The sequence below is a fragment of the Hippoglossus stenolepis genome, chromosome 20 (assembly GCF_022539355.2).
Source record: "Hippoglossus stenolepis isolate QCI-W04-F060 chromosome 20, HSTE1.2, whole genome shotgun sequence".
Classification (NCBI taxonomy): domain Eukaryota; kingdom Metazoa; phylum Chordata; class Actinopteri; order Pleuronectiformes; family Pleuronectidae; genus Hippoglossus; species Hippoglossus stenolepis.
The window spans coordinates 6844049-6916137 of record NC_061502.1 but is presented as its reverse complement, the minus strand read 5'-3'; the positions used below and the strand labels follow the sequence as shown (position 1 = coordinate 6916137).

Genomic DNA, 72089 nt, shown 5'->3' with positions numbered 1-72089 from the left:
GTTTTAAGGGGGCCTTATAAATGAATCTGTGTAAAGAGCTGTTTGTCTTTTCATTGGATCCACAATCGTCTAATCCTGGAGCACTTCAAAGTATTTACAGAAACAAGCCATAACAGGATCAGCCTCTGAACAAGGCTGGAGATCAAAGTGAGGGGCTGCTGCCGACATAAATATGGAAATAATATGACTCAGTGGGAACGTTGGGGTGTAACAGAGACAAGATCGGCAGACGAGAGAGAAAAAGATTGGTCGATACATCAGAGAGGAAGAGACTTGTTTTGAAGGCAAAACCGATCATTGTCCTTTGGTGTCACTCATTTTTATATTCACTGGGTTGCTTCATCGTTTACCAGGAGAGATTTATCTCACAGTTTCAAACCTGAAGTCCCCTCAGGCTCTGGCCATTCATTGAGCTATTCCCTTTTATACAAAAACACAATAACACACAACAAACTCACATGTAAGGAACGTTTGTTTATTAATTGTTGATTATTTGATTCTTAGTCAGATAGTCAGAAACTTGTTAACAAACCATGACGCATTGGTAAACATCACTCTATCGCTTCATCTCAGGAAAAACAGGAGCGAGCTCACAGCCTGAGTGTTCAGTTTCTTAATCTTTAAAATTCACAAAAGAAATGTTGACTTTTAAAAAATCCACCTAACTTAGGTAGTCAACATACATACAGACTACACACAGTTTACATTAGGATACTTTTAACATGCACTTTTACACAAGATTGTTTCACACTGTTATTTGATCTCTCAAAAGTATCTGTTTGATATCAGACTTCAACTGATCTTAGTAGCCTTCTGATAAAAGTGCAGCACACACAGTGTTCATCAACACCGAGGAGACTCAAGGGCCCAATATAATGTTGCTAATATTATATTCGACTCAATTAAAATGTAACCAGATAATTATTTTATGTTTCCTGATAAAGGCGGTGCTGGAAGCTTGGCGATAGATAGACAATAGATAGGTACAGTAGCTCTCTCTATTTTGGACTTGGATATTTCTGTTACCTCAAAGGTCAGAATGGCGAGATGCACTAGTTTGTGTGTCACAGGCCTTTAAAAGCTTTGTTCTGGATTTGAAGATGTTAAGTGTCGTGTTGCAAGAGACTCAAAAGAAACTTTGAAATCCGATGTGAGAGTCCAGACTGAGACATATTTCTTGAGATCAGATGGGAATCAAATTTCAAAACCACCTCCATATGTGGTTTGGATCTAATTTGCCATAATCCTATTTCATGTGATTTTTTTCTTTTCTTTTGTGGTCCAGATTTGCAATCTGGGTGCAATCAGAATATACCAAAAAAACGGATTATTGGTGGCAGTGTGAACATGGACAAGTGTGAAAAGTGCATGTTTTTCCCAAAGACTGTGCAGCTCATTTTAATTACAAACTTAGATCAAATGGACTGAAACCTGCGAGCTAGTTCAGATTGATAACTCAAGTATGCCCAACTTATACAAGACATACTCTACGTGCATTCTTGCTCTGCTATACTGCTGGTGCAGTCCTCATTTGCAGAATCCCTTGTGTCAATGCTGCCACTGGCTGCATGTTTATGGTGTTTTTCGCTGCAACCGGCGACATTCCTTCCCTGATCTTGTCTATATTTTCCATATTAAGAGCTGTTAAGCAGCATGCATATGGAGAGTAAATGTTTTATCTCATTTCTCTTGGTGTTTGTGAGCTCGGCATTCTCCGTAAACTATGAGGCTGCTTGCTGTTTTATTGCTCTCCTGTAGCCTCGATCTGATTATGGACATCTGCTGCAAATTTCTGCTCTTTATTAATTCTAAAATTAAATTCTTTTACTGTCTCTTTTTTCTTCAAAACCTATTTGTGGACAAACTCACATCTCCAGTGTTTATATTAGGATGCAAACACTATTATTGAATTGCACAAATCCCATTTACTTAATCATTTCCCCCTTGATGCCGACATTGGCCTCATGGGCGATTCAACATGGCCCACATTTTCTCATTGTTTAACGATAAGTTGTTATTTGGAGAATATTCATGCTTTAAGTAATGGACATAAATGAGTAAGTAAAGGAACATACTTCATTTTATTTTTTGGTCTAAACTTTAAAGTCCCTTTTCCACTGGTCAAAAACCCACTAACACCCACTAACATCTGGCTTTTTTTCTGCAGTGGGAATGGATACAATCCACATTCATTCTCTGGTCAATGACTCTGCAGTAGTCACTGCACTTTTATATCCTTCCTGACGCAACATATTGACGTGCCTTGAACTTCCTGGCATTGATGTGTTGAAGTTGTCATGAAGGTTGGGAACATGGTGCAACAGCATTTTTCTTTTTCATATTGTGCAAAATGCAATAATGGCAAGACAGCGAGTCGGGAGAGCTTCTCAGTTTCCGGCATGTTCATGATGATGCACATGACTCACTGAGGAAACACAGACAGACACACTCTCCTGGCAATGGGAAAGGACTCAATGCCTTTTTTATGGGTTTGGCAGTGTTTAAAAAACTAATTTGTATACTTGCTTATTTTTGTGTAAAAGCGGTCTTGGTCAAACGCAAAGTCCTAATAGGAAAATTCTCCACTTTGCATCAATCTTGGCAACGCACCGGGGAGTTATGTCACACTAATAAGATCAGGTGCTGATCTTAATGAATGAGGAGAGCACCACACTGTTTTCACGCATACAGTCCAATATGGGGAAATAAAATAATCAAATTAGCAAAATGATCTGACAGGACAGATATCATTGCTTGCAGGCCACCAGTTGCCAACTATTGCTGTAACTTATCTAAGGACGAAGAAGAAGACATGTTCAACTTCATCTTCTTGTTAATTGCTGTTTGTGTTTGTTTATATATTACAGACAACTGCAACCTATTTATGATGATAATTCCAGTTTCAGACACATACAATTTAATTCTGATCAGTCATAATCCAAATTCAAGATAAAAATTACCTTAATTCAAGATCCTTAAATTAAGTTTGAACTTGTCAGTGTGGTGTTGTAGATATCATGAACTGAATTAATAATATATAATAATTGTGTAATAACTAAATTGTAGATAATAAAAAACCACGCACACATGAATGAAAAAAGTTGCTTGAATCTTACTATGTAAATACCATACAGTCTGGTAAATACAGATGTTTCGAAATAGTAAAATCAAAGATATTGTTTTGAAGTCAAAATGATGTTTTATATATATATATATTTATATATATATCTTTTATAAAAGTTACCACTAGTCACAGCAAAAGTCAAAATGACATTAATATTGTAAAGTTAATCATGGATTGTCAAACTTGGTTGAGAAAAGTAAAAACGTCTTGTTGTGCTGAATGTGTCTGAGACACAGAGGTGTGTCTGTCGCTCACAGCAGACAAGCTGCACTGACCTGAATTCAAGTCTGTATTTACAAATTACTCTTCCAGCAGGTTGTTTTTGTGCCTTAGAACACAACCGCTGTGAAACAATCAGAAATTACAGTTTGAGTTTTTGTTTCATTGCTTTGTGTTCGCCATTGGTGCTCCCTGTCTTCATTCAGCCTGTAGGTCTCTTGACCCCGCTTGCGCTCCCTCTTTCTCTCCTTGTTGAGTCGGGGAAGTGACAGTCGTTAAAAGTGTGGGCTTATTGACATCCTTCGCCTTTTCCTGGTTGTTTGCATCGTATACAAAATACTTCCAAACGCCACATTTGCTTTTTTTCATTTTCAACTAAAACTGGTCGCGAAGGCCCTTCAGCAGCAGAACTTGCCATGTTAAGTTAGTTTTATGCTGGCGACACCAGCCAGCTCAGTGTTGTGAACGTCAACTAGTGTTCATGTGTTCAACTGCTAGTGAGGGGAGGGGCTGTGAGCCTGTCTGTGTGCAGCAGTGCTGTTTGTTATTCCAATACAATTTTTTAGTATCGATTAGTATCGATTAGTATCTGAGTATCGATTTTTTTGACAACCCTATAACAGACCCAATTAATGGAATACTAAATTAGTTGCCAACAATTTTTATAATCGATTATAATTGATTCAATTGATTAGTTGTTCCAGCCCTACACTGCAGTTCTTTGAGCCTTTAAGGATACACTTGCCAAAAGTGAAGCCGGTAAGATAACAGAGGTATGTGTTCCACATAAAGACAATCGTTTCTGGAATAGGAGGCTACTTTCAGATTAAATATTGAGTTATAGATGGTCCTTAGCATTTATTCTAACTTTACTTAATCACAGTTGTATTTGTGGATGTTGCATCCATTTAGTTCTACTGCCAGTCACTTCATGTATTTACATGTGGGCATGTTTGAAATGAGATTGTATTTTCATCTCTAGACCAAAATAGTCACAGCTTATTAAGAACTGTTGGCTTGAAGATCGCTAACTCCCGTTCCTTTTCAATCTTGGCATAATAAATAAACTGTTTTTTTGCACTTCCTTAATCACAGTACATGTTTATATGTGTGGTCAATCCTGAGCGTGCATGTGCACACATCTGTGCATGTACAGTGCATGTAGGTAGGTGTGCGTTTTCTGTTTGTGTGTGTGCTCGAGAGAGCGTGTGTGGGCGCAGGGCAAGAATTAAAGAGGCCCTAGGATGAATATGTAGAGCAGATGTAGCAGCCAAATTCAAAGGCTCACGCCTGGAGCCCATCTGACACTGTAGGAAATGTCGTCTCTGACAGAAGGCAAAGCGTCTGTGAGGTCACCAGGTTGAACTAATAACCGAGATCTTCAAAATGATATAAACATATACAGAAGTATAAATGTTTGACCCTTCCAGAGGAGCGTTTCTGTTCAACAGAATAATGGAGGCTGTTGCCATAAGTCTGGGAGTGCACTTTTACGACTTCCCCATTTAATTTCTGTTCCTAACATAAAGGCATTTGTAATATAATAAATGCCAGCAACTTCTTGAGGGAAAATCTATAATTCACTCCAGTTGGGTAATTTATTCCATTTGTTTAGTCACAAAGGGCTTTGGTCCGGATCAGGAAACTACAGAGACAACGGCCTTTCGAAAAACCAAGCAGACTGGCCGCTGATCAGTCAGTTCCTCCGCAGCAAAAATGAGGAAAGCGTTTTTCTGTAGTCTCAACAACGCCTCCGAACTCACGGGCCGTTTCTGCACCATAAGGAAACTCCATGTCAGCGTTTAATGGTTTCATCTGAGGACTCCCACTCTTTCTCTCTCTCGCTGCCTCCCTCTTGGATTCTTCTCTCTCTCCACTCACAAAAAAATACAGCCATGCCCATAAACAAGCACAAAAAAAACATCCATTAAACGTCCCTGAAATAAAGCCTCAGCGCCACAACGTAATGCTGAGCAGCAAGAAAGAAGAGTTTGATTTAGCGTCTCGTTGGTCATTTAAACTGTGAGCAGAAGAAGTTAAGAGAAGCTGATTTGTGACCAGAGAGTTGCTCAAAGGTTGGGAGAGCTGTTGTTCACGGTTTTCAACCCTCGTCCCCCCATCCGCTCCAGCTGTTGCAAAAATTATTTCAATGAATTAAAACTAGGTGATAATGTAGTTACTTTGACTAATAACTACTTTAGGAATTATTCAATGACCTGCATGTACCTGCTGATTCACTCACTTGATAAAACGACGAAGGGTAACAAAGGGTTACAAAGAAACAAAAGTGCAGAGACCAACTATAACATGCATGCCAGCATGTTGACACAAAAAGGTTAGAAAACTTTAATGTAGAAACATTTCAAACTGGAATTAAGTTTTGTATCTTGTCTAAGTTTTATTCTATCTTGTAAAACATTTACAAACTACATGGGTATTGTACAGAAATATAAATATCAGCAGAGATTTTGTAGCTATAATGCCGTAACTGAAATAAGAACTATAGTTAAAAAAAACTTTTATGTCGCTAATATTGTTGCAAGAACTGTAATGTTAACTTTTCTTTTTGTGTCAATCGGTGGAAATGCATAAAATCTATATCTGTCCTTCATTAGGAGTATGAGGTGATGTCATCTATTTACTGGGTAATGTAAAATGACATGAATGAGTAAACAACAAGAACACATGTAACCATGGTTAATATAATAAAAAAAAGCAGCTGTAGCCTCAAAACATGAAAAATGACAATTTCAACACAACACAAAACACATGGGACCTAACCTATACTGAAAAAACAACACTTGAATACTTAAGACTAAAACTGATTGCGAATGATTAAACCAATTTAGATTTTTGCAACAAAGTCAAATTAACATTGGCCAAAAATGAAAAGTCCGGATCCTATTTGACTCCAGACTCTTCAGGTATCTTTTATAAATCTCTTAATCCCTGATAAATGCACATAATCAGTACAATTCTCAAGAATTCACTCTAAAATGTTTGGATTTGCACTTGAGCATCGCTGCCTGTGCCAGACACCGTTTCAAACTCGTGTCCCCGTCCTGAGTGATAGTGTTTATTTTTTTGGGCAACGCAGGCACCAAGTGTTAGTGCAAGACACATGAACAAAGACTGTGAAAGTAGATTTGGTGTGGGACTCAGTATATTTGGACATCCACGCTTGTGTGCAGTAGAGGCCCTGGAGCGCAGTGAGCTGTGTGTTTGTTTGTACCTGTCTGTCTGTGTAGATATAACTAAGAAAGATGCAAGTGTCTATATGGGAGAACAACTTAAGAAGAGTTTTGCAATGTAGTGAAAAACTCTTTAAATGCAAAACCAATAGAACTATAAAACATCTGAATTGCATCAGATCACCCTGGACTTTACTAAACTAAAATTAAAGTGGATAGTCATTTTAAGTATGAGCTCTTATGGCATCAATCTGTGTCTGTCTTATATCATGTACTTATCACTGACCGATCCCTGTTCAGTCCGTTTTACATCTTTCTGCAATCCGTGGCTTGAAACTGAAGCTATCTATTGAAACCATGTGTCTCGTATTAAACACTTCCCTTCCACTTCAAATAAATCAGACGTAGTTGACGTTCTAACTTTATTGCAGCTGTATTAGGCTGCGTCATTCCCCTCAAACTTACTGCAGATATTCTTTTATTTCTCTATTAGAGCTCCTGTTTGACTATTCAGGCACGCTGAAGGTACAACAGCGAGTTCCTTGTAATGCCGCGTTGCTGCAGAAGAGGTGGAAAGTTCCATGTTTCCACTTTTCGTACATTCACTAAAGTTTAATCTTGCATAAAATTCAAGATTTGCTTTGCTTAAGTTGATTTATAAAGAAAAGCCTTTCATCCTTTCATGACTGGATGCTTAAATAGTGGAAGGATCTATTTTTAGGAGCGATGTTTAGAAAGGAGCCACCGCAACCCCCAAAGACGCCCCACCCTGCCCGATGTCCCATCGCAACCCAGCCCGTCCCCGTAGAACCCTGGTCTACCCTCTGCTCAACCGATGAACTAATCTGCAAGGTGAGGGTCAGGCTGCAGGAGAGGATGACACGCCTCTGACTCTCCTCATCCATCCAGGCCTCTCATTACCAAACCCCCCCGAGCGGCTCTGTCTTCTGTGAAACCCCCAGTCTTAGAGCTTCAGCCTCAGCCTCAACCTAAGCCCCGAGACCGCCAGGCAGCCAGACCCCTCAGAGAGGCACGGTGCCTTTGTGTGGCTGCACTCCCCAACTTGTCTGCCTCCCATTATTTCCCCATCCGAGCTCCAAATCAAAGCCAGCACACATATGAAATGCTTTTGAGGTTTGAAGCTTAACTATACCACTAGTGCAACTACTGCAGCTACTATTACCAACGCTGCATGATGGATCAATATTAAAGCATGATTACAATCGTACAGAATTACCGGCACAGTCGTCCTCTGGCAACTCAGATATCAATGATATGTTTGCGTTTCTGTGCTAATTAGGCTCCAGTGAGATAAAATATAGGCTAATATATTTTATTTTCATTTATAACTGCTCAGTTATGTGGCAAGTCATAATTACAGAGTACCTTTTTTTCATCCTCAGTTTGACAAGTGGTCAGTCAAATGGAGTGCCAGAGGGCTTGGAACTCCGGAGTACAGAGGGACTTTTTTCCAGCTTGCTCTTTATTTAATCTAGCGCGAGTGGAAATGAAATGACAGCCGTACCACGGTCATATACTCACCCTGCGATGATGGATGCTGTTTGATTCTTTTTTTTCCCGATGTTCATTTTTTGCTATGGTGCCCTCTAATAAATATTTTTAAGTCTGTCACTTAATTCTGAAATTCCATCGATGAACTCTGTCCAGAAAAATAAACAGGGCCGCCACAGCAGTTGGCCCAGATTGAGGAGTTGTTATTTTGTTCGCGCTATTGGCAGCGGCTCTCCACAGAAATATTGCTTATTTTGCTTCGTTTCAGATTCGAGCTTCTGACAGTTTATGTGAAAAACTGCAAACTGTATTGCCGTTTTAAACACAACTGCTGTGGGCTGTAATTACAAGCTCCATTCACGCAGATGAATGGGACAGACAGCCACAGAACAAGGATTGTTCTTTAGACGTACACATCCTTAAGATCTACAACAAATTGCGGTGAAATTGCAATCAGAAGGCATTTTCCTCATCATATTAGTCATCAAATTTGCATCAGTATCTACTTGCAAATTTCAGGACTGAACTGGAAACCTTGGAAATCCCAACAGGGCAATTTGTTGGAAAACACTGTGGTAAAATTCAGCGTCTACTCTGTCAGTCATATTTCTTTATAAAGGATGTTGCAGTGTCGAAATGTTGACACAATCGCCTCAAAAATGTCCTGCGTCAAAAAGGCAGCTTCATCGGCCGCTTTGCGCCCAATCACCGGGCTTTGTTGTAAAAGTCACGAGTGGGGCAGTGGCCATAGTGGCCCACAACCCACCGAGTGGGCTCGCGCAAAAATAGAATGGTACATTCCAAACCAATATAACAGCGGCAGTGCACCATCACAAGACCGCAGTAAATGGCAAAATTATTGTGCATACTTTCTGAGGCACGCCTAAAAAACCCCACTGTGTCCACATGTACTCCTGCTAACATCAGGTAGCACTTAAATGTCCTTCGCCCTAATGTATGACTAAACATGCTGCCCCTTCACCAAGCTACCCTGATATGCAGAGAGGGACACTACTTCTGCTGCTGCTGCTGCCTCACCAGGCAATAAAGACACCCGGGCCTTCAATAACAGGATATGGTCTGCATTTCTCATTTTGAAAATGTGCACAAACAGCTCTTAAAAATAAAACACAGCTTCTGTTTGATAAAAAAAGAAAAGACAAAGAGTCACAGAGCAGCCACCCATTTCCTGGGAAACTTTGCTGTGTCGCTGGGATGTTTTCAAATGTTTTCTTCTCTAACCAGCAGCAGTCTGCTGTTTTCCCACTCCCGTGTTGTAAAAGTCAGGAATGTCCCCGCCATAATGAAGCACCAATCTGAAAATACAGGATGGGAGAAAATCAAATTAATGTTAATGTGGCCATTAGGTTACCACCCAGCAGGAAAAACACGGCAAACCTCAGCCATTCATGCCGTACCGCTGTTAATCACTTTGTTACACTCCAAACTTTCATCTGCATAGTTTTGGCCAGGATCAGGGGGAGAAGGCAAAGCCGGAGCTAAACCAGAGATCTGTCTGCAGTGTAGTCTGTCTTCCAACCACGCACTGAACGCACCCGGTGAACACACAAACTCTGCTGCGAGGAATCCTTGAGTAAAATATCCATTTACTTCACTGCAACACACAAAGGTGTGCCTCAAACCGGCTCAAATAGAAAAGCTAACACACGCCGACACACTGGCTGCGGCAAACTTCCCTCCCGTTTCTGGTTCTTATGGGTGAGAGGATCTGCCAGTTCTTGTTGGCGTCTTTGGGGGGCTGTTCGGAGTTGTGACTTGGACCAAAGCTGTAACTTTTGGTTCAATCTTGACGGAAAACTTCACCTCATAAGAAAAAAACAGTCACTCAGTGCTCTGTGTTTGTTGGGGTTTGTTTGATGCTGAATTTATCGTCTAAATATTGACGTGAAATTGGTCCTGTAATTAGCGGTGCCAGTTTGAAATAAACCGTAATGGATGCAATGAAATCGAGCATGTGGATGCAGTTGCTGAATATTGCAGATGCTACCTTACGCTCATTCACATTTCACAGATCTTCCTGTCTGTCGCCTGTCAAAGTATTTATATATTCTGTAAATCATCTGTTGTCTATGAAATAGATCCACAATTTCATCTGACAATGGGAGTAGCATCAACATCAATGTGTTCCAGATCTGGCAACCTGATAGCCTGCCTTTCTTCTCCCTGTAAACAGATCATCCATTCAAAGGCTCTACGTTTTACTTAAGACCAGCCCAGGCTCAGTGTCCGCTGACTGGTTCCACGTGTGCACAGGCGGGACTGAGGTGTGTGTATGTGTGTGGTTGTGTGTGTGTGTGTGTGTGTGTGTGTGTGTGTGTGTGTGTGTGTGTGTGTGTGTGTGTGTGTGTGTGTGTGTGTGTGTGTGTGTGTGTGTGTGTGTGTGTGTGTGTGTGCGCAACAGCTCCACTAAGGGGGTCATGAGTCACTGAAACGGGGACGTGACTGATGCCCTCTCTAAGTCTTACTCTAATTACTGCTGAGGTGTCTGTGATGGCCCTGGTGACAATCCCGAGCTCAGCCGGTGTGCTGTTTCAGCCCTGCCAAGATGACACTGTCACAAAACCCCAGGCCGTAAGCTGTAATTGTGCATTTTCAAAAGTGCTATATTACTCAATCACTGCACACCTTGACGTTCGGATGTGCGTAGGTCGTGGCGAGCGGCGGCCCTGTCAACTGCTGAAGTAATTGCTGCTGAGTAATGTTCTTTCTTTGGCTCAAAGGCAAAAAACTAAACAACTCACCAATAAATCTGGAGGCCATTTTAGGACGTCGCCTAACAGGCTATGAGTTCACATGGGAAAAAAAACCTCGACTATTATAAGCCAAAGAAATGGCAAAGTTGAAACCATACAACCTTAACAACATCAAATTAAAGCTCTCATCAAAAGTTGGCCGCCTTGGAAAGAGGGCGAGAAGGCACAAAGTTGGCGCACAGCGCAGCACAGTTAGAGGAGCTACCCCGCACCACTGACTGCACAGAAGCACAGCCTCGAGTCATTTCCAATGCTCGCAAAGACAATGGGGATACGTCGAGGCTTAAGTAATAAGCCCAAAATGACTTCCAGAGCAGCAGGGCCTCCTCATTTCAGCGTGGCAGCGATGCAGGGAAATCAGAGCCACGCAAGTTGAGGGTTTCATGGAAGATCAAAGATCGTGATTAGCCTACACTGTCCATCCACCATTATGGGGAGATCTGCCACCGATGGCAACCATATGCCTGCCGGATTAACCTCTCCATCACAATCACTATCCCGGGGAAGAGGATACGAAGACAAGAAGTGGAGGCACGAAGCGGGAGAGGAGAGCAGAACAGAGAGGTGAGAGGAGCCTAAACAGGCTGAGGGAGGGATGGGAGGAGTGGAAGTGGAGAGGCAGAAAACATCAAATGTCAGTCAGTGATGTGTGGCATAACACGTGTGCCCAATATGCAGGAAGCCTTTTGGCAGGTTTCCCTGACCTATATAGTCCGGAAGTTGGAGAAACTGCAGGCAGAAACAAGTCTTTCAACTTTTAAATGAGCCACAGTAGATGCTCTGTTCTGCACATTTGGAGTTTTAACAAAGCCGATACGAGTGAGAAGTAAAGAAGTGTAATTTCTCAAGGTTTGTCAGAGAAATGGTTTTTCTGATTTAGTAAACATTTTTATTTTACTGCATCTATTTTTTTTGCGTGCCATGCCATTATTTTATGGTGATGATTGACAAAAGACCTGAATTAAATGAAGGCATAAAACAAAGTTGGACACAAACCAGGGACATTGCAGTTCATGATTGGCGCCCCAACTCCTTGGCCACCAGGGAGCCTCACACTTCTGTTATGTTTTACATTTTCCAATAGAGGACCAAGCCATTTATGTACATAACTGTGGAAACAGCATCTATGCAACACATCTCTGTGTGGGCGTTTTCTATGGCAGAGACTGCCCTCTGAAAACTGATGTTGAGGAAATACGCTGTCAACTCCTATTGTGTGTTATTTACTGCAGCTTTTTTTATTACCCCGTACAGCCTATGAACATTTAAACAAGAATGCTCGCATGACCATTTAAACATTTTCCATTGAACGAGACATAAATGCTTAGATTCAGATTCATCATTTTATTTGGGTTTTGATTTTGATTTTCATTCTGTAATGTTCAGAAAAAACGTCCCAATGTCCCATTGCTGCAGCTCCTCTTTTCAGCCACTGTCTGAAACGCTTGGTTTTAGCTCGTGTCTCTTTAAGGCCACCCCCCTGACAAATCCCAGTCTGCTCGAATTGGCCAGCTGGCTCACTATGTTGTGATTGGTCAACCGCTTCCAGCCTCCGCTCTTGCTTTACCTTTCTTTGTTAGGGGGTGTGCCAGACTAGCCGCTTGTGTTGCATTATGCAAATGCAGAAGTATAAGAAGTATCAGCCTGATTACTGACGAGGCCTTGCAGGAGCTTCAGCAGCAGTCATTTCTGTCAGGGCGAGGAACTCTGTTTACCACAGACTTTAACCTTTTAGACATTTTTGCAAACCTTTTACATACACAAAAAAACTAGATCATACTAGAAGGAATGGGAAAAACAGAAAAAGCAAATCCCCAAAAGTGAAGTCAAAACATCTTGATTGTCCCCCTAGTGGTTGGCACAAGTATAGGTCGTAAAACCCATCTTCTTTCAGAAGGGAAATGGTCCAAAGTAAAAAAGTCAAATAACATAACAAATAATCTTTTTCCAAAAGTTTTTTTTTTTTGTTGTTGTTGTTGTTATAGAAAATTCTGGTCTCTAAAGAGGTGAAGCATTATGAATGACAACTGAGATTGACTCACGATTGGTCCGGCAGATTTGTGAGACCCCAAACACACATTATATTATATTATGGATCCAAATGATGAAACTGGCACAAAATGGCAGATAGTTTTGCTTAATTTTTGTAAAGTGGGAGGAGGTGTAGACCCATTGTCATTAAGTAGCGGTTGATGTGTTGAGTACATGTGCAAATTAATCTTTAACATGAAAAGTCTAGTATAAGACCATAAAATTTACTAAAACATTGTGTATGCTGAGCTATTCACCTATAAAGAAAGTTCGTATTGGTCTAGTTTCTGAAGTAAGAGTAACAGTTTGTATCAGAAGCAGACTGAACTTACCACTTAACCAAATAGTCAAAGCCAGCCAAAAGATGGAGCAATATGAATTGTGAAACATTTAGTAATTACCAAAGTTAATTAAATCAAATATTGCACCAATCAAATTACAGTACACACATAAGGGGGTTACTTACAGTACTAGCCAAACACCAATGATATACTGTGTATACAATCTCTTTAAAAATAAGTTGAACCAGAACATATATATATATATATATATATATATCTTTGTCTGTTTTGCCTCTCTTCTTCACCCACTCCCCCAGCTGTGTGCCTTTTCCACATTACTCAGATGAGTCGATGAGCTTTAATGGGCCTGCGCTCTCTTTCATCAGAGGGCCAGGTCGTCACTATTCAGTGGAAAGCCTATGTGGGCTTGGCTGCTCGGGGAATAGGAGCGGGATTATGTGATATCATATTGTTTAGCAGGGGATCCCCCCCTCCCTTGGCAGCATCCCTGAGATTTAGTCATGCCTTCAATAGGTGGGTAGTCATCGTGTCCTCTGATGCGGCTCTGCGAGCAGTTGATATCTGCTCTGGTGATATTTTATCTTCAGCTGTCATGACAGAAAATTGAAATTAAAATGAAGGCATTTGTTAGAAAGGGATGAGTCACTAGTATATCATACGGACACATTCAGGCAGTTATATGACACACACACACACACACACACAGCAACTCTGTGACTCCCTGTCTGTTCTTTCCAACTGAGAAAATGAGTGGGTGGAAACACTCAGCCAATTCCCTTGAGGCGTGTTTTTGCATGAAGAGTGAGCTATCTGATGAAACTGTTTTGTGAAGCAGCAGTTATGGTTTATATATTTTCTGTGTAAACCATTTAGCCTTGTTTGATATAAATGCACCAGTGGCAGGAGGACACTTGGCCCCGTGAAGCTCCTTAAAAACAATTTGCGCTGAGATCATGTTTGCATTTTAGCTCATAGTGAAATTCAAGATTAACTTTAAGGTATGATTTAGGGAAACCCGATGGTGGTTATACGAGAAGGTCAACACAGATAACTGCCACTGCTTGTGGAGCGGTTCACACTGGGCCTCCCATGGCTCCCCTGTGGCGTTTGAGCTCTCACAACAAAAGTTAATGCCACCTTTTAGAGCCTTGATGCTGTGAAACCTGAACACCCAGAGGCCTTGCTGTATTGTGGAAAATGAAAGCATGTAAGAGGATTTCATTTCTCGCCAAATTTGACTTAATGCTTGAATAATATGACATGTACTTAATTAATTTTGAGGTTTGCTGAGTATAATGAAACATGGAGATACTGTACCTGAAACAACATGTACGAGTTGCGGTTGTGTTACGTTTGGGAATCTGGACGGGTGGATTGTGCCTGTGAATAAGCAGCCCCTTCCATCCCACCATTCCACTCTAATTAGGTGCAACAGATTCAATATAAACGTCATGGCCTTTCACATAATCCTGCCCATTAAAATAAGAACCACCATTAGGGAACACTGATGTAATGACTGTTATGAATGCAAGCAGTTCTAAATGTCAAATGTCATTTATCAAGGCCACCCAAGTTTCTCCTATGTTACGAAACGTTTACAGATGATTATCAAAATGCTTGGCTATGTCTTTTCTTGACCAAACACACAAGCATAGAACGGCAAAAGTGAAAGCGTTAAGAAGAATTAACCAGTTTCCTAAATGCGGAAGTAGTACTTCCTCTTATGAAGGACGAGCTTAAGCTAGGCTTGGTAGCGATTCCAGAATAATTTACTAGTGCTGCAAGTTTGAGCTACATATGCAGTTATATTCAGCAATACCATCCATAGCTAATCATCCATCTAAGCAAACACAACCTTCTTTTAACGTGGACTTTTTTGCTCTTTATACGATGATTTTACTATAAACATCATAAGAATAACCCTCAATATAATGACACAAACGTTACATATAGGTTTTTCTAAACTAACATATATTGGTTGGTTTTGGTGCAGTGGTAAGAACTGTCACCCCACAGCAAGAAGGTTCCTGGTTTGACTCCTGGTTCTGCTGGGGTCTGTCTGTGTGGAGTTTGAATGTTCTCCTTGTGTCTGTTTGTTTTTTTACTCTGGCTCCAGCTTCCTCCCATAGTCCAAGAAATGCAGATTGAAGTTAGGTTGATTATCTGATCTTGTTTAAATGTGAATGTGAGTGTAAATGGTTGTTTGTCTTTGTTTGTTGGTGCCGCGATTCAATGTCAGTTGGGATAAGCGGAACGGATAATAGATGGATGGATTAATGATTAGGTCCTAAAAAGAAGAATGAATGCATGTGTTAAGTATTTCTAGGAGGGGAAACATTTATCTGGCTCCAAATTACGACATGATACCAATGATATACTTATCATTATTAGTTAATAAATATCATTCACAAGTACTTTTGAAAATGCTTTTAAACCATGACTTTTATAGTGGTTATGTGTTACTACATTTTAAAGTGAAAAACCAGAACTCTGGTGTATTGATTCATTCCCCTCATGCTGTAACTTTAGTCGTGCCTTCTGGAAATATCTATTCCTGTGGCTGGTTGTCCAAAGAACAACACAAAAAGACACTTTAGAACATTTCATCAAATATCATGACATAGGGAAAAATACAACTAGACAAATATTATTTTTAAATATATGACAGTTGACATTAACAATGATATATGAAGTGCAATGTATAAGTTAGAAATTTCTTCAGTTCTCAAATATGGCAAGTAGTCGTCCAGAGGAAACGTCTTTAAGGATGAAATGTTCCTTCAATCTATTTTGAGTGAAAGTCGGTTCGTTAAACATACTGGAAAATCACATTTTCTATGCTGGTCTGCAGCATAAAAGTCAAAGGGAGGAAGATTTAGAATTCCAAATAAAGACGGAGACAGATTCTGTCTTTAAAGTCTCGTTTCTGTTATTTCATCGGGATCAAATGGTTATGCTGTACTTTGCTTGAGCAGCAGTCAGTAAACACTACAGCAAATATGTACGTTGGACAGGCTTGAATGTGTCTGCATTTCAAATGTAAGTCTCAATTAACCCCATAAGGGTAGAAAAAAAATCTCTTCCAGTGATGAAGAGCTTATAGTTTATTATGCAGTGATGAAGACTGAGAACATAAAATTGATGCTTCCACAGCCTCAACTCTTTAGGGAAGACACCACAAGGAAAAACTGTAAATCTATCATATGCAAGACTTTCAACAATTTAGTCACCCTTTGAAATTTGCCTTGATGAGCAGTAATTGCCATCCAGACCCTTGAATCTTCTGCACACTTTCATGTCCCCTCAGTGGGTCTTGAATCATGGCATCTCGTGGTCTCCCTAAACGACCCTTAGGGTGTCTGATCTGCGAGAGAAGACCACCAAAATTGCAAAACTTTGGCACCTAGGCAGGCCCTCTGGTGTGCCCATTAAATCATTTTACCCTATTCCCATCTCAATATAGCCATGTATTTCTGAACAAGATAAATATTTGTCTAATACGTAGTGTAGTGCAGTACTGGGCTCAGGCCAAACACACCGCTATCAAAACAGGAGTGAAAGAGGAGCATTCAGCAGTCGCTGATTATTGCACATGCAGTGTTTACACATCTCTGATAAGCAGGATTTAGATTTTCGACTTCAAATTAACACTTTCTAAATAAAACATCTGATGGTGACCTTAAACCACAAACTCAAACTTTTCATTTTCATTATTTATTGCAAAAGATCATCTCAACATTCAGACCCTATGCTGGTACTTGCCAACTTGAAACTTGTTGGCCAAAGGACCATTTGATAGAGAAATGGAAAAATAATAGCAGACAAAATGTCCTTGGTTTAAAAAAGAAATGTAGCCTCGATTCTGAGCAGTTCCTTCAATTACAAACTGTTTCAAAAATATCAGATATAATGTGGAAAAAATAAACACTGATAATTTGTTGAGAGACAAATTTGAAATGTTTACGGTATCTCAGTTACATAATGCCTTTTGGGTTGTAGTCCAATTGGAGAGACACTGCTGGCTTTCATTAGCAGCAGGCATTTTTCTCCATCATATTGAGCGATGCTGCCAGAAGTCTGTGCTTCTCAAAACATTGCAGGCCCCTGCCAACAAGTCCCCGCCACCCCCTACACCACCGCACCCTCTCTCCTCCCAGCGCAGCCAGAGCGGGGCCAGATCGCAGAAAGGCAGCACAGGCAGCGTGGCCCTTCTCCAAGCCTGTCCACTTTGGAAATCGCCACACGCAAGCGCTGGCCTCTCTGTCGGTGGCGTGATGGGGTCACCTTTGGGGCCCAGGGTGTGTAAACACACATGACCCAAGACAAACTTTCACAATTCCGGCAGGTGTGCAAACAGGAGGCCGCAAAAATACCCGGAAAACTCTGACCATGCAAAAATAATATTACTACCTCTGATGAACTCCTATGAACGCAGGAGGAGAGGCAGAAAGACCGACCAATCCAGGGTGTGGAACTGTTGTCAGCGGACAGGCCGAGTTAGCGTAGTGCACAGAAATTCGTCACATATAAGAGAACTAGTAGCTTTGATTGATTTGGACGGAAGACTCACCTGTTCTGAATGGACACCAATGTGGCATTCATCCAGCCCACCCACCAAGCTGAGGAAAGTCAGAACTTCATGGCGAAATTAAATACGAAACAGGAAACAGAGACATTTTTTTCGCAGTGCAGATTAAATCTGAGCATGCCTTCATTTTTCCTTGTCTCTCAAATTCTAGCTCAATAAAGCTCCCCATGTGGCCGACGCTCTATTTAATGTCTTGAATTTCTGCAGTGTTCGCTTCATGGCCTGCACCAGCGATACAACCCACCGTGCCCTGATCCGTTGTCTCCTGGGCCAGTGAGTCCCGGAGCTGACCTCTGTGGGGAGTCTTCAAGGCACCACATGTTGGTTTTGTGTCCATATGAACTCTACTTGCTTGAGCAGTTGGGCCTATGGTACCAAGTCTGAAGGACACAGCAAAACAAGGATTTAACTACAACCAGATGCAGCACTGTCCTCCCAGATCATCCGTTATGTTTTGTGTTAGATCCTCCTCAGATAGTCGTGCTGCCAGGGGAACGGGAAGCCTGTTTGTTTGTCAAGGACAATCATAGGGTTGCAAAGTGCTCACAAATCCGTTTTGATTCTGGCGGCCAGCTAATGCCATGGCACTCACTGAACATCTGGCTTTGCAGTTCTGCAAATGCTATTTCCATTTCTGATTTCAGAATTATTTATGAATGATGGGCTAATTAATGGATAATCCTACATCTGACACGGTGTAACCACAAACAGATCATTTTTTCTGACTGAAGTAAATCTTTGTCATAACAACATGCAATTTGAGACGACTGATTTCTTCTTTATAATGATATCATTGTTGCAGCTTACCTCTGCTCACCCCTACTCCTAGACATTGAGTAAGCACGTAGCAGCCTGCTGGTTATACTATTAGCAATACAGATGAGAGATGTCTGCATGTCTGTAAAGTCAACCTGTAATTATCATGGCTCTATATCCCCGGGCGAGAGACTAAGTCAGATTTATAGATTTATTCTGTCTTCAAATTAGCATCATGCCTCGGATTCCAGCATTTCATCTTGAAGGCTGCTGGAATGTTTTTAGAGCAAAAAAAGGAGTCATTGTAATTCACAAATACACATCCCAAAACCACCATCTGTGAAATAGTGTTGGAACAGCAACAATATGTGAGTGTACCATTCAAAGGAAGACGTATTAAAAGCCGCATTTAACTGCAGCTGCACTCCTTTCATTTTCTTTCTGGAACGGTTGAGATCTCTTGTAATAAAACAAACCAAAAGTGTCTAATTCTGTACCTTGTTGGGAAATAAAACTCCTACTCTTACTACAGTGAGACAAACGTTTATAAAAGAAGTCAAAGCTACTACATTACAGGCCATGAATGATTTTTTTTCAAGCTGTATTCAGCAGACCGTCATTCACAAATACATATAAAAGACATTAAAAGACATGTGCTAGATATTATGCTGTAGCAGTATATTAATTGTTGTGATAGGCCAACGGAAAAATACATTTTAAGTTTTTAAGTTTAAGGTTTAGTTTGGTTTAATTTGGATTTAAATAGATCATCATCATCATCATTGTTAGACTTTATCAACATGAATGTGCCTCAATGCAGGTTTAAGTAGATTACATTAAAATATATATTACATTCAGTCACTAATTACTTTCACAAAACTGTAGTTGGTGTTATTTAATCTGGAGAATACTTTTATTTAGCAATACCTGTTTTTGTGATATGACTGCACAAGATGAGGTAGGAAAAAAAGTGATGAGACAAAGAAACCCAGTGTTGGAGCTGGAGTATATTATACCTCAGTATTCACTACATTTACATTTAAATTGCTTCACTACTCTTACAAATCTTCATACTTTTTTATTCTTCTGATTAGTATTGTTCAATTAAACGATTAATATAACTTCCATCAATAGCAGTTTTTAATAAACTTAAAAGAAATATTAATCTGACACTTTTAATAATTATCAATATCGACTGATGTGAACATTTTTAGCTTGATATAATTTTAGGCCATATAGCCAAGGCCCTAATACTTGCTTTACGTGGCTGTCAGGTATCTTACAGGACTTCAACTTGTAATGGAGCCTTTTTTACATCAGAACTCTATTAACTTTTATTTAAGGATAGGCTCCAGTGATCAGACAACCACGAGGTTTATAAAATTTATTTCAGGTATGCATGCAAATTCAAATGTTCTCCCGTGCTATATTTTACAGCAGCACAGGACACCCACCTCTGTTTAACCGGGCTTCTGAGTGTCCTGCTCTCACTTTAAACTCACTCCCAGCAGCACAGTAAGCCTCTAATTTTTTTACAAGCATATTTAATCCGCTTGCATGTTTTACCGGCGCGGCGAGGAATGCACAGTCTTTTTAAGAACATGTTTGCAAGTGCTACCTCACCCGTGTCTTGTAATGTATGCATTCCTATGTGCCAATATGCTGTTGGATTAGTCAAATTCCAGCATATATTATAAAAAGATAGGTGCTCTCTGTTTCAAGTTAAGTGTTTTTTTTTTCCTGCGAGGAGTAAATACATTCCTCGGCTGGCTTGTCCCGGATTGATCTCTGCTGACTCAGAGGAAAGATTGCATACCTACCGAGCATCTAATAGACAATGCCCCCGGGGTTACTCTTGTGCACGTTCAGTACATGTGCAGACGACTTTGAGCAGAGAACAATATGTTTACAGTTCAACCCAGACTTTGGGGTGGCAACACAGACTGATTTGTGCTGTGTTTCTGCAGACTGCCGTGTACTCCTGTCAGCAACAAAAAGAGGTGCAGGTGAAAAATCTCATCTGCAGTTTTGAAGTTTTAGAGTTGAAATTAATCTGATCAGTATAAATGTCAGATGTAATATAGTTTTACTATGATTTACAAAAAGAAGTATGGCAATTCCTATTTTTCCAGTATAAATCTGGATTTGCGTATTCTCGTCTGATTTGAATTTGATATTCAGACAGCAATAAGATATAAAGCCGTAGAACTATGGTGCAGTTGTGTGAGCACTTTTAAATGATTATCCTGAGACAATACAGCCAGTGAACTCTGGGAGCTGGCCCGCCTGCCTGCCTGCACTTCAGGCTCTATTATGACTGGTTCAAGTCAGCGTCCTAGCTCGTACATCTTTCTAAAATTATACACCACAATGAAGAAAAGCGGCCACTTCTAAACAATGTCAAAAATTCAGATTTAGATTCCCCCCTCCTTTTTTTTATCTTGTTATTGTGTTACACAGGGACTGAAAGAAGAGTCACAGCATTATGAAATCATGTGAGGAGGGCAATTATCCATCACAAAAGCCCCACAGAAAAAAAAATAACCCACCGGCTGGAGGAGACAACAGAGCCTTTTGTTTGCCCCATTGTCAGTGACACAGTGCCGAACTCCTCCTCATAATGGCTTGTTTCTCCAGCGAGCCGTCTGCCTTTATCAGTCACACTTTGTTCTCGACAGCGAGTAAACCGAGTTTCTGAGACACATAATGGGCTGCCTATGTGTAAGCTCATTCAGGTTGCGATTGGCTGTCTTGACCCCGATATCTGAGTCACGGCCAGCGCATGCTAACGTATTCCTCCTCACGCTTGCTGTATGCCTGACACACAGTCATCTCTGTTTTTGACATTTGCTCAGGGTGATGGCATCATGTGACCAGGGGGGGCGTCATGTGACGCTGCGTTGTTGTATCATCAGTGCAATTTGATTATAATGCTGACTTAGCAGTTCAGCCAATTGAACTCTGTCGACCTCGGTCCCGAGCAGCTATTGTGAAATCTCTCAGCTGTTGACAACTGACCACACAATGACAGGGTTTCCAGTGGTTATACTGTACCGACCTCACTGTACTCAAGCTTAAGTGAGTCAGAGCCGAGATAGAGTAGAAGCTGGAACTTCTCCGAGGTCCTCAGTCATGGTCAGGGAGTTTTGGGTATGAAGGAGCCGCTGTTAGGTCTCCGCTCAGGTCTCAGCGGCCGGACCTGTCCTCACCTTTAACACAGCATGTCGTATATAAACCAGACAGCCAGAGCTGCGGAGGGCCAGTATACTTCTTATAAGGAGAAGTGCCATAGTGTTTCACTGAGGTTGAGACATAGCGGGAGAGCGGTATGCATGCCAAGTCAGAAAGATATATATAAGTCCAACTCCATCTACTTAGCACACAAATTAAACCAGCTTGTCAGTGAACATTTAGAAATCATCGCTTGGGTCTCAGCGGGCCTCGCTGTTTGAACTGCAGTGTAGGTAGGTAGGCACTGTTTATGCTGGACTGGGCCCTTGATTAAAATGAGGAATGGGGGAAAAAAGAAACGTCTCCGTCTCTCAGTGGTCAGCCACAGCCTCCTTGTCGCAGCCTCCACCAATGATCTGACTTTCCCTTTTTTATTTTTTTATTTTATGTGATCACAACTCCGAGAGCTATTTTTAATGTGTGTTTAGGTTGTGCGCCCGCCATTCGATATTAAACATTTCCCCTTATTACTTAAAGACCAACTTTATTTTCCCTCAAAGCTGTGACTCCAAAAACAGCTGTCCAGACACCACAAGAAAGGACCTTAAGTTGCTGGAAGATGTAGATCCCACTGCTGGAGTCCAGAAGAAAAATATCTACTTTTCATTAAGATTATACCATACAGTACATTACCAAACAATTCACATACAACATCAACATCCTCTTGGCGACTCGACGTCGTAGATTAAGTTTCTGCAACTCTGTGAGTTTTGGAGTGAACTTCTCCATGCCTCTCGCTTGATCGTATGGCTCCAGGTCACCGTCCTGCCTCGGTAGCGCTGTAAAGAGATATTTACGTTCACACCATGCAGCGCGGCCGCCAACAGAAGCTGATTGCAAGTGGTGTTTGTTTCCAATGAAAGCACGTTAATTCGGGCTCGGCCGCAGTGTAAACTACCTTGGCGTTTTACAGATGTCGCCTGTTAAAGTGAATCACTGTACCTGCCTGTTTGCCCGGCTGGGCCGTTCTGATGCCTCGCCAGAAAGAGTACACAACACAAGCCAAAAGGGCTATTAATAAGCCCTTCCTTTTCTAATACTGTAATACCTCTACGTGTGTAATGTCTGCTCCGGTCTAATTATGTCACCTCATTTTTAGCTTTCGCCTGGAGACGAACACAGACATCCTCAGTCTGACTTAATTTTAACTCATCTTAGGTGTCATTATCCACCAATATTTCTCCTGAAATACTCTGTTGCAATAAATAATTTTCTGTGAAAACAGTTGAGTGTGAACTTCATCTGCTGCGACAAAGCAGGGAAGTAGTCTGCCGTACTGTAGCAGCGCTTCGTTACACACACACATGCACACACACCGTGTTAATAGCATGTATAATTTGAATTATGTTCCAACACATGATACCTCTATTATGTTTGTATGAGAGCTTGTGATAACAAAAGTGAGTCCATGTGAAGGTGTGTGGTCCTGAGTGGTAGGAGAGAGAAAGTGTCTGGCAGGGTGGGCCATCGACCACAGTCCTCAGGGCAGACCTTGGCCAGAGCTCAGAGTATGGCCAAGCTCCTCAGCTACACACACACACACACACACACACACACACACACACACACACACACACACACGAGTACAGCAAGTATACGGCCACCGGTGGAGAGGCAGTAATGAATGAAATATTATATTCCACATCATATTCCAGCCTTTAACATCATTACATTCACATAAAGGCTTTTTATGACAGCAGTACAACTGTACATATATTACAAAATTGTCTCTACAGCAAAATGAAGAAGCTGGCAGTACCTCCCTCAAGTGTTTTTTTTTTTCATGGGATGTTTTATGGAACTCCCTCCACTCTAAATACACATAGTGGGTCTGTAACCAAGACTAATCCGATTTGACTGTTCAATATGAATATCTGACAGTTTGTTCGTTTTATTAATATATATATATATTATCAAGCTACACTTGAGCAAATTATTCTGAGCGATTCTCAGGACTCAGCTGGATGTTTCATTGTTCATTGTGTGTTTTATTGTGTTCAAGAGCCACAGATCGGCCTTGTTTTGGGGACATGAAGAGGATTTCAACAAATGAAGTGTTGGAGCAACAACTTCCCAACCCTAACTTAAAACAAGTTCTTTTTTCGAGCTAACACTAACAAGAGATCGGAAATGTGAAACTACATTTTCTGCCAACACTACAAACTAAAACAAAAGTCAGAGACTATATCATATTAACTTTCTTTCCATTTTCTATTCTATGTTAATGTAATTTCGGAACATGACAGTGCAAGGCCTATCTTCCTCAGTGCAACTTCTTCCGTCTCACTCGTCCTGTTACCTGGTCCCCAGCAGCCTGTACCCGTCTCAGCCTGTACCCGTCTAAGACTAGTGGACAGAACAACATCACATGGTTGAATGATTTTATCCACAGAGCACTGTGAAAGCGAGGAGTGCTCACTCTGCAGCTACTATCATGGACAGAAAGGTCAGCAAATGTAGCTTAACACTGACTAACAAAAGCAAAAAAACAAAGGCACTTGAGAAATTGCAGTCGATTGTGGGTCTGGGTTTGATCCCAGACCCACAATGATTATTTAAAGCTTTAACTATCTGGAGGCTGGCCAAAACTATATACATACATACATTTATTAATAACATAACATAACATAATCAGCTCCTTTCACAACATAATTGCTAAAATGTTTCCAATCAGACCAGAATAAATTCAATTAATACCATTTTACCAATCTTTAGATAGATAGATAGATAGATAGATAGATAGATAGATAGATAGACAGATAGATAGATAGATAGATAGATAGATAGATAGATAGATAGATAACCTTTATTTAGACAGGGTATAAACCAATTGAGAGCAGAGCTCTCATTTACAATGGTGCCCTGCATTTACATAAACAAGTACAAATTGCAATGCAGAGGAGAAAAATGTCTTTCATAAAGTAAAACTTCATTTAAAAAAACATAAATGTTGTAAGGTTTAAAAACGATCTAATTGAGTCCTGAAGTTTATTCCAACTATGAGGAGCGTGGTATCTGAATGCAGTTTTACCCAGTTCACTGTGCATGCAGGGTTTGTCAATGGTGATGTGTTGTTGAGAACGAGTGTGGTGATCCATATGTCTAACTTTTAAAAGGGATGATAAATAAAATGGTAGCTTATTAAGCATAGCTTTGTAAAAATACCTTTGCCAAATATCTCCAAAATATTATACTCTAGAAAACAAAATCAAAACCTTTAATTTCGGGTGAAGTTTAGGGTTTGAGATCAGGGGGCTTTAGACTGACTTATAGACAGGATCAGAGGTTGTGGTCAAAGTTTCAGTGATGGAAAAGTTTTGTGGTTTTCTTAAGGTGGGTGAACTGCTGACCTGCAACAGTCGGGTGAATTCAACAATATTTGGCCAACTCTAACTAAACTTTGTTACTGCATCACAGGGAAAAACATCACTCATCCCTTGTAGTTACAATCTTTGCAACCTCTTGAAGAACTCATGCAGAGATATCTGAGACTACAACATCATCATAGCTGAGATTTTTGTTTATCACATGCCGTGCCACCCAAGACGTTACGTTTCCTGCCATACGAGTTGGGTTTTGACATTTATGCTTTATTTTTTCATTCCATGTATTCGATTCAATCACAATGTGCAATTTATATTCCCATCAAACTGAATGTAATTTACTGTGACTCAGCAGAACAGACAGTGGTGCTGCGCTCTGTCCTAAAGTTGAACGCTTTTGACAAGAAAGCATCCATTTGTGGTAACATTAAAAATGTTTATACATAACCTTAAATTTTTTTCAGTATCAAGTCCTTCACTAATCCTTATGTATAGCATATCCTTGCCAATGCACTGATGATCCAACATATGCAATTATTAAGAAAAAATATTGTTGAATAGTTCTGAGTATAATTAGTATAAAGATGCATGGGTGACATGTTTGATTAAATCTCTGGAAGGAGGTGTGTGTGTGTGTGTGTGTGTGTGTGTGTGTGTGTGTGTGTGTGTGTGTGTGTGTGTGTGTGTGTGTGTGTGTGTGTGTGTGTGTGTGTGTGTGTGTGTGTGTGTGCGTGCGTGCGCACAGCCTTTCCCTAAGGATTCTGTAACATGCGCTGCAACTCAAGAAGCATGTTCTTGTTTTAGACTGCAAATATTTACAAAGCGTCGCGCCAAGGAAAATGTTTCACTGCACAAAAATAAGTTAGGTGGGGAAGACTTGTAGAAATGCTGTTGTGCTGCTGAATATGGGGAGTTAGTATTTCATGTTTGACACTTTTATTCACATTTGTTTCTGATGCTATATTAAGTATATCAAGATTTGAAAGAAATAAGGGCTAAAGATCTTAAGAACAACTTTAGTTTGAATATTTACAGATACAGCAATAAAAACTGTTTGAGATGTGGTTCTTTCATTTTTAAATATTTGTTTTTATTATTATTTTATCTCAAATTTCATTTGAGTTACAGTTACTAAATTGTTGTGGAGTCTACATCAATGATGAACATTTATTGTAAAATCAGTCTACATTGTAGACTGATTTTATGTTATCTTGGGGCTTTGTTGTAACTTTGTAAAAACTTAATACATTTATAACATTAGTAATGTAACAGCTTAACCTTAAACAGTTGAAGCAAATTATGAAAAACATATTTTCTCCCGTATCTCTTGTGGTTTCTAACGTTGCTCTTTTTTGTTTGAATTGGCCCCTAGACATATATTAAATAAAGAGACGTATATTATATATATACTATATATTCACTATTGGGTGTTGAGTAACACATTAACTATGTCTCCACTGTGATCTAATACAATACAGGTAAAAGTATGTTTATTTGTCGCGCTCAGAAAAAACAACAAAAAAACAGGAACAGGAATAATCTAAAAAACACAGTGTGAACAGCTTTTGTCTGGACTACTGCTTTGGTAGAAAGTAGTTCACAATAAGGACTGTACATCACACTTCCTAGAAAGTGATACTGAAGTGTAATTTTCAATGTAGTGAGTAACACAAGCAAAATCCTCTTCAACTCCCATGTATTTTGATGGAGGTACAAAAATCACAGAACCAAGCTACCTGTATGGCTAAACACCAGTAGACAGAAGTAAAAATTGTTTTTCCTTTTTAATGGTGATGGACTATCCCTTCAAATCAAAGGTTGTTACTCAACCACAGCAATATATTTATGCAAATCACTGATTTAGATGCCAGTAGCCTGGGGCACTGTCCCTGTCTTTACTGCTTCATGCCTGCCCACTGACTGGTGTCAAAATGACAGGGAGTCTTTGTCACTTTCCAATCCAACAGAACTCCTTGCTCTTGTCCGCGTTCCCCTCTTCTTCTGTACCAACACCTCGTCTCCGTTTTGGATTTGTTGTAAAAAAAACTCATGTGACGATCAAAGGCGAGGCATGACAATGTGCTGAGACCTGTGAGGCTCTGTGCTAAATGTGCGAGCGTGGGAATCTGTGCGTGTGTGTAGTAGGATGATTCATCGTTATTGTCACAAGTTGCCTGCAATCCACTACATGTTGGCAGGCCATTCATGGAAGGTGTCTGTGTTATAGTGCACATTTCCAAGTGTTGGTAACACTGTGAGGAGCAAACTCTTTCACATAGAGGACAGGGGGCCATGAGTTACGGCCTTTTACAGGAATTGACCCCGTCTATGAGAGACGTTTAAGCTCGGCATGGGCTGGCATGCATACTGTACATGCACATGCACACACTAATGTATTATATTGATAACAACTAAGACTGCTGTCTGTGACACAGCAATGTCAAGAAAGCGCAAGTTCAAGCTGCAAAAAGTGACACAAAGGCAACTCGCTAGACACTCATCTGTAAATAAGCTGTTTTCACACCACCTCCACTTACACACACACACTCAGCCTGTCTGTCCCTCTCTTCCCCCATTCTCTCTGCTCTACACACACACTCACATGTACACACCCAGTCTCACGCCGCCAGCCAGCCAGCCAGCCAGCCAGCCATTCGTTCCTCACTCACACCCTCAAATCTTACCAAGCTCAGCTCTCCGTGCTCAGAGGCAGACAGGAGCAGCACGGCAGCCTGTTAAAGGAGTTGAGGGAAGGAGCAGCAGAGTCAGAGAGACACATTGAAAGAGAGAGAGAAGGAAGGGGGGGTGAAAGAGAGAGAGAAGAGAGAGGGGGATGAAAGAGTGAAGGGAGAGCAGAGCTGAGAGAGCGCTGTTCCCCATATGCTGAGGAGGCAAGGGCGGTTGAACAAGCTGCCCCCACTGAAGCCTCCTGACTCATGGGAGCGTCAGACCCCGATCCCCCAGAGAGCTTGGAAACGCTGCTGAACCACGCGCAACAGAGAAGGAGGGGAGCCAGAGAGAGAAAAAAGTCCAGGGAGACGAGACGAGAAGAGAGAGGAGAGGGAAGAAAGCCACAACGGTAGGCTGTCCCATTGAATTGCTCTGCCGTGATGACGTCAGAGGGCATGTGACCCAGGCTCTCCAGTGACGGCACATGGAGGGCAGGAAAGAGACGAGTTTTAAAGCTGGTGCCTTTTGGGTTGTGTGAGGGCTCTACTCGCCTCCCAAACAACCACAGAACCACAGACGTGCGGCTCGGGGTTGGTGTTTGAGGGCGACCTGGAGTGTAAATGGTTAATCGTCGCGGGCCAGCACCAGTCACAAGGACGGCGCTAAGCGAGTAAGTACGTTCCAACCACACTCGCCAAGCAAGCAAGTCCGACACCATCTGATCTATCCGCAAAGGCGATATTTGCCTCTGCACTTTTTTTCTCTATAAAACCAAACCTGGTTGTTACTTGTGGTCATCCAAATAGTTGATACGTAAAAGCATGTCTTGTGGATGGCTTTTCCATTTTTTTTTTTCATGACATGCTGCGTGCTCTTGGTTTAGGACGTGTCAAGGGTCACGGAAACCACAGAGGAACAAAAGTGGGGCTTGCTGCAACCAGAGGCAGCCATGGCATCTAACAGCCTTTTCAGCACAGTGACACCATGTCAACAAAACTTCTTCTGGGGTGAGTACGGCTTCTTTGCTCTCTGTTGTGTCTGGAGCTGGGAATCGGGGGCTCGGGTCACGGGGACGACTTGGGGTCAGGTGTTGAGGTTTGGACGGAGGGCTGAAGGGGTCTGGGTAAAGCGGGTAAGGATGTTGGATCCGATTGAAGGGTTTGGGTCCAGATGAGTGTGGGGGGGATCAGCTGAGGTCATCGAGGACCCTTGCTACCAAGGTCCAAGCTTTTGTGGTGGAAGAAAGACCTGACTACCATCATGGCTCTTTGTGGTGCACAAATCCGCAAAAAGCACCAAAAAAAAGAAAATCGCTTTCTTTCCGCATTTAGATATTCCAATATTTACTCGACATGATGTTTATAAATATTTTTGAAAGAGGGAGTTGACATGTTTGTGCAACATACCCTTAGATTTACAAAGCAATGGCATTGCGGAACCAAAAACAAAAGCACGGGTGATAGTTTTGACAAATGTAAACAGACACTGCACTAGAGAGTTTACAGTGGAGCATTGGAACAAGATGTGGGGATTACTGTGTTGTGTGTGTTGGGTGTCTCTGTTATGTGTAGGGAAGAAGTATTGATTAGTTTGCCAATAAAAGGCCTGTAATCGCTTCCTGAAAATGTTCAGTCGCACTGCTGTCATTAATTAATCTGTGACGATTTCCGCAGCCTCTGGGGAACGTTAAACCGACAAAAATGAATCCTCATTGAAAGGGAAGTTGCTCCATGTCCACTTCCATATTATCAATTTGTAATTAAAGCACTGTAATAATTAATTTGGACTCTAAACAATCACTTTGATTTGACCCGACTTTTGACTCTTTAAAGTTTGACTCTATATATGCTTATTCTATGATCGGAATTGTGTCTACATGTAACAAAACCCATTGACACAAATTTTCTTTATATTAAAAATATTAGTTTTTTCATAGATTTGCACAACTACACTGTTGAGTTTAATTAATTCTTCATATCCATTTATTCTTTATTTGTGCAAACCTTTAAACATTCTCCTTTGCTCGCACACTGGATCTAGTGAATATGACCACAAATGATTCAAGACCTGTGAACAGTGGCCGTGTCAACTTCGTGATTTTCTATCATCCGTGAAGACTCATTTGCATGCTCCAGCTTTTGGTTTGGCTGCGTTCTACTGTGACAACTTCTTTAAAAATAATCTAATTTAATCAGCTAAAATGGATGATGTTTCAGGTTTGCCAGTCTAAATTTCAAATTCAAACAAACATTGTCATTTCCTTGCGACACAAGAAATTGACAAGCTGAGTTCAGGACAACCCCCCACTCTCCACTCTCTCTCTCTCTCTCTCTCTTTCTTCGGTCCATAGCCTCCACTCCTCTGTCCAAATCAGATGTATAAAAGATGTTTTTTAAGAAGCCGCTCCGTGGTCAGACACAGCTGTTCTGGGCTCCCGCTCCGCACAGAAGCAGGGGTGGCTCCTAATACGCTCTGAAAGCCGCGGAGAGAGCGAGCGTCTTCCACCAATCACCACCACCTATTACCACGTTAACCCCCTGACCTCGCGCTGTGTCTCCGGGGTCGGAGCGCAGGAGCGGAGAGGAGCAGCGCGGCAGGAAATTGAAAGCATACTGTAGTGGAGAGGTAGAGATGGACAGAGAGGAGCAGATGTGTGCAGATGTTCAAGTGGAGGGGAGACATGAGAGGGGAGATAATCACCGATCGATTCTCATATTAAATATTGTTGATTGATATTGGGCTACGGCCCATTGATGTTGCCCCTACTTGTGAACATCTGGGTAGTAAATCTGTCAGTACAACCACAAAAAGTCCCCTCGACACTGTAATTTGATTTTGCAAGACCTCCAGCGCTTTCTGTTGTATTTCTAATTTAAAGTAAATAAATGTAGTGTGCTGTACTGTATAAAGACTGGTAAAAAATTCGGAACAGCATCTTAAATATTTATGTTTATGATCAAACAAAAAAGGATGTGATTTTCAGTGAAATTGAGTGTTGAATTGAGTTAATACTATTTCAATTGATATATTTCTGTGTTTTAATCTTGATTCTTGAACTTAAATCTATTTGTTGGACATAACTTTGTATATAACTAATCTTACGTCCTGGATTTTTGGTTGATTTCATATATTTTGTTCAACTTCTCCCGGTGCTGTGTTTCCCCTGGATCCTTTTGTGTGGCATCGGCCAGTTTGCTGTGGCCACAAGTTACAAAATATTGTTTTGTTTGTTAGAAAGCCACACGTCTCTATCCCCTCTGTAAAGTTGCACCGAAGGACATTTTTAATTTAGGGGGCTGAGCGCACATTACCAGCGATGAGCCGACTTGAGGGAGCGAGGCAAATGTTCCAAATTGACAAGAAAAAAAAATGGGGTCTCATTAAAATTTGTCTTGGCATTTACATCAAGCAATTTTCATTTAATTGGCTCAAATACATTTTTTTTATAACTCCTCATCCTGGCACATCAGATGGAGAGGGCAGAGTAATCTTCAACATGTGTGGCACCCACTCAACCACCGTGCCTCTCTGGGGAACATTTAAGTGCCTATTTTCTCTATTACAAACTTAATTACATATAGACAATTAAGTCATGGGAGCAATTATTGTTCAGTAGGGAGAGACAGAAAAAAAAGTGCTTACACAGACGAACCCAAATCAACACGATCAAAAGGATCGCGGGTTGATGTGGGTAAATATCTGAAAACTCCGGAGCGGAAAAACTTTCCCCGAAAGAAAATCTCCGATAATTTGCAGGGAAACCGTATATGTATTTGAGAAAGGCAGCTTCTGTTGCATAAGTGTTGCTTTAGATCTAACCACAGGCCTGCTTCTTGGAGACATCTTAAAAGTGAACCAGACATCCCCCCCTGCCTCCCCCTCAGCCAGGGGGGGGAACGTGAAGCCCACTCATCAATAGGTAATTTGAAAGAGCCAGGGGGGGGAAAATCTGAGCGTTTCACTGGCTGCTACTGTACTGAGAAGACTCTTCCCTTAACTCCACGCTAAAAGGAACTCTATTTAGCGATGCTTAATTGTACCTCTGAGGCAAACATGTTATTTAATCCCAGCAGGGTCATATTGATGGAGTGAAATGGCGCTGTGTGTTTTTGCGAGCCGTACCAGCTATTAGGACTTATTAGTGCTGGGGGTGCACATTAGTCTACGTAATTCCTACGAGTAATCAAGGAGGTGCAGCGTGTTAATGTGATCAGTGTTTAATCAGAGATAGATTAATTGGTCTTTATTTTCACTCCAGTGTAGTGAGGCTGAATGGCGGGTTGATTAGGGCCCTAAAGAGGCTGGAGGTAGTTGTTAAGGTCCAAATGAGAGTGTCATGAGAAAACTATAACCTGTGATTATAATGGAACTCAAACGTGTCTTTCCCACTGGTGAGGATGTGAAAGTTGTGGAGAAAGTTGTACTTGCAGTTGGACATAAAATGCATGTGTTTGATCCGTTATATCTGAAATGCTGATTCAAATATTGCAGAAAATAAGAATAGCTTTGACTCCGGGGCTTTTTTCTTTTCATCTAGTGTCAACTTGCAAACTTTAGTTGTCCCAGAATGACTGATTCGTCCACACAATCTGCGTCTCCTCCCTCTAAATGAAGCAGCGAGGAGTTATAAAAACATGCGAGGAGAGGCGTGAGATTACACTCACCCCTGTAATATGGAGACTGCAACAACAAGCACTGAGCTGAGTGTAAATACTTACAAGGCACTGTGTATTATCGCTGCTTTTGTCCTCATATTCAGTAGCTGTGGGGCTAATTGCACTGTTATGACAAGGCAACCTGCCAGTGGACTGTGCTCACTCTCGGTCTCTGCCTGTTTAACGTGTTGATAAAACACTGGAAAACAATCTTCTCCTGGGAGCAACTAAACCCATTCGTTAAGGCTGTGAGTGCTCACGTCTCCTGCTTTGGCTTTTCTCAAAATGCAAATGTTTAATATCTAAACAGTGTTTACTCGGGATACAAGTCAAATTAGTGTGTGTTTCTTGGACGGCTCTGCAAACTCATGCCACGCATAGCTATATTTTTTGGACGCACCGTAATTACTAGGTAGCTTAATGCCATTGGAATAGCCAGCGAAGCTTGCTATTTTCACACTTAACAAGATCCTGCAGCCCTTCATCTATTTCAATTGCCTCACGCTGCGCGAATTACCGTTATCCGATATAAGCCCTCAGAGAGGAAGTAACTACCTAACACTTTGAAAATTGGTCTATCTTGGAACCAGTTCACCCTAATGAAACAGAACACCAGTATTATAACCCAGATTCATATACCTCTGGTCTCGCTGTTTAATGCCCTGTCTTTCCTTTCTTCCGTCCAGGCATTCAGCTTTTTATTTTTATTCAGGTTATTTAAGTCAGGAGATGGCTTTAAGCAAAGCTGATACAGCAAACTCAAACCACAGGAAACATGAACAGCATTGTTTAGCGTTCCCTCGCTGACCTGCGGAACAGCCGAGGCTGCTTCGCTGCCACACTCCGTGTTTCTATAAGGGGGAAATATGGAGTGTTGAGCCTCCTGGATGTTTGCGTTCGGCCTGTAACGATGTGAGTGAGAGCACAGCCACAGCACCTACACAAGGCCTTACCTGTTCTGCCCCTCTGCCGGAGAAAGGAAGGTTTTTCCCCTTGTTGGTTTAATCTTAAAGGAATGCAGTATCCCCTCTGACTCAGGCCGGACTCTCAAATATATAAACCTACTCACCAGCAGGTCATGCAAAGAGCAGCACGTGTTGGACATGTAAGCTGTATTTATGAAGCAATACTGATCATTTCTGTGAAGTAACACATAATGTGCCAGAGTGGAAAAATAGAGGAGTTAGACTTGGCTTAATTTTCAAGGAGACGATGAAACAAGATGAGTAAAGGAGCATGAAAGATTTTAACACCGAGTCTGACTGTGATCAATAGCTTGGCAGCAGATCAGTGGTGCTGTCTGAGGGGATAAGTACACCTTGTTACAACGTGTCTTCAGACGTTGGTATCAGTACTCACTTTCTCTGAAGTTGTAATCATTTATCACTCAGCACATATTTAAAAAAACACTCATAGAGAAACTTTAAATCTTTAAATGGCAGGTTGATATATAGCTGTGTAATGGAATAATAACAGTTTGTTACTACTATGCAAACCTAGAAATGTAATGAGTGCATAGATACTGTGTGTGTGTGTGTGTGTGTGTGTGTGTGTGTGTGTGTGTGTGTGTGTGTGTGTGTGTGTGTGTGTGTGTGTGTGTGTGTGTTAAAGGTGTCTATGACAGAGAGATCTGTCTGCTTGATTAATGCCCTCACTCAAACTGGCACCTGGAACCAATCCCCCCACCGCCCCTGTCCCATGTGCACTGTGTGTGTGTGTGTGTGCACGCGCATGCATGAGTGTGTGCATTCTATACACTTTGCCTTTAGAGGGGCTGAGGGTCGGTCGGTGTTGAGCAGGAGGTACAGATGGGATTGGGGGACTCGGAGCGGAAGAAAAGAAAGGTGTGTGCAGAGGAGGGAACAATAGGTGTCAGTGAAGGGTATGGTGTGTCATTAATAACACACTGGCCCCATCTCCTAATTTGCTCAAATTACCTGCCCACACTGTGGGCCCCCTGCCAGCACCGAGGTGTGAACACAACAGATCAAACACACCTGAGATTCAGAGTGCCCACCCACTCAGCAACGCCCACACAAGCCTTTTATGGTGGCCTGGAGTACATGTGGAAGAGAGAGGATGCGTGTTGATTGTTTCATGTGAGAGTGAGGGATAAAATATAGAGAAAGAGTAAAGCGCAAGTGAGAAAGAGGAAGAGATATGATACAAACGGGCGGATCAGTTTGCGTTCGTGAGACGTCCAGTGAGAGCAACGCAAGACTGAGTCTTTCGAACCACCTCCCATGTGGCACTGTGGGGGTGGCCATTTACCATCATCTCCCCTCCTCTTCCCTTTCCTTCTTCCCTCTCCTTCTCTTTTTGTCCTCCCCTCATTCTTCTAGTCCCAACCCACGCTTTCAGGAAAAGGGCGATGACAAATGTGACAGGGCGCCAATGGCCACCACAATAATCACTGTCGCCAGTGCTGTACCACCTGCGGCACACACACACACACACGTATAGAAACATATGCAAACGTGTGTGCAGACAACTGAAATTAAATATGCCCCTGAGATACAAAAGGGGCCCAGGGAGTGTGTGTAGGTGTGTGTGCAGTTGGATGCCAGCCTTTGAACTTTGATTAGTCTGTAGCTGATATTGACAAGTCTCTGGGGAGACGAGGTAAGCTTGAAATGGTAGATCTCAAGTGGCCTCCAGAGAGAGGAGATGAGAGAGAGAAAGAAAGGAAGAAGGAAAGATAGATAATTGGGATTAAGAACAAAAAACGTTCGTGTTAACATTTTGCTTTAACCTCATTTAGCATTAATAAGCAGGATATCAATACTTAAAAGCTTTTAACATGCTAGACGATTACAACAATTATGTAGTATAAGTATTTGTATTAACTATTAACTGTGCCCACATAGAAACCATTCACAGCCAGTTTTAAAATGTTTTTAAATGAAGACATGTTGAGCTTGAACATTCATTCAAAATGATTCTCAATTCTTGTTCTCAGGAGGCTTTCAGTTGCATCTATTGGCCTTAATCATTGTGGAGGGAGTTGTCATACATATACAGATCATATTTCATATAAATACATGTTTTCAATTATTACAATTGTGTTTTATTGTTAATAATTTTAACACAATTGTACTGTAACTGTAAAGAATGCCATGCAGGAAGAGAAGTACATTAAAACACTTCAAATCTGTACACAACTGCAACTATTGTGTTTAAAACCATCCAGTAATTGTTTTATATGTTACATATATACACTACAGAGGGAGTTGACATACAGTTATACCTGTAAGGTTTCTTGTCTTACAACTTTCCAGAAGCCTGCATGTCCTCCCAAAAAAATTGGAAAAGTTTCAAACTGTTTATGCTGGTACAGCAATGTTACCAAAGTGCAAAAATCCCCAGCGTTACATTTCAGCTCCTTTTCAAAGCTCCTTCCCCGCGACTGGGGCAGGAGACGTTCGAGAACTTGTAGCTGTTTTATGTTGATCCCCCGAAATGTTCAAGTTTACACACATTCAGTCCAATCACGCTGCTCTGACAGGGAGCTCGGCGTGATCAAAGTGTGTATACATGCGGAGTGTCTGATCCTCAGTGGAGCAGGCGTTCAGTCTGGAGTTGAATCCTGTCACTCACCCAGACAAGCTGCCCTCTTACAGTCATCTGTAGTTCATTTTGTTGTCGCCGTTAAAAGTTTTTTCCGTCAACTGTTGCGCTGTTCATTCTATTTTCTGTCTTTCCCCAAAGGAAATAGGTCTCTCTCTCTTCTCTCTCTTTGGATGGAGACCAATAACAGGCCTTTCCCGCTTCACTTCTCCTGATGCTGAATGAGCAAAGGAGCATCCCAGAGGAGCAGGAATATTTTATTAGAGTCATTTTGAAAGTTCCTCTCCTCCTCCTCTGTCTTTCTTCCTCACTCGTGATGGAATTTTAGGATGCTGCAGCAACTCTGTGTGTATGTGTGTGGGGGTGTTTGTGTGTGTGAGAGAAAACAGCTCACGCAGAGCAAAGACAATTCAAAGTTACAGCTAAATGACAGGCTGGGAGCTCTGGTCTTTTGAATCGCATTGTTTTCTTTTTATTCCTGCTTGGGAGGAGAATCGGTGAAAAGAGAAAAAAAAAAAAATCCCAATTGGGACAGAAAGCGAGCAGTTTGGTCTCGGGAGAATTACACTTGGCACAAACAGAAATAGCAGTCATTTTTTGCTGACAAACACTTCTTTATGCAAGGGTGTTTTTTTCGGAGGTGGGGAGTTGGGCTCTTTTTGTTTTCTTATTTATGACAAAGCTACCATTGCAGCATAGGCAGGGTGGTGTGTGTATACTATGGGCTTGATTTACTGTTGTTTTTAAAGATGCATGAGAGAAATAAGGGAATGAGGGATGTGAAAATCAGCTAATTGAAGGAAACGTACCGCCGAAATGATCTTTATAATGTTGACAGGCAAGTTTTTCCTAACTGATCCTACAAAAGTGCCACTTTTACACACACACGCATGATTCTACCTGCACACGCATACTCGTGCACACTCAGGCAGACACACACACACACACGCCCTTTTTCCCTGCAGAACCCTGCAGATGCAGCAGAAACAGTCGAGTTGGTCTCTCTGGTAAACAAACAGTGAGAGGCTGCTGGGAGTCTTCACCGGGCCTCCAAATTATAGTCTGGTTAACCAAAGTCTGAGAGCCAGCCCCTTCACTGCTATACTGCAAATACACACCCACAGCACATGCATAGGCGCACATATACACATGACCTGTGCACATTACAGCCACTATAAGAGGCATAGTTAAAAAGCACATATACAATCAGGTTCTAATGGCACGGCAGTTGAGCCCAGGGTAAAAGATTTTATAGACAGGGGAGAGACTGTGAGGGAAGCACACCCCGAGGGCCCATCATAAATATTACCCAATCACCAGGCTCGCAGTGTGAGATGATTACTGATGAAAAAGAATCCCTTGCAATAGGTTTAATGTTTATAGAGTTTAACCCTGTATACCTGTTTTTTATGATTTTAAGTGTGTTTTACAGGTAGATGCTGATTTGTTTACGCTGAATGAAGAGTTGAGTGATAATGCTCAGCGGCCGAGGTTGGATTGTTTAGCGCTTCTTTAATTGCCTGTAAATGAGTTCTGCAACTACTGGGAACAGTTCTCAGTCTCCTGAGGACACAAGAACATATCAGAGTGATCTATGACGCCATAAAATCCAGTTAAAACTTTTAAGATGATCAGTTCTCGTGAAATGATTTGCCGTAAATCTCGTGCTTTCAGAGTGACAGTATATTCCGGGCGGACAATTTAATTGTCAGCCCGAGACCACATCCCAACAACCCCGTTGCCAGAGAGGGTATTTTTTTTCTTGTGTGTTTGTGTGTGTATGACGTTCAAATTCTCAACTTTGCTATAATGCAACACCACAGAATAGATTGTGTTTGAAGGACAGTGTTTCACAACATAATTGATGTTCCTCGTGGGACGCAGCGAGAAGAGTCCTCCCGCTTAGGACTCGATTTACGTGCTATAGAGCTGGCGTCATCCGCGTTTCAGCGAGGGGCAGAGCACGCACACATGAAAAGGCCCGGTCTTGGAAACCCTGGCTATTTCTGAGGGTGTGTAGAAAATCCACGGTCACAGGTCACATCATCAGACAATAGTCATTTATCTTAATCTTTTCGCTCAACTTTCATGATGTTTTTCTTTCATTGAACCCACTTCCAAAGATGACTGGAGTTGATTTGGTCTGTGTACATCTCAGGATGGAAGTTACGAAAGTGAACTCCATCCATCCGTCTCTTTTCTGCCCCTCTACACCCCCGCTTTGTTGTGAGTCATTTCTGTCCAGTAGCTTTATAGGCACGGCTATAATTATAGGCTTTGGGCAGAAGGTTTTAGGCAAAGGCCCATCTCTGAGTGAGCCGCATCAGCCGTGACACTTTCAACTTTAACTCGTTCGGCACACGGAGCATCAGCTGCTGCATGTAAGGCCTCTCGACATCTTTCACAAGCCAAGGTTTCCTGGGGCCATTTTGACATCTGAATGGTTTGGAATCCAGTCTAGTATGTATGGCTCCAGGTTGCAGAGTTCAGTGCTCAGTGTTTTTGGAGCGGCTCCGAGCCTGGATCGCGATCAGCGAGAGATCAGGAAAAAGAGAAAGAGAGCAAGATCCAAACCCTCGGAAGTTGAGTGTAGCTTGATGCACGCCCAGCGGCTTGCAGCGCCTGCCCATTCCTGTTTTTTCATTTCCTGTTTATCTGATTGGCTGTTGTATCGATGCTGGACATATTCACTTGACTGACTGACAGGCGAGATGTTGATTACCCCCCCAGACGTTATGAAACCTTTGTTTTTCAAATTTACGTAAAAAACATTCATGATGCACATCCTGTGAAGATGGCCAAACAAAACAGATAGTATATTTAATACATTTAAATGCTCCAAGACAAAAAAACATGTATAGTATATTTCCAAGCGTGGGTTTACTCTGTCTTTGGTTAAATGTTTATGTCTGTGTTTAATTGAGCATCAATGACAGAGTTTTTTTCCCCCCTCCATCTGGTCCTCCTCTGCAGCCCCTCACATCGATTTGGACCAAGTGCACCTGGACATTCCTCCCCCCCGTTTCCACGCATGATATACAAACATATATCCTCGCCTACTCTCTCCTTCCTTTCCCTCGCCGTCTCCAGCCGCTCGCCGTCCTGCCTTAGCCTCCTCCAGTCTCAAAACGGGAGCAGTGGAAACGGAGCAAGTGACAGCCGATAGCCCCCCTGCGAGTGCTAGTCTGGGCCGCTGCCGCTGTTTTTGCCTCTCGCCGTCTAGTCACTCTATCTCGCCTGTGCGTCCTTACCTCACATAAATCATCCTCAATCGCACTGCACGGACAGGCAGAACAGAGAGAAATCTCCCTCTATAAATCTGGTATTAGTTTTACCTCGCATAATGAACACAGGGCTTAACGGTCCTGGATACATGAGAACAGCATGTCTTGCAGATGTACTATAAATATTTTGATACTAGCCGGCTAGTTTGCAGAGGGGAAGTAGACCAGTGAAATACACAGAGGAAGGGAAAAGTGTAAAGTGGAATGTTGGCCTAGCCGGAGTGTCTGTATTGTCTTTAGCACCTACAGAGGGTCCCAGTCCAAGAAAAACGCTCTTTACAGGGTTCCTGTTCCCGGCCGCGGTCCGGTACCACTCCTGGATACGCTGCGTTTCCTTAAAAACCAATCCTTCAAACTGGTCTCCAAGGACGCGGGGGGGGGGCTCATTGTTTGATTAATGGCACGATCAGACCTGATTGAGTGAAAGATGATTTGAAGGGAAAACCAGCACGCCTTAGGGACACTCTGGGACCAAGTGTGGGAAAGGCGGCTCCGGGGATGATGTGATCGGTGGAACGTTTGAATTAAAGTGAAGGGCAAATAAAAGCTAATGACACAAAGCCTGCATAGAATGGGGTCGGCCAAATATGCCTGATCACTGCACAAGATATTTAGTTGCAGTGATCTAACATACACACACACTTGCATACAAAAGTGGAAAAACCGAACTCCCCCTTTGTTGGCATTTATCTGGCCTCAGCCCCGGGCGCTGTCACCCTTTCTCCATCAAAGAGCCACACACACAAACACACAGACAAAAAAACTACAAATCCTCTTTATACATGCACAGTTTTAGTGTATGACAGCAGGTGGTGTGTGGCACGTCAACATCTGAAGGTTCCCTGGCAGACACAGAAAGAGTTCTCAGCCCGAGTCGCTCTGATCTATCATTGCTGCTCTTTAATGGCAGCCCTCGTCACATATTACTGCTTTATTTTTCTCCTCTCCATCTCCCAGCCCACAGAAGTTCCTTTTTTGTTCCTATTTTTAAGTACAAGTGATCTCAATTAGGGACCTCCATGAAGGCAGTAGGCGGCAGACAGTCAGAGCAATAAGAGCAGAGAGGAAATTGTCTTTATACCCCTCTCTCCCTCCCTCTCTACCCTCCTGCCACAAGCAGTGAGCAGCCGCCCCCTCCATGTCTCCATCTCTTTCCATGCTGCTCACTGCCATTTTTAAGAAAAGTCAGACAAACTTGCTCTGCATCTCTCTATGTTGCAGTATAAATCCCTTAAACTCTATAGACACGGCCACTCCAGGGGCCAAAGTCAAAAAAGTCGAATACGAATCTTGGACAAGCCTCCATTAAAATGGTTGCTCTGGGACACACACACACACACACACACACACACACACACACACACACACACACACACACCACAGAACGTGCCGTCCTCATCCTAAAAGTTCACAGTGATGTCACGGGCTCGGTGACAAACAGTCATTAAGGGCTTAGCTGTGATCTGGGATCAGTGCGTGAATGTGAGTCGGCGAGGCTGTGTCGATGAGGTCACAAGGAGTAAAGTTTCTGCCCTATCGTCATCCTTCGCTGTCTAGCTGGTTCACTAATTCATATGCCCGGTTGGCCTGGCTACACACCAGAGTGCAACTGACCAGCAGGCTAGATTTGCGGCTGTGTGTCTGTTCTTTCGGTATTGATTGGCGAGTATAGACTGGATACTTGGCTGTTCCGCTGCCTCGCCTGGTGGGCTTGCTGATTGGTCCGCTGGCAAGCCGGTTGGGCTGGTGGTCTGCCAAACATGGAAACATCCCGTTAGAGCTGCAGCAGTCTGGGCCTCGTCACAGCCCTCCTCTAGAAAGCTATAATTAAGTGTCTTGAAAAATGCACCACTGTGAAATGGAGCCTTAATCCTGAGTGGCTGTACTTTTCCTCTTGAATGATGAGAGTATGCGCTTGTGAAAAAGAGGAGGAAGGAGGAAGAGCGGTGTGGAGAGACAGCAAAGTTTTTCACTATAGTGTTGTTGTTGTTCTTCTATAAAAAAAGTGCGTTCATGTGCATGAGTCCATACACTTGGGTGTGTCGCGCTTGAACTGTTGCATCAGACTCTTGTTTTACTTTTTAGCATCAACACTGGGCTCTGTGTCGTGTAATCTTCCCTAATGAGGTGTTGTTAATAGTGAATATAAACAGGGTCTAAGTGTGTGTTTGTGTGAAAATCAAAGAGCAACAGAGATGTAAAGACACAGAGAGATTCTGCACGGTTGGTTTGCTGACATTATAGACAGATGCGTGTGTGTGCGTCTTTGTGTGTATGTGCTCATATTAGCGCTTCACACAGTCGCTGTCATTCCAAGTGGGAACGAGAACAAAAAACTTTTATTGTACGCTTGATATCTCGACAGGAAAATTTGTCAGAGCGTCAGCCGAGTTTGATTTTTATTGAAAACAAATAATCGAAGCTGAGAGGCAGAAATACAATATTACCATAAATCATAAAACGCACATCCTGCTCAATGTGGTATACTGTGGTTCTTCACTGTTAGTGACTTCTCCTACTGTGCAATGACTCCGAGCCAGTGTAACACAGTAGATGAATAGTCCCAGAGCCGGGAGAGACGATCCAGCTGTGCAGCAGGCAAGCAGCAGCCGCACTGAGGGAGCAGCTCTACGCGAGATTCATTACCACATAATATTAAGTCTGATGCAGAGTCGGTCAAATGCCCTTGAAGGCCAATACTTTGTAAAAGGTTACAGCATTTAAGCTGGATCCAAAGTCGATACTTGGCTGGGTAAAAGCATTACAGTGATGGAAGTATTTTCTGACTGAAACAGCAAATTCAGGAACATTAACGCCCTCTCCCGCTGTCGGCCTCACATCTCCAGGAAATCAGACGGGAGGATTTTTTTTTAACTCTGAGGTCGCCCCTCACCTCTGGATGACAGCACCAGATAGCAGGCATCGTAGCATGAGCCGCCGTATCCTGTAGTATGTAGGGAGCTGGAAGGCAGATGCTGGACGTGCAACAGGGAGGAAAAGCAGAGTCAGATGGGACAAACACTCTTTGATGAGCGGGGTCTTGTCAAGACTATACACCGGGGGGGAAGGGGCGGGGGGGTTTAGAGGTGGGAAAAATCAAGGGGTTCTTCCTGCTGCTGCCTCTGATGGGACAACAACGCAAAAGACGAGTAAAAAAGTGCGACTGAGGAAGTGAAATTGTACCAACTCTTTATTTTTAGTCAAGCAAAGACTTAGAAAATTACATTTAAATTGTAATCGGAAGAAAAGCAATGTCAAACACAAATGCATTCAAAATAATTAGGCTGACTAACTTGATTGACTCAGCGTGAGTTATTATTTCATCCCCTAACGTTTCCTAAATTAGATTTCACTACAACATTAGGAGGTTTTCCACATTACTGCAAACGTATTGAGCGCTGAAGAAGAAAAAAAAATAAGATAATATCAGAGGTGAAACTTAACTCTGTTGGAATAACTAGCTTCACGGTTCCTGCAAGGCCATGTTTATCACTATTACAGATTTAATTACTACTATTCACATTTATTCATCCATGAGTTGTTAGCTGATCTTTGAGAATGTTGGACAATGTGAACCATATTTCTGGTGTTTGGGGCACATGGAGGGGAAGTGTAACTCAATCACTCTTTTTTTTTTTTTTCTTTTCCCCCTCCCTGTCCACATGACGAGGTGCCAGATGCGTGTCAGTGCTTTCAGACTTTATATATATCCCTCCCACATCCTCAGACACACACACATATGCTAACAGACATGTATGAATGTGCACACCCACGTACATACATAGTTATGAAACATAAGGAGTTGGGTTATTTCAAATGTTCGGGCTGCACCAAACCTTTTTTTTTGTCTCTGCACAAACATCTTGTTGTGAAATGTATAAAGTTCTATACAACTGCGGCATTTTAAATAAGTTGCAAAAGCCGTGACAGGATCTAAACAACCAGGCAGCTGTGCCTCCCAGTAGTCACTTTTATTTTTGAAACGGGGCCCAGAGTATCAAAGGCCTTTGTCTTAAAGACTCTGTAATAAAAGCCTGTTTAAGAGCAATGGAAAAGGAACACAGAGTAGCTATACACATGCTGTTGTGTGATGTGGCACTCAGAAAACACTCATCGGGAGACTGATGGATAATCAGGACGGAGGGCGGGGTGGGTGATGAGAGTCGGCTGAGATCTCACGGAGAGCTCACGGAGGGGAGATGATGCCCTCTACAGTAGACACAGGAGGGGCAGGCAGAGCAGGCCCTCACACTGACTGTCTTCAGAGCAGCATCCACTCTGAGTAATGCACATTTCAACACTGAAATCAAAGCTTAAAATAATTGCATTCTTTCGTTCTATCTCATTTTTCACAAGTTGCAAGCTATAGGACAGTAAAAGTGTCATTCAGGCTTTTTAAAATTGGATTTTACCATATTTTTGTTTTAGTTTTGCCTTTCTTCGGAAAATCTTTAATTGGCAAGAAAAATATCTTTGCATCGTTTATTTTGCAGTGGTCGAAGAAGTATTCTGATGTTTTATTGAAGTAAATATTACAATTATAAGTAATGCATTGAAATGTATTATCTGCTAAATGCTTAAAGTAAAGTTACTCATATTATAAAAAGATGCCCCCTGTGAATAGTTATTATTACTATTTTGTCAAAAATGTATAAATGACTGTTACTGTTGCATTAAGGAGAGAGTAGCATTTTATTTTTGAGGTTGGTCAAGACAGAGCTAGGTTTAACTAATTTAAAGAAGTTGAAGTAGTTTAAAATACAATAATACATGATTTTGAATAGTCATATGTATTGAATGTTCAAATCTTAATATGCACATTAAAGGCTTCCATTTAAATAGAGTAAAGTAAAAAAGATAAATGATTTCCTTATGTTGTAATGGAGTATGAGTATCAAATAGCATTGAATGCAAATGCCCATCTAAAGTTCAAGTACTTGAAAATAGCACTTGAGTAAATGCACTTGATTACTTTCCACCGTCATTTTTTGAGATTCAGTTTTGAAAAGTGTGCGTAAGTACGCACGTTCCAAACTTTCCAGATGGTCGTCTTTTGGAGCTGTTAGATCTAGTTGTCTTCTAATTGAATTGAAGTTGTATGAGACACATGATTCTCTGTAATTGAAGAGAGCAGTTGGATGATAGGAAACTACCACATGTGCGGACGAGCACGCAGTGGAGCCCGTGTGGAGCCCGTGTGGAGCAGGGTACCTGTACACCTGCACAACAGCTCTCCCCTGCGCTCGGCTGAAACTCTACTCCCGAGACTCTACCTGACTCTGCGCTCTGCTCTGACTCACTCACTCCTACCTTATGGAGTGTGAGTCACTTCTCGACCGGGCTCTGCTCTCTGAACGCTCCCCCTGTGCGCAGCGCATTGTCGGGATATCGTGGTAACACAACACGGTGGGGGTGCGGGGGACTGGATGGTGGACCGATGCGTTGTGCTACACTCTTGACTGGAAATGACCATCTCCTCCGGGGTTAGGAGCGCGGGGGACGGTCCGGGGGAGCGCTGACATGTCGGTACGTACACCGGGGCTAAACTCTGGAACTGTGGCTGACGATCGAGATTAGGAAGAGAACTGTGGCTTGAGACGCAGCCGCCCCATGTGTGTTTAATGAAGGTGTCGACGTTACACGGAGACCTGTGCGATCGGCTATATAGGCGTGATAGATTATGGCGCAGGGAATGGATCTGACTCCAGACACCACGTGTTGGAGTCGCATCAGTGCAGTAATTGCTGAGCGCTTGAGCTATATAAACCACAAAAAGCCTGCGCACGGGAAACCCCGGCCTCAAAACACTAACCACATTTACGGCTACAAAAACTGGATTCGTTTTTCCGCCTCCTTCATCTCAACACCGATGATTTTTTTTTTTCTCTCCCTCTCGCTGATCCATCAACATTTTTAACCCTAAAAAACCAGAGCGAATTTACGGAAAAAATATACAATTCGCAGGCGTCGCTGGGTTATAAATAGCTCAGTTAAAGTATTGTCAAAGCTTATCCCTTTGACTTTGAAAACTTTTTTTTGTGTGTGTACATAGCCCGCGGGCTTCCAGAGACTCTTTCAGTCTGGCACAAAGACGCACCTGGAGCAGCGCTTTGACTTCTCACTCGAGGAAGACACGCACAAACTTTTTTTCAGCATCTGGCTCGGCTGCTCCTTTTTAAACCTGCCTTTTTTCTCTGTAACTCTAGAGCCTGTTACGCGCTTGGACATTTATTTGATGTTATTTATATCCGCACATGAGCAGCGACGCCTGCGTTATGGCGCACGGACGCTTCTTCCGAGAAGTTTGAAAGGAAAAAAAGAACTTGTCATTTATACATCATCACGTTTTCACGGGTTGTTTTTCCTCGCTGGAGAAGTGTATTTTATGTCCTTTTGAAGGCGACCACTAAAGTTTGTAGTGGAGACGGTTTCGGAGACGTTGGTGTTCGCTCAGTCCCATTTTCCATTGGCAGACGCGCTGAGGTTCAGCGAGCAGCGGCGGCGCACACTTTCTCCCCCTGAGCGCGTGTGTGTGTGTGAGAGAGAGAAAGAGAACAAGCTGAGGAGCCTCTCTGGTGCCTGTTTCTGTTCTGATCGTCAACGCTGTTGTGATGCGCATTCCCGTAGATCCCAGCGCCAGCCGGAGGTTCAGTCCGCCGTCCAACAGCCTCCAGCCGGTCCCAGGGAAGATGAACGATGGGAGCTCCCCGGGCGGGCAGCCGGACGCGGCGGCGGTGCCGAGACTGCGCCCCCACGAGAACCGCAGCATGGCCGAGATCATCGCCGACCACCCGGCCGAGCTGGTGCGCACCGACAGCCCCAACTTTCTGTGCTCGGTGCTGCCCTCCCACTGGCGGTGCAACAAGACGCTGCCTGTCGCCTTCAAGGTGAGTCCCGACTCCGTTCTGTGTGTGCTGGATTGAAAGGTGGCTGAACTGCGGTGTGGTTCATCTCTACTGGGAGAGAGTCGGCCACAAAATGGAGCCAAAAACGGATTTAAAACAGATTAAATGTGAAGTGCAGGATTGTTCCTTAAGCAACTGAAATTAATTTCATGCCGTTGCATGCCGCGATTTTAGGTCAGTGTTATGTTGTTTATTATTCTCTTCCCTATTTCACATTCGACATTATATCACCTGTATTTATCACTTTCTCCAAAAAAAAACAGAATTGTTGCAAATGTTAAATCCGATTTAACGTTTTTTTAGTGTGACTTCACAAGCTAAATATTTCAGATAATGCTTTTTTAAAAGAAAAAAGCTTAAATTGAAGATGATGCTTAAAAAGACAGAAAAATGTTAAAGGTTGGGTTGAATGTAAAAGAAGGAAATGCCTGCTTATATTGTTTTATTTTCATATTTTGTGGACTAAAAAAATATTTAATGTCAATTAATATTGTGAATTAAAATACTGTGACCCTACCATTCAGATAGTAATATTAATAATAAGAATAATCTTTGTTTTTAATGATGATTAATTGAAATCTTCTAAATAAGACAATCATTTTCACATTAAAAAAATAAATAATTTGAATCTATAACAGCTTGTAACAACCACACTTTGATTTACTGTAACAAAATACAATTTTGATTACACTAAATTACTGTCATTCATCTTCACATGTTGAACATCTAATGAGCTGGAAATCAAACACAGAAAATGCATATTATTAGATGTATTTATATAATTGTTTATATATTGAAGGCCTCTGTTGACTGACTGATATTTCACGGCAAAGGCCCCATTAATTACTTGACAGATATTATTTAAAAGTCTGGATCAGAGACACACCACAGTGGAAATTTGTAGCTGTAGCTCCGGCTTCAAATCAAATGTGACACTTAAAAAATATATGTGTGTTATTTAACGGTTCTCATCTCGACGGCTCTGTAATTATTGCTGCTCGGGCCTGCTCACGCTCTTTTATCTGCATCCAGGCATCTAAATGATAACACGAGGCCCTCACTGCTTTTCTTTGTTTTGTTTTATAAAGACAAGTATTTGAAGAGTGATTCACGTAATCGCATTCATCATGATATCAAGCAGCTTTGGTAGATTGAAATTAAATCCATTTATCAACATCATTTGGGGAGGGTGTGTGTGTGTGGGGAGGGGGGGGGTGGCATGATGTAAAACAAGTCTGTCACATTAGCCAGATGAAACCGAGAATGAAACGAATGTTTGGTTTCACTCAGCTTTTGGCTTTTAACTGACAGAATTGCTTTATTTAATTTTCTTTCTGCATTTTTTTTATTTCCTTTAACCATGAGAGGGAGAGAATATATTGCAGCTTATTGTGTAGTGATATAGTTCACCAGATTTTGGTTTATTGTGTAGTGATATAGTTCACCAGATTTTGGCCTTAGGACAAGTGTGTAAAGTCTTGTCAGAACTGTGATAAAAGTACATGCTTAATTTTTGGCCTTTGTGCCCACCGACAGGTGGTCGCCCTGGGAGACGTAACTGATGGGACTGTTGTCACGGTAATGGCGGGAAACGATGAGAACTACTCCGCCGAGCTGCGGAATGCCTCAGGTGTGATGAAGAACCAAGTAGCGCGTTTCAACGACCTCCGCTTCGTGGGCCGCAGTGGCAGAGGTGAGGCCTGAAACACTGTGCTCCTTCCCCTGTACACTTCTATTAGTCAGAAGGAGCTATTAGGTTCAGTGGTGTGGATTAGTGGTCACATTCCCTACGTGGCAACCACATAATGATCTCTCTAACTCCGTGCTCAAATCCCACCGCCCGTCTCCTTAGAGTGGCGAGTCATCTTCCTGCCACTCTTTTTGCTTTAAAAGGAGGATCCTTCATCTTGTTTTTTATCTTTTAACCAAGGTGAAACAGACAAGCCTCTGTCTCCTTCTTGGTATATTTGCCCTAGGTTAAGAAACAATACCATGGACAAAGACAGGATGTGTGTCAGTCCAGCATCAGCTGCAGAGGAAAGTGTTGCTCTGATAAGGACAAACAAGGCTTTTATTCATCCTCTTCATAAAACGTTCACCTGACATGACCCAGTTCAAGTCAGGCTTATAAACATGTTGGGTGGTGCTGCAGGCCTGCAGCTGATCGCTCTGCACATATCCCCAGGCTGTTAGGCAGCGCGGCAGAGGCACTCTGCTATTGGGCCAAATGGAATTCCCTGAATATTTGGCATCACCCAAGTGACTGGTTGCATCGTTCACCATCTTGATGCTTAATCATTTTATTTATGGCACCTAGGCTGTGCTCTCACTCGCCATTTCCAAACTTTATGGAAATATTTTCTTTGAGACTTTTCATTGTCTACAAGTCTCATAGAAAACTTTCACCAATAATAAGTTGATGGTGATAAAAGCTGTCAGCAGCTCTAACACTGACTTTTCCTCTCAGTTTCCTGTCAGTAAGGCAGGCAGGAGGTGGGAGTCAAGAGGGGTGAGGGGTGAAAAAAGTATAGAGAAGAGATGAGGCGTGGTGGCTGGAACGTGTTGCCACGGAGAACTTGCGTGCGTCCCTTTGCTGTGACACAGAATCTAGTGACAGGAAGTGACAAAGGAGCCAGGGGGGATCAGACTACAAGGTGTCTGAAATGAATACCTGGCCACGACGGAGATAAGTACAAACAGAGCAAACTGATAGGATGTTAGATAACTAAAGGTTGTCTATAAAGAGGAGGGGGGAGCAAACAGAGATGGACAAAGATTGATAGCCACTGTTTGATGACAGCTTGGATGGATAGGACAGGTGACAGAGAGTAATCGGATACTCTTGATAACATCATTAGGCTTAATAGTGTGCTAGTGAACAGGCTTGTTTGACACTAAGCCCAAATTAGATCGCAGGTAGCACATGACAGCAGCGATGATGGGAGGGAGCGCAGGGAGGTGACGCACCGGTTGTCCCACTTTTATCGCAGATCGCTGACTCTGCTGCACCCACATGGCCCTCCAACCAGGTATGTGGGACACCTGTTGCATCTGTGATGTGCTATCTCCCCAACATATCTCATGGCTGCCGTGAAAGGCATGTTTAGAGTGAGCTACAGTGTGGAACGGAAGAGGATGGGGATGCACGCGGGTGGATGGCTCCGACTGAATGGACAGCTGCTCCGATGAGTCGCTGTAGCTACCTGCCCCCCCCCACACACTTCCAGTTTGCGTCTCGTAGCCTTGGTTACGTGACGCGTCTGCATACCTCATACGTTAATGCTGCTGCGGACTTGGCTGCTGCGTTCTGATTCATAGCATTCCTCGTGCACACACACAGGAACATGCACACTTGCACAGAGACACACTTAACCCCAAGGCAGCAACTGCTGGGGATTATCGAGAAAGGAAGTGACTATTAAAATGCCTCTCGCCCACTCACACAGTGTTAGACAGGGAGAAACTCTGGATAACAATATACTGGGTCCTCTAGTTAATATTCCATTTAGGCTCTGCCAAAAAACCTAAATAGAGCCTCTCAAACAGCCGATATTGTCGTTACTCCTCTAAAAGTCGATTTTCCCCAGTTTGTATTGGCTATTATGTGATCACAACCACACTTGTGACTTAGGGATGGTTTAGCAATGAATGCAGGTCATTGTCTCTGCAGATGGTATGTCATTTGATGTTGTTTGATGTCACCACAGGCAAGAGCTTCATGCTGACAATCACAGTATTCACTAACCCACCACAAGTGGCCACTTACCACCGAGCCATAAAGGTCACCGTGGACGGACCGCGTGAGCCCAGGAGTGAGTACAACTGCACGCTAATACACTATGGGAATATGCATGATCCATATTTCATCTTCTTAATGTGCCTTGAAAGGGTGAACATACATGTTTGGGGACTCAGATGCAAAAAGCATGTTTAAAATCAAAGCATTAGGAGTCTAAATATGCTTATTTGTATTATCGCCTCTGTGGGTCAGTCTCCAGAAACACTGCTTCCTACATTCCCCACAATGCACCACAACAGCGTCTTTAATTAGACCCTCTCTGCCTTGTAAATGCCCACTTCAGTCAAAGGCCACACCTCCAGCTTTTAATAAATGCTCAAATTTTAAGTCTCATGCCCAAGCTGAGATAAACATGATGACATCATCAGCATAATTGTGTTTCTAATTTTCTAAAAGCTTCCTCCAAAGACCCTGAAAAACTCTTAGTACAGACTTAGCTGTGTTTCTAAGCTTGTCCTTTTAACTAAGCTGTGGTTGTGTCTGACTCTGCAGCTAGCCAATGGCAGCACATGCCCAGCTAAAACGATGAGAGTGTAATAAAACGGCTTAATTAACAAAATAAACATATTCTGTTAGAAGTTGGGATTTTGTTAATAAGTAATCAACTGCTATTTAAGTTGACCACTGACCGGTGAAAAAACAGCTCAGCCTCCCATGTGACGGTTTGAGAAAAGGAAGAGGAATAAAACGCGAGGCCGAATATTCCCGAGAGGGTACACTGGGTAGCAGAGTGCTAGCATCAGCTCCTTTTAATGGGCCATATAAAAACAACTGAGGAGGAAAAAAAAACTTTACTATAACCGTCAGTGCCAACTGGTCTGGCATGCAGCTGTTTCCTAAATCCTCCTCCCTATTCATAAAAAAAAAAAAAGAAACATATTCATCATACCCGCCCGGCGGCCCCCATTACATGTGGCACCAGGACGCACAGAGACACAGAGGAGCTAGGAGACAGTCGGATTAGTACCACCATCAGTCTCTGTTGTAGGAAACCTGCCCGTGGTGCCAAAAACCGCCTCACACAATAGACATGCAGTGCTCATCAACACGCACCCAGAAACAAAGGCACATGCTTGTCCTCAAACGCACATGTACTCACAATCACACCCACTATTTCCCCTCCATCGCTGGGCGCTCTTGAGCCATGTTGTTTGATCAAAAGCATTTCCTGTGCATCTGCCGTCCCCCTTCAGATGACTTTCAAACAAGTCCTGTTGTTTGGTGGCGAGCAGATGAGCCGGAGGAAGGATTTGTTTAGAAGAGCTGAAGATGGTCTCAACAAAGTCTTTTCATAAAGCCTTAATGGATGTTAGACTGAGACACTAAACTACATATAGGCAGAACTATAGCTGATGGTGTCAGGTGAGGGGAGGAGACTTTGCACTTTTATCCACTGTTCTTCCCTTGTATTTGCTCAATTTGTGGTCTGGTAGAAAGCTTTAAAGTTAAAGTTTGTATGTTTTAACTTCAGTCTCAGGACAGTAATTTAAGCAATAAAGACTATGTCATCATACGTAACCCCTGAACTTCTTTAGTTCGCCGTTAAGTGGTCAGAATTGCAGCGCCGGTGTAATTTACCCAGAAACTACAGCCAAAACACGTCTCAATCTCAGGGGTCATTAAGCCGAGTTCAGAGGGTGGCAAAACACACATGTGCCCTCTCAAGCCCTCCACGTTTCAGCACGGAGGAGGCCTCAGAGCTGAGAGCACCGGCTGTCTCCAGGACTGCGATTCAATCTGTGAACGCTTCATTGACACATGGGGGGCTTTGTCGGCCATTACAGCTCTATTTTGTGTTAAACGAGTGGGTAATTAGGAGGCCTGTGGTACACTGGGCCCCTAAGGGAGAGGTCCACACAGAGAAAGAACAGTAGGCTGTCTTAAAGTTGACATACACTGGCACTCTGTGGCCCTGCGCTGTAAAAACACTGTGTTGTTTGTGGAAAATACACTGACAATAACACTGGATTTCAATTTGGGCTGCAGATCGGTGTGAAAAGCTCAAATAAATCACCACTCTCTGTTTTTGTTGAGTGTTTTCTGACACTTTTGCTCCCTGTTAATGACTCGCGTGGTTGCGGTGCCTCGTTCAGGAAGGACATTTTGTGTATATGTGTTTGATAAGACTTATGGTAGCCATATGAGTCTTCCTGAGGGATGTCATTTCCCCCAGGGGTTCCTCATCTAATATAAGAGGGGGAATAAAGATGGACCACCCATGAATGAAGGGGGCTCATATCTCTGAACTGTGGCATCGAGCTTTAACTAATTAATTGGGTGGTTAGAGTGACGAATATCAGTGAGGCCTAGTTTAAAGATCTGTGGTATGATTTTCCTGTGTGTGTGTGTGTGTGTGTGTGTGTGTGTGTGTGTGTGTGTGTGTGTGTGTGTGTGTGTGTGTGTGTGTGTGTGTGTGTGTGTGTGTGAGTATGGTAAGTGGTTAGTCAGGTCCCTCTGGCCACTGTGCTATTAGCAGGAGGCTAACTCGGTTTCTGTGGTTCACATTGTGCTTAATCGCTTGACAGCTCTTGGTTACCCTGTGGTTCGCCACTGCACCAACAACTCAACAAGTGTGTTTGTAGACGTGTGCGTGTGTGTGTTCATGCATGTAGGCATGTGCATGTCTGTTTGCTCATGAAGATATGATTGCCGACGCATGTATTTCTGTCGCCCAGCGCCTGGGTCTGCATGTGTGCAGACACATAACATTTCAGAGACTGTGTGTGTGTGTGTTATTGATGTCATTAGTCTAGTGTCTAGTGTAGCCACACTGCTGATTTGGAGCAAAACTAATAGGCCTCATTAAATGTCATTTTAAACTAATAGACAGGGAGTGGTTGCTTAAACCAATATGCTTTTATAGGTGGTTCTGTCTCCTTTCAGCTGCTCCTAAAGGTGGCTGCAGCCAGCTGAGACAAACTTCCTGAGCGATAATAGCTGAGCTGTATTAACACAATATACAAGGCTTTCTGTCCAAACCCACTGTTCTCATTATAGTTAATTGTTGACAGACAAACATAGGAGGTGACAAAAACCATTATGGCGTCACATGTACTGTGTCTTGCTGCTGCATATTGCAGTGGTTACTTTGCGTAATTCTGGGTCGTGTGTGTGTTGTCTGTCAGTGGTGAAGGTTAGCGGTCAGGCATGGTCTCTGGTGTTTAAAGCTGCTGGGTCTGGGGGGTTCTGGACTCAGGAAAGGGGTCGTGTTTTGTTTCGGTTTTGGTCAGGGTGTTAACAAGTCTGGTGAAGAGGCCCTGGTTACTCACAGGTCTGTAGACAATATTAGTGGTTTAAGAAACCCATTTGCACACACACATACTCATACGTACACGTACACACAATAATTTCTTATGCAGATCTCTATACTAGCGCACATTTGTACCAAAAAAAATTAAATGAAATGTAAAATTGCCCAAGAAAATACGATGGCTAATAGCAGGCAAGAAATGTTCAGCTTGAAAATGCATGCATAGTGACTTTGTGCAGGCAGCAAGTCTTAAGTTGTGTCAGTGAGGAATTTCAAAGCTGTGGAGCCCACTCAGCAAAAGCTCCGTCAAGTCTTGTAACTTACCTGGACCTTTGAACAGCCAGGAGAACCTCACCAGAGGACCTCAGGCAGTGGACCAGCTCACAAAGTGTTAGAAGTTGAAAGTTGTATTTTGAGTCCTAGACCTAATTTAACCCCAAATGTGATCAGCAATTTTCTCAAACAATTAGTAGTTTTAATGGGATAAAAAGTGGAAACTTTTCTCCAGGTCTGTAGAGGAGAAAAGAGATCTGGTTTTTGATCCCAAAAAATTGAGAAAAGAAGGACTATACAACCTTCTTGACTTTAGCAGTGACAGCCAAGGTTGTCATGAGTGTATGTAGTGAGTGAAGTTTGGAAAAGTGGATAAGATTATCTTTAGTTTTTGCTGAAGAAAAGTTTTGGACATCTAGCACTTAATCTCAGTAAGGCAGTCAATGAGAGTGAGAAAATCCCCATTAATTCAAGGAGTTATTGATACATACATTTGGGTGTCATCTGCATTAACATGAACCATGTAAGACCTCTTAAGTAAGATCTGAATCAAGACAAAGCCAAAGAGTCCCATGGATTAATATTATATTTGACAATAACGTCCCCATTTAAAGAGAAAACAATAGTGCGTCTAAAGCAGAGCCTTGAGGTACACCACAAATTAAATCGGCAGAAGAGGATGATGCATGTTTCCACTGCATGCACTCAGACATACACCCACACACCTAAGCAACTTTATTGGAGTGGTTGCCAGGCAGCACCATATTAAAACTCCTGAAATAAGACTGCCATCATACTGCCAGGCAAGAAATAGTATGAGTAAGTGAGATCCTCCCATTAACATGTCTATCATCACCAAAAGGGCCGTTGAACATTGTCATCACACACACAAAGGCTGTTACAAGCACTCGTAGGGTGCAATTACCTGCTGTAAGGCCCATGCTTTATTTCTTACAAAGGACGTTTATGCTCAAAACTAAATGCTAAGATCCACACGGATGCTAATTACATTCTTCAACAATATTTAGATGATGTCAGATAGCTATCATTTCATTTTCTTGAATTATGTACAGTAATATGAGTCACTTTATGTCTGTGGATTATCATGCCTTGTCAGCTACTGCCTCCAGCAGTCTGTCCAAAAAATAGAATATGCTTTTGTACGGCATCAATGGTAATTAAAGGGGATTTTAGAAGAGTCAGTAGTCTTTTGTCCGTCACAGACATACACACACAGACACACACCCACCTATCTGCTGCTGCCTTGCTCGAAGCAGCTTTTAACAATGGGACCCGGACAAATAAAACTCACCCAAACATCAGGAGGAAAAGGAATGAAAAGACGAAGGGAGGGAGGGAGGAAGGGGGGAAAAGAAAGAAGAGGAAAAAAAAGACTTCAGGCTTTTCCAGAGGCAGTCAGTCAGTTGAATGTCTCATGAAGTTCCTTGAAGAGGTGCCAAGGCCTCGACAACGCAAAACACAAAATCATTCAGTGGGAGGCAGGGAGGGAGGGAGAGGGAGGGAGGGAGAGAGAGGGAGAGAGAGAGAGAGAGAGAGAGAGAGAGAGACGAATGAATAAAGAACGAGGAAGAGAAGCAGAAAGTGAATATGATGCATAATGAACATAATGTATAAAAAGAGATAAAGGTTAAGAAAGGAGTTGGCTCTGATTGGTCGACTCTGAGCTCCAACGAAAACATCTCTGAGGGATTTGTTCTTCCCTGTTCTGAATCAAAACACTTAAATGTGAGCGGAGAGGTGCAGAGGGACACTGTCTGAAAACCACACACACGACTGTGTGTGTGTGTGTGCCCTTTAAACTATAGACAATATGATACAAATGTGTGAATACAAAGTATTTTTTCTTTCAATAAATGTATCACCTTTGAGAATAGCTGTGTGTGTGTGTGTGTGTGTGTGTGCGCGCCCTTCCCTCGCCTGGCTTGCTTCCTCCAGGCTGGAACGCATGGACCACACAGACGGCTGGCAGCGCTCCACGACAGCCTGGCTCCCTCTTTCTCCTTCTCTCCTTCGCTTGCTGCCTCATCTCCCATGCCTCCTCTCCCATCTCTCTCTCTTTCTCATTTTTTTTCCATTTCTGTTTCTATTATTTTCTTCCCTCTCTCGCTCTCCTCTCTCTTACCAGACCCCCATGGTAGACGGGCGTCTGGCTGTCACCAACTCATGCCCTTTTCCTCTCGAGACGGATTCTGCCAGCTTCAGATTGCCACCTGAAATAATTCATTGTTTCTGACCGTTCGCAAAAAACAACATGACCACTGTGAGGGCTCCCGAATAAAAAAGTGAAATATGGACCCAGTGCATTCATTCATCGACTTTACTGGCTGCTCCACCGTTAGATGACTGACACACACACACACACACATACGCATACAAACACAGACTGGCTGATTCAACTCAGGCTCCATGAGCACGGGGGTTTTTCTGAATCAGCCCCAAAGATACACTCATTTGAGCTCACCCAGTGATCATAAACCAGCCTGAAGGGCTTCGAGGGCATGACGTGACACAAAATTTATAAATTATCCCATTTATACAGGATTTTCTGGCACTCCGCATTTTCCTCACGTGTTACTTAGTCAGGCAACAGGCAGGAGAATTTCCCATTGACGTGTCTGCGACGTTAGCTGAAACTTGATGTGTCGATGGGGGGGAGGCGGTACTTAAAAGAAGTAGGTCGACATTGTGGAAACATCTTCTTGGTGAGCGTACGGTAAATATGAAGCTGTATCTCTGAGATGTTAAAGAATGGAAACAGCTTGTCTGGCTCTGACTAAAAGGAACTAAATCCTCCTACAACCACCTCTAAACCTCACTAATCAACACATTGTGTATGTTTGTTTAATCTGCACATAAAATGAATTTTATTATCTTTAGGCAAAGCCAGGAGAGCTGTTTCCCCCCTGCAGTTTCATATTTTTCTAATCTTCTCATCTAACGCTTGGCAAGAGAGTGAATTAGCATATTTCACAAAATGTCAAACAGTTCCTTTAGACATTTTAGCCCTTGGAACCAGTTACCCTTGACATGTATGATCCCAAACACGAGCCGTCCAATAGATTAAGAAACTGGGTTGTTTGAGGAATATTTTGAACTGGGACATATGAAGCAGCAGTTAACCATCCATCAAAGACGTCTGCGCTCAGGCTCAGATCCAATCTAATGCTGCCATTAATTGCACAAGACTTATAGTCTGTTTGCCTACTTGCTCTTACTAACTGTTATCAGATCAGTAGGGCTGAGTTGAATCCAGACATATGTATCTTGGACAGCTGAAATAATACTGTTCCAGGATCAGCGAGCAACTGTGTGATTACAGATACCATCGACAGAGGTGTTATCTAATCATGGTTAATCTTTTATAAGTCAGTGTGTATGTGGGTGTGTGCGCACATGAATATGCACCATCCATATGTGCAAATGTGCATGATTGCATGTGCAGACTTGTGTTTGCATCTATTCATGGGTGTGTGTGTGTGTGTGTGTGTGTGTGCTCACATCTGGTCTGAATCTGTCCATGTTTCCGGCCGCTGGCTGGGCAGGGAAGTGGCAGGCGCTATCAAAAATCTCCGCTGTTTTCACAGGGATGATGGGAATCTCAGGGACTTTCCCTACGGCAGTGAAATCATCCGCCTTTTCCCGCTCCTTTAAATACCCCCGGCTCGTTCCTCCACCCTGCTAAGGTTCCGATAAAACAGCTGAGACGTCTTGTGTTTGGCAACAGTTGTCATTTAAAAGGTGTAATTAAGCCATGAAAAACTGTATTTACTGTCAGGGCCTGCTAAACTAATGGAGTTGAGGTCGAGCTGTTTGCAGTGTAAAGTGGTCCTTAATGTGGTGGTTGACATGCTGCATTCCTTAAGGAGAAACAACACGGTTGCATCCATAGGTGTGTTTGACGGAATGATCGTCCAGGGTGGAAGCTGAGAGTTAGTGGCACTGTGACATTAAATTTGACTTGTTGTGGGCATCGGAATCGTCTTCATCTTTTTAAATATACAGGTTAATGTCTGTCTGTATTTTCAGGATCTTCCTCCAACGCGTCAAACGCTCTCTAACTGTTTCACCATTCGCTGTTCTCTGTGCTCAGCACTCTTCACAGAGCCCGTGTCTCCTGACCCATCTAGAGCTCTTAATTTACTGGTCATCAGGGTCTCTTCCTCTCCATGTGCCGCTCCTCCCCCCCCCCGTGTCCGTCTCCCCTCATCTCCCCTCGGCCTCCCATCGCTATTTATTCCCATCACTAGGAGACGGCCCGCGCACAAAGCCCGCACTGTGTCCCGAGGCTTTTTTAGAATAGAAATTCGGTCTGTTGAAAATGGAAACGCTATGATTGACTGGGCACAGCTTGTGCAGAGAGATGATAAATGCCAGCGAGAGGTACAAATTATCCTCAGGAAGGATGGAGAAATATTATTAATGAAATATGGACATGAATTTTGTTATAAAGTCCTCAATGAGGAGAGGTTTTCGAGTAGCCGATATTATTTTAGGTTCCAGAGCGGCTATGTTAAGGAGCAGATGATGAGATGGCCTGTTTATTTTCAACTGGATGATGCCAATCCAGTAACGTCATCGCAATAAAAAATCGTGGTCTGTCACCAGCTGATTTCTCACTGCCGCCACTCTCATGTCTCATTTCACAGCAGCGGTATTTGCTATTAAAATTCCAAACATTTGTTCCAGAATAAATTGAGTTGTTGTGAAGAGTCATATGGTTTATAAAAGCATTTCTGGGGCTGACATGTTGCAGTCGTGGAAAATTGCTTCGCTGAAGAAGATGAGGCGGATTTTAAATGACTTTTTTTTGTGTCATAACCTCCAAGGAGATTATGTTTTATTAGCGTTTACTTGTTTGGTTTTTAAGCAGGATGATGCAAAATCTATGGACAGGATCAGGGGGCGGATACAGGATTTTTTCCCACTTTATTTACCATTGTCGGATAGGTTGTTTTTCAATATTTTCATAGATTTATCAGAGAATAATTCGTGGATCATGATGAAAAAAATCATGTATGTTTAGGGGACTGATGTGTGTGTGTTCAATTTGATGCAAATGAACATCCAGATCTAATGAATTGAAATGTGGTTTCATCAGGGGACTGTTAGGCCTTGGGGGAGTAATGTACTCTCTGAGTGCCCTTCTAGTTTTTATTTGACAGTGAAAGTGACAGGAAATATGCAGAAACAGAGAGGGAGGCATCTAGCAAAGCTCCCCAGCTGAGGAAGGGGGTTATTATACACATGTTAAACTATTAGCCCACAAGGACCCACACTGAGCAGCTTTCTGTGGTCTTTATAATGATGCCTCAGTAAAGCAAATGATGATTTCTCCCCTCCCTCTCCTCTCCTCTTCTCTCCATTTTCCTTTCCGTCTCCCGCTCTGTCCATAACACCCACCCTTGCTCTATAGGTGTAGTGCCAGGCCTTTGTTCCCAGCCCAGACAGGTTGAGCAGGATTCTGAAGAAGCTCGTTGTTTTTGCCCGAGCCAGCTGGAGCTGTGCCAAGCACATCAGGAGTTTCTGCTCTACCTCTGTTTGATATTTACTTTACCACCTTTACAGAGAAACCAGTGCGAGATCAGACAGACACACTGACACAGTCACGGCGTGTGTGCACAGGCCTCTGTGTTAACTCCACCTTTGAAAAACTACTGTCTACACCTGGGCCCATGGGCAGGTTTCGCATTGGTTCCCATTATAAGACAAGGCTGCACGATCTCTGTGTACTGTAATCGAGTTATGGCCCTGAAAGGCTGATTAGAATAGAATCAGGGATATAAAGGGTGTAAAATGATCAGCAGAGGAATGCAGGAAAAGAACAAGTAAAATACATTTGGCATAAGTTACGACTCCTGTGGGGATAATTGGGGAATGGCGTGAGAGCTTGTGTTTACCTGAGGAAGAAGCCTCAGGTTAAAACTTGCGTACATGCAATTTCTCACTCTTGGGATCCATCTCTCTTAACTCTCTCTTTTTCCCTCATACAAGATGATATTAGATTAAAGTCTTTGTTAATTAGGAGGATGTAGCATCCCACTCCCAAAAGCTGGTCTTTGTTGAGCTTGTGTTTACAAAGTGAGGTATGGCACACAGAAGGCCTGAGTCATTAAAAGCACATTAGAAAGTATAACTGACGAGCTGTTGGCTGAGACAGCTGACAAACTGTGATCATTAATCACCCAGAGTTGAGTGTCATCAGTCAGATAAATGATGTTTTGCATGCAACTTCACATAAGTAATAACAATGTAAACACTGATGTCTAATAAATCTAATAACACCTTGTGTTTTATTACAGCCCGGCTCCCGTCGGTGACTTTCTCCTCTAATGAAGAACTTGTTTTTTGTGTCTGCAGGGCATCGTCAAAAGCTCGAGGACCCTCCCAAGGCGGGCCTCTTCTCCGACCGCCTCAGTGAGCTGGAGAGGATGAGGGTGAGGGTCACCGTGCCCAATCAGGGCCCTCGGCCAAATCTCAACACAGGGCCCAACTCCTTCAACCCGCAGGGTCAGACGCAGATAACAGGTGAGCGGACTGGGTTCTAGAACCATAACAGCAAGCATCCACACTGTTGAGTCTATTAGCTCATTGTTCTGTGAACTCCGACCTCTGAGATTACGTTATTAGGGGTCAACACTGACTCTAGTGCCGTGTGTCATTGAAATAAGTTTAAAATACAAAATGCTTTTGCTGCACAACCTTTGCAGATGCTAAGGATTTGAAATCGGTCTATATTTTATGTTTGCATTTAAGAATGACAGCTTTTTTAAAACATTTTATGTTTTTCACCCAAACTACACACATGCTAACATTGTTTAAGAATTCAATAAGAAGGTGGAACATCTACAATGTACATCACAAGTTCATCAGAAAATGCTGCTTACATGGTAGAGTCCTATTTAAACTCTTGATCTTTAATCTGGTTAATATTGGAATATTGGAGCCAAATGCCGTTGGTGTCCCAAACGGTTTTATGGAATCATCCAGCAGGTTGAGTAACAAGCTGAGTCACAATCAAAAGCATTTGCTGTGTGGGAGGTGAAATATCAAACCCCAACTGGAGCCATCGGGTACATCCCAGCGGTTTCTGCCACAGAAACGCCCTCCGCGGCGTGTTACATCGCCTCTAAGATCGTCTATCTTTCTCTACTCCATCACTCACTATCAATTACATCCTCGAAGGTAACACCACCTGCCGTGGCTCAGGACGTTACCTGACCGCCCGCACTTCTGCAGGCTCGTCACAGGTCGTCATTTAGTCCCTTAGTTACTCTCTGGCGTGGCTTTGTAGTGTTACTTAGCGGATCATTTGCGGGATGGTTAAGCAGCTTAGCAGTGGTGAGTGGAGAGTATTATGCACTGGATTGTGCAGTAATTCCATGTGAGTCAACTGTTTTTCAGGTTAAGATGTTCTGAGGGGAAACTTTATATCCAAGAGCAGATTTATGAATTAGAGGAGTGATTCCCAAAATGTTTTTGTCAGACTTACGACCACGGCTCCGTCTCATTTACGCCTTCGTGGAGTGGCAGAAGCTGGATGCTTAACAATGATCGATTACTCTAATTTTACATTTCATTTAAATAACTTTTTCTGCTCTATATTCATTATATTCAGCTATTTCAACTGCCCTATTCATCCCCCCCTTTCATTTTAAAATCGTCTTTCACTAACTATTAAAAAGTACTTTTAGAGAACCATTTTAGCAGTTTTATTCATTAATTTAGATATCAATTGTAGTTCAAAAATGTATGTTAAGCTGTTTTAAATAACTTATTTATCTATTAGTTTTAGCTGTCTACTTTAGCCATTTATCTTTTGGCCCTTTTCACTGCCTATATCATATCAACTATTCATTTATTTAAAGTAGCTATTTTATTATATTTTACTTTACTTTATTTTACTTTACTGAATATAAAGTAATAATGATCTCTAAAAAACTAGGGGGCTGGCAGGAGAAACTCTGGAAAGTCTGGAGGCTCTCACTCCGACATTTGTTTTCTCACATACAGCCCCTTCGGAGAATGTCAGGAGATTATCCGGAGCACAGTGCATGTCTGAAAGTAACTTTCAGTTGAGCTCTTTCCATATGCCCACTGACAACTGCAGAAGCACCTCCTGGGCTATAATTACCCCTGACCGGGAATCACTGAATCACCATCTCCACAGTGCTGTGTCAGCGCTGTAGAATGGTCTGGCTGCTCCTGTTATTATTCTGCAGTAGGATAAAAAAACACCGTAAAACAACAAGCCAATGATGAGCTGCATCGACTGTGCTCCTGCAAAATAGCGTCAGGGGGAACTTGTTTTGGTTTATTAACCCTGCAAAGAAAACTAAACACCAAAACAGTAAAAAAAAAATGAATGTCAACTGTGTGATTGCAAGAACTGTGTTCAAGAACAATTACAGCAAGCATCCTCACTTGAAATATCCAACGGCAGGCCTGTACCCACAGTGCACATCCAGTGAGTCAGACGACGAAATCGCAGACATTCAATCACTACCAATGAGTCCATTGCATCATCATAGCACTTAAAAATACCTCACATATATTGCAATATCCATCAGTCTTCACAATACCCTGCCGCAGTACAGACACGTCGTTGAAGTGTGCATGATGGTTATTTTCATGGTAGTCTGCCGGCGTGTTTACACCCTGGGTGTGTGCCAGCGAGGCTCTCTGTGCCTCAGCTGCAAGCACAATGTTTTATAAGGCAAACAGGAAGATCTTCTCTTCAAAAGTAAACATTATGTGTTATTACAGAGGATGTTGCATAACACGCCCAACTGATACTTACCTCCGAACACAAGCACGTACAAACAGGGACACTAATAATGTCTGCAATTGTTGTGTGTCTTATTGTCAATTTGCTCCATGGTTTAGCAAAGACAACAATGATGAAGGGCCACTGGTAATTATTCTTTCTCTCTTTTCCTGTCTGTTTTTTTCCCTTTCTGGGCTGTTTTTCCTCTCCTTTTCCTCCCTCGCTCCTTTTCTCCCCATCAGACCCTCGTCAGTCCCAGTCCTCTCCTCCCTGGTCATATGAACAGACGTACCCGTCCTACCTGAGTCCCATGGCTTCCCCCTCAGTCCACTCAACCGCCCCCCTCTCCTCCAGCCGAGGCACAGGCCTGCCTGCCATCAGCGACGTGTCTCGACGGTTGCCAGGTAGAACCACCTCTCTGCCACTGTGTGAAGCCAGGCTTGTCCTGTTATGACTGTCTCATCTGCAAAGAATCTCAATAATAATCTTAAATAATCCAGATAACACTTGTTTACTGAAGCAATGGAGGGACAATGCCACGTTGTGTGTTCATTTCGCCTTACTTCCGACGGGAAGCCGGTGTAATAATAGAGCTTTTGTATGAACCTGCTTAAAGTAACCGCCCGTACGGGACTCTCGAAGAAGTAAAGCTAATGCACCAACAACGAGGGCAGGATGATTTCATTCGTCATCACTACACCTGGCGTTCTATTGGTTGGGGAATTTTGACCGAAAAATCCAAACGCATAAGAAAAGTGTAGGAAATCTGTCCAAGCAACAACATTTTGCAAACGAACAGTTCGAGCACAAGGAGGGGCTATTTGGGGTTTTGAGTGGGCGTTACAAAATCTAAACGCGAAAGTCCTGCTCTCAAATTAAAGGACCATGCTCTTTATTAAATATAGGGGAAAGACATCTGTAATCGGGGAGAGAAAGACGCTCTCACTGGTCATTTTCACACTCACAAGCAGAAACTTAAACAAAAACTATCTCTTTCTTAAATGAACGCAGGGAATGAAGCGTGTCGTCAGAGCGCGAGTGTCTTACAGCGAGCGGATTGCTTTGGATGGCGCTTTTTCTTTAAAGTGGGGGAAAAGAACGATTGTTTCCTTTTTTCCTCATTCCAAGCCTTTGATCCCAGAGGAGTATGGGTAATAACAGGCCCAGGGATAATAACAGGCTCGTGACTGACAAATAAAGTGTCTTTATAGCGATACAGAACTCTCACAAGGCATTCTGGGTAATTGCATTAGCCAGTCATCTGTTGTGCCATAACAGCGGCATCTGTGTTCCAATTTGTCTCTGTTTTTCCCCCCAATGTGAAACCTCCTTTACAATCCTTACGTGCCGCCAGACAAGTTTCTCCCCCGTACACCTGTTTGACTCACTGCCATGTGAGCTTTCTTTCCTGCTCGACTTTTTTTTTCCTTCTGTTTCCTTGTAACTACACCCTCTGTGTGTGTGGGTGTGTGTGGGTGTGTGTGTGGGTGTGTGTGGGTGTGTGTGGGTGCGTGCATGCGCCCCGAGCGAGGGTGAGTGATTACGCGACGCGGCCGTGTGACTCTGCATTAGAGAGGGTTTAAAATCCAGCCAGCTGCCTTGTCAGCTTTGATTAGCCCCGTATTCCCCCTTCAGCTTTCATCTCGCGAGCACTGGGCTTTGTTCTCAAAGCGACACGTGCACACGCATAAGCACAGGCCAAAACCTCGCCTCCCGCCCTCACCCGCTCGCACACCTCGAGCGCTTAATGCCTCCTAAGTGATGTGACTGAGGCTCTCAGATCTCCGCAGATCATGTTGACACCTCGCCAGGCTGCACAGTAACAGTATCCAGCCACAGAACATACCGACAAGCATGAGCAGAAGCTGATATGGATGCTCCAGTGCAAACAGCATTCCGCCCCCTCCACGCACACACAGATGACATTTGCTAAGAAGCAGTTGCAAAAGTTCAGACACCTCATTTGGAGGTGACGCTCCAAACCTTGCAAAATCCTCCCAAATATTTAGACAATGCTTCACTTCTGGTTTCATTTCGATTGATACAATTGAACCTGGCTCATCATCACAAGGGTCCGAATGGTAAACGCAGCAGTCGGGAGTCTATCGAGCAGCGGCGCTCACGTCTGAGATCAGCAGCAGAGACAATCACCTACTATTTCTATCCGAATCAAACGGATCTTGTGGAAAGAGGAAGTTTAAAGGGCCCTAATTGGCAGCATATGCTATCTGACGCTAGCGACAAACCGGCCTCACAATTCCTCCCCTGCACATAAACACTACCCTCCTCCTCTTCCCCGCCGCCCCCCCCTTGTCCTCTCGCAGCAGACATGGTGACACGGAAGACGCCTGGTGATTTATGATAAGAGCGCCATGGCTGGACTAAACCGCTGAGAGGAGACGCGAGGGAGGGAGCGGGTGGTGGTGGTGGTGGTGGGAGGGGGGACTCCTATTCTCCTTAAACTCTGCGCCCAGCGCGAAGCTCGCCGCAGCCAGTTAGTGGTTTTTGGGATATTTTTTAAAGGGATGAGGCGCAGAGAGGGAACGGAGGGTGAGATGGAGCGGCTCCCTCTCGGCTCGCTCTCTCTCGCACGCGCACGCTCGCACAAGTTCGTGCACACGGTCCCACACACATACACACACACGCTGGAGCCGATGGGAGGCGAGGAGAGGAGCCACATCAGAGCTCAGCCCTGCCTCATTATGGATCTCATGGAAACTGTTTCTTGCTCAAAGTGTTTCCACATGTGCAGCTCCTGATTCATCCCAACTGCTTTTTTATGTGCATACAGTATTCACACACACACACACACCCCACCCACACACACACACCCACCCACGCACACACACTCTGTTTGCACGACCGAGTGTGTGTTTGCATGCATAAAGAGTCATATAGATACACATAAACATGCACCAACACACACACACACAAACATATATGCAGAGGTGTAAACATTAAAGCATATGCATGCGTGGGACTTTGCTGATGTTTGTTATCAACAATCCTGAGATGAAGTGAGCCACAGCCCAGAAGTTGAGGGATATAACAAAATTTATGGGGCAATACTGTTTCATAAGTGTGGCCACAAAATCCATGACACAATCCAAATTGGTTGATACACATATCTGACTTGAAATATCTGATTACGCACAATTCAGTTAACTAACGCTTCATTTATCAAGGGACTTATTTGTTCAATTCAATTACTCTACAAGACAAAGTGCTAAATAGTGAGACAGTCCAAAGCCACATATCACATAATCCAAACTGACAACCTGGTGTGAAGGAGTGTAATGATTTAGGCTTTCATAATAATATCTGCTCATGTCAGAAAGTGATTCATGTTGTGTGTGTGTCTGTGTCTTTAGGTTCCTCCGACCTGAGCCCCTTCCCTGGTCAGTTTGAGCGTCAGTTCCCGGGCCTGTCCTCCCTCACAGAGACTCGGTTCCCCAGCCCTCGGATGCACTACCCGGGTACCTTCACCTACACCCCGCCGGTCACCTCCGCCATGTCGCTGGGCAGCACCCACTACCACACCTACCTTCCCCCTCCTTACCCGGGCTCCACCCAGAGCCAGAGCGGACCCTTTCAGACCAGCAGCACGCCATATCTCTACTACGGGGCCTCGTCCGGCTCCTACCAGTTCTCTATGGTTCCTGGCGGGGATCGCTCACCCTCCCGCATGATCCCGCCTTGCACTAGCGCCTCCACGGGCACCTCCCTGGTGAACCCCAACCTGCCCAGCCAGACGGAGGGAGGCGTGGACGGCGACGGGAGCCACAGCAACTCCCCGACGGTTCTCAACTCCGGAGGCCGCATGGATGAAGCCGTCTGGAGGCCATATTGAAGAAGATCAGGGGGCGGAGACTGGAAGTCAGCTGAGGTCATGGTTTGAAAGCACAAAACCTTTTTTTATTGAAAAGGGGATTTTTGAGCTCTCATCAGCTATCTCTACCTTTTGCTTGGAAATTAAGGTTGAGATAAAAAAGAGACAAAAAAGACCAAACTTGTACGAACTTGTCTTCCTGGAATGTGTTTTGACCAAGGCACTACAAAGGGAGTCATTCTCACAGCAATAATGAGAAAGACAGTTTTGGTTTACTAGGCCCCAGTGGATAAGACATTATTTCACTTTTCTTATAATCCACAAGCTAAGGGATGCTTCAACAATATTTGTAGGAGACTGCCTTTTTTTGTATAGTGTTTGTATTTCAATAAGGCTTTTTGCAGAGCATGTTTTTGTACTACGACAATATCAAGATGCAAGTTACGCACTGAGTAGCAAGTGATGAGAGTAACACATATGTTACCTTAAGTGGTATGGACAGTAAATTTGCTTTAAATCAATTAATTTAACTTGTATATTGTGGGTGAAGCGATGTAGATTAAGGCGTTTTCTTAGTTTTAACTTATAAAGCCATAAATTATGTATTGTATTTGAAACTTGAGGCAAAGAAGTGTAATCTGAATATTTTTGATGCATCTATATGATTAAGTTAAAACGATTTTTTCTTTCTTTTGATAGGTAATTTAAGAGAGTGAGAGGTCTAATTGTTTTGTAGTACCCAAAGATTTAAATTGTTTCAAATATGAAATGTAATTTCCAAAGAGTATTGCAACATGTTTCTTCTGGTGTTACTTTCAGTTTAACTGCTCAGCACGTTAAGAGCCCGACATCCTCGCTAGGCGTTGACACACATTTGGCTCAGAATTAAACCTTCGGTATTTATTGAGCAATAACTCGTATTGTGCCTCTTGGCAACATACCATAAAAGAGCGCTTCAATGGGGGGAAAATAATTATCCGTTGGGGGAAAGTCTGCTTGGTTTCTGTAGTTTGTCTAGTCTGACATGCACTCACATACATATGTATTTTCTTATCCAAAGAAGAAACGGTGCTTTTATGCACAATTTGCCACGGAGCCTGAAGACGATGATTGCAGCCCCATGTCTGGCGGTGCGCTCCGAGGCAGCAGGTCAGACTTTGTAAGGCTCGGTTAGTTTGTGATACATGAACTCCTCAGGACGGGAGAAATCCTCGGGTGATCGGTCGAGATCGCAGGGAGACACACGCCAAGTCTATTATCGCTTTCATATCATGTGCAGGAGATGGCTTTGAAAAAGTCTGTCTTAGTGTGTGACACACATGGGTACTTTGTCCTCCTCTCTCCGTCTTTAAGATTGAAAAGGAGACATCACAGTTGAAGACTAAAGAGACTGTGACATTCCTTCAGGCGTTTATTTATTCCAGTGTTTTAGCTTTTGTTGACATGATTTACCCAAATAACATTTGTACAAACCTCACCAACCAACCAGTGTCACAATCGAAACTCTCCGTGGCACCAGGACGAGTGGGAGGTCTGATATTTTCCAATCTGAAATTACTGTGTGAGATATTTTTTTTTCTAAAAGGAAAACGTGCAAAAACCGAGGTGATTGGATGCAGCTGCTGGCAGCAAACTGGTAACCGAAAAATATGGGAGACTTGTGTATGTTTGTTTCATAAAGCACTTATTTCTTGTTTTATTTCTAGCAGCACTTGTGGCCGGCTGCCAGCGGGGCTCGTGGTTTTTGGTGCTCTCTGCCGATATAATGCCACTGGAGTCGCACACACACACACACACACGCAGAATGGATAACACTTGGCCAAACAAGCCATTTACATTGGACCAGAATCTGATCTCACAAGGCAGTTGGTATTTGTTTAAAAAAAGAAAAGCTATTTTTTTTTCCTTTCATGCAATCTGATATTCAGTGCATATAGGTAATATAATAACCCAATTTGAAAAAGCTGAGAAAAACATGGCCCTGTCCAAGGATCAGACTTCAAGCTTTTCATTGAAGGTTTGCACGCAGTGCCTCTTTCCCCGTCTCTGCAGAGGATGTTCTGAACTCACTTAATGGAATTGAACATGTCACACTACATTTCCCCGACTGCTGCAGCCCAAAACGAAAAGTATTTTTGCTGGTACGGTGAAGCATAAGAAAGCAAATAAAAACCTTTTAGATTGTTGTGATTTTACAGCTTTATTTTCCAGTTACACATTTATCCAGTGTCTCCATAGTAACTGCACATTTGTCGTGGATTCTTTCCAAATTTTAACAGGAAATGGTCTTTTAAAAACTGTTTACATGCCACCGCAGCACTGACGTCCCATTCTGTCCTCATGTGCTTTTTTATTTGTGTTGTTTTTTTCTTCCACCTCAGAAACTAAGACGCTCATCCTTTCCTTTCCTTTCCTTTGGTGTAATGTTGCAAACACCAGAGATCTTGTATTATTTAATGATCACCATGTATGATATCCAGGCTCGTATGTAAAGTCTTCTTGTTGTTGTCTCTCGTTATGCTTCTTCTCTCATGAACGCTTGTCAGGAATCTGAGTCTAATGGAGACGCCATTAGACTTTGCTGGTACGTTTTATCAAAGATCATCATTGATTTTGTTTTTTGTTGTTTTTTTTAAGGGACAAACAGACCTGACAACAGTGAGTGAAATTGGCATTGTGATTGTACATTTTTGTTTATTTTAAGAATAAAATAGGAATTTTGTAACTTATTTTTTCCTCTTCATCTCGTCTCTCCACCAAATGATTTGGTTTAGTGTGGAATATGTGGGTCGAGATCAACCACCTCGTTTTCTGTCCACTGGGTTTGGCTTTAAAGAGCTTATGTGCAGAGTTTGACACTAGAAGGTTGTTTTTTTATGTTCCTTTGATTGAAGGGGAAAGTTTCTGTGTTTCTTTCCTAAAAACAGTTTAAGACTTAAAAGTGTAAGTGTGGAATAACTCGTGACATCACCATGGGAAGCCAACGTGGTCCAATTTACAGTTTACAGAAGTGCGATGTGGAAACTTGAGACTTCCCGTGCACTAACGCTGAGAGTGGACTTCACAGTGAGGCAGAGGACAACTTGTGTGTGAGTGGGAGTCCGATGTTTGAAATGAATTTGCACAATCACAGATTTTCAACTTGTCTATGAGGGAGAAGAAGAACTCTCTGTGTGTTTGTATTAGAGGTTCCTCTCTGCTGACTTTCCATTCCAATAGAAAGGGCCACCACTGAGTTTGCTCTTAATTCTCCAAGAACGTTTAGCGGTGTCACTGCTCATTTAAACTTTTATGAAATAGTTGAGCTGTGTAGGAAGCACGTTCCGCGGTGTCATCTCTGGTCCGCCGTTCCGTCTGCACCAACATTGTCTTTGGACGGGGACGTCGAGGCGGGCCGGGGGCCCTCGGCACGCTCAGCCAGACTTACTACTGCCACCGCCACTGCCATGGCTTCATTTCAAAGGTGCACTGGGAAACCAGAGAGACGGAGACAGGAACAGAGACAGAGGGAACCAGGGAAGCTGTTTTACATTATTCCAAGACATAATAGAGCCAGTCTAAGTGTGCACACACACACACACATACATACACATACACACAGAGGGAGAAGAGAGGGAGAGCTACACCATCCCATGTGTGTGTGTTTTTTTTTAAAGTTTCAAATTGGGAACATTCTCGGGATTTCCCTGAATATAGATTGCGTGGAAAAAGCTCCCACTGGTTTCAGGTTCACATTCTCGGCGTTCTCAGCCATGTCTAGCAATTATAATAATGAACTCTGGAGGAGCAGCGGGACCCAGACACCCAGAGAAATTAGCATAATATCCTGCACGCACGGGACAGACAGCAGACTCATTTTGGTGGAGTTGGTACATGGAGTTTTGTCCCCGTTAAATTTCGGCGGTTGAACATGATGCCAGCGATGATGTGGACTTGATTTCTATACCAGGTTATGAGTAGTTTTGCAGCAGCAGCACAAAGAAGGGTGCGCTCTCTTCCTGTGATGTTATGCAATCAGCTGAGAGGGATACAAGCAGGAGTCTGTGAGGAGATAAAACCACTTCATTCAGATGACTGTGCACACACACACACACACACACACACACACACACACACACACAGTTGACAGCCCAATACAAACTGTTTACTTGACCTCTACAAACGTTTCAGAGGAGCAGCCCGGGCGGGAAGTGATCCTCAAGAGTCTCATACCACTCACAGAGCTGTATATCTCTGTGTATGTTTCCGTCTTCAATAACAGAGCGGAGGTTGTGTGTGTGTGTGTGTGTGTGTGTGTGTCTTCTCTACCCTCATACAGGGAAATCCACACATCTTGATTTCTCATTTATGCCAGAGATAAGCTCGGGGGCTCTCCACTGTGCGGCGTCCTGACCTCTGTGACCCGCCCCAATCTGAGTTTAACCAGTGGTGACGGGCCACTTAAATATCAGAGAAACCGTCTTTGACTCCAGCCCATGCCCACCGTAAAGTACACAAAACTGAACCTAATTTGATCTGATTGTAATTGAGCAACCGCCCTCCCAGTCCAGGAGAATTTCAAACTGAGTCAACAATAACTGTGTACTTTGGCGCACTCTAGTGGCTTTTTTATTTAACCTTAGGGACCAGAGTGAGGGGGCCCACCCATACATGTTGCATACAGCCACAGGCAGACTGGATGTGGCCAAACTAGCACATTTTATGTCAGTGGCGCTCCGACTAAAAGTTCCAGCTCCCCACATTTAGTGTCTGCAGACTGCTTGAGAGATTTTGCTCCATAAATGAATTCCAGATATGAAATTCCTCACCCTCACAGAGATGGGGGAGAGGTCGTAAACGATGGCTTGTCCTTTGACCTGTAATAACAGAAATGATCAGTTGGCAGGCGAGCTGCAGCGTGGGCAGCAGCCGAGACCCTCGCAGACATGGTAGGCTGAACGGCCGTCTGACGTCCTGCAGCCGAATCCATTCATCACCAGATTAAAGCGTGCCTGCGTCTTTAGCCCGCTTTGGAAACATTCGATTCCATGAAACCGTTTGCTGCCAAGTGAAACCCAATTCAGAGAAAAGTGCACTTATGAAACCCAAAAAATGCCTACATCTAATGAGTTCTGCCAGTTCCGATTATGCAATCTGAGACCGGCCTGACCGAGAAAAAAAAAAAGGGAATTACTGTGAAACTGTAAGTGTCAGGACCATGGACAGCGACCAAACACACAAACAAAAGGTCTCTTTGTCCAGGGCCTTCGCTTCATGTCAGGGCTTCAATTTATTCACCATCTCAGCTGTCAGGAGCGGCTAACTGTCGCAGCACGACTGAGTGTACAGAACATAAAACAGGATAAACCTCAGCTCGGTGCCAAATATTCATGCAAAACAGGCCTTTTCCATACGTTTCAGCCAGGCAATAAAATTTAAAAAATTCGGGCAGGGGCCCCATCTTCGTCGGAAACCAGGCGTGAAGGAGCTCTGTGTGTTCCTCCCGTCAGATGAAGGTCTGTGAGAACTTTATCAGGCCAGTGTTAATGGAGAACTAATGGGCTGGTAATGCGGAGCAGTCACACAGGACCCGGCTCGCTGCTGGATGACATACAGCCCTGGTGACACTTCAGATCATGTCGGTGCTGTTTGGAAAATCCACCACGCGGCCGTACAGCCACGTGGGGATGCCAGGCGGGAAGGGGGGAGGGGGGAGGAGGGAGGAGGAGGATGCCCGCCATCGTGTCTGGTTCTGCTTTAGACATTCATCCTCTCTGTCTCCAAGGATCATAACTCGTGTTAGAGGCAGGTTTTATGGTTTATGACTGGAAAATAAAATGCTGCACGTTTCCTGCAGGCGAAGCGATGATTTACAACCATGGATGATAAAGCGAGCGCCCGCCTGACAGCGCGGAAGTGTGAGGGCTGCCGAGGATCCAGACATGTCCGACATGTGGATGCGAGTGTGGTCGCACAGCGAGTGTGGTCGCGCGGTGTGGTTATATACGTTGGAACTCGGCACAGAGAGAAAAGTTCTGGCTC

At 43.0% G+C, this 72089-nt stretch overlaps 1 protein-coding gene across 3 annotated transcripts; it reads left to right on the top strand.

Annotated features, from left to right (window-relative positions):
- The first annotated feature begins 27709 nt into the window (after positions 1-27709).
- runx2b (RUNX family transcription factor 2b) lies at positions 27710-68797 on the top strand. 3 transcript variants are annotated; one of them, XM_035144249.2, is made up of 8 exons: positions 27710-28391; positions 28605-28728; positions 45855-46114; positions 47669-47825; positions 49840-49944; positions 59833-60000; positions 62482-62643; positions 65611-68797. In XM_035144249.2, the coding sequence occupies exons 2-8, from the start codon at positions 28671-28673 to the stop codon at positions 66087-66089; spliced, it is 1389 nt and encodes a 462-aa protein (XP_035000140.1). In that variant the 5' UTR covers positions 27710-28391; positions 28605-28670; the 3' UTR covers positions 66090-68797. The 3 variants fall into 3 exon arrangements, with proteins under 3 accessions (XP_035000140.1, XP_035000143.1, XP_035000142.1); XM_035144252.2 differs by lacking the exon at positions 62482-62643; XM_035144251.1 differs by lacking the exons at positions 27710-28391; positions 28605-28728 and adding an exon at positions 44664-44753.
- Positions 68798-72089: the final 3292 nt, after the last annotated feature.

Coding starts and splice junctions, on each gene's coding strand:
- runx2b (XM_035144249.2), top strand. CDS start 28,671: ATGGCATCTAACAGCCTTTTCAGCACAGTGACACCATGTCAACAAAAC. Junction 46,115..47,668: donor CGCTGCCTGTCGCCTTCAAG/GTGAGTCCCGAC, acceptor GCCCACCGACAG/GTGGTCGCCCTGGGAGACGT. Junction 60,001..62,481: donor GGGTCAGACGCAGATAACAG/GTGAGCGGACTG, acceptor TCTCCCCATCAG/ACCCTCGTCAGTCCCAGTCC.